The 72,089-nt window shown below is 46.1% G+C and overlaps 1 long non-coding RNA gene and 1 pseudogene across 1 annotated transcript; one reads left to right on the plus strand and one right to left on the minus strand.

Annotated features, from left to right (window-relative positions):
* Positions 1-17,379: 17,379 nt before the first annotated feature.
* LOC129051693 (uncharacterized) lies at positions 17,380-20,821 on the plus strand. Its single transcript, XR_008516123.2, has 3 exons — positions 17,380-17,489; positions 19,052-19,153; positions 20,424-20,821. It is a non-coding gene; the product is annotated as an uncharacterized LOC129051693 (long non-coding RNA).
* Positions 20,822-30,722: 9,901 nt separating this feature from the next.
* On the minus strand, positions 30,723-36,127 carry LOC100431842 (ADP-ribosylation factor-like protein 2-binding protein; annotated as a pseudogene).
* Positions 36,128-72,089: the final 35,962 nt, after the last annotated feature.

A 72,089-nucleotide genomic window follows, 5' to 3' on the forward strand; every position in this document is an offset into this window, starting at 1 on the left:
GTTACCCAGTCTGTGGTATTCTGTTTCGCAGCAGAAAATGGAGCAAGACTCCCTCTTCTAGCAAGAGATACGCAACTCACTTATCCAGAAAACCATAACATGGGCATCACCCCTGCTCCCTAACCTTACCATAACCTGGTGCTGCTGGGCCTTCCTATGTGGGTTTTTACCCCAACTATGACTCTACTTTCTGAGTAGTAGCTGCTTTTCTTTTTAAATTTTATGACAATGTATAAACATTTACTCAAAAGACAAGTTTAAGAGCATTCATAATTCTACAAATCTAGAAGGTTTTTTTTTACCGTTTTGCATTTTATTGTCCAATCTGTGCAGATGCATCAATATTTTACAGTCTCACCGTGATGAATTGGAGGAACAACTGTCAACGCTGCTTTAATTCATTTCCCAGGGTTACCATAACAAATCACTGCACATTGGGTGGCCGAGAATGACAGAAATGTATTCTCTTCCAGTTTTGGAGGCTGCCAGTCTGAAGTCAAGGTGTCAGCAGGTCCATGCCCCTTCTGAAGGTTCTGGGGAGGATCCTTCCGGGTCTGGTGGCCCCAGAAATCCTCGGTGTTCACGTTCCCTGGCTGTGGACTTGTCATCATGCTGTCTGCTGCTGGCGTCACGTGCTATCCTCCCTGTATGTCCCTGGGTCAGGGCCTCCTACTGTAGGACAGCCTCATCTTAACTCGATTTTGTTTGTAGACACTCTGTTTCCAAATACGGTCACATTCACAGGGTCAGGGGTTAAGACTTAAATGTGTCTTTTGGGGGGACCCCACTCACCCCACAATAGTGTCCTGTAGTTGCCTCAGTGTGGAGGTGATGGGCAGGCAGCCATTTGTCAGAAGCTAACAGGAGGCTCCCGAAAGATCCATCTGACTTTCCTAAAGCAGAGAGTAAATCCAAAGGAAGCCAGCCCCGGTCACCACCCGCCCCAGTCACCGCCCTCCCCGTGTATCATCACAAGGCTTGACTTGCTGGTGGCAACCGTCCTTGCACCAAGAGAGCAAGTGTTGTGTGTTCTCAGTTCATTTATTATAGAAAACCAGACAGACCAGGCAAAGCAAATTGCCAAGGGCCAAAGGGCACGGTGAGAGCCTAAGGACACCAGAAAAAAAATGTAACTGATGGAAATATAATTGGGTGATGGATTTACAGCTGCATTTTCCTTAAGGGTTGCCTTCTGAGTAGTGTGAGAGACGCCAAGTTCCCCACTTCACAATGGACCCCGCTTTTGTGAAGCTAAAGGAGAAGCTGAGAAGCCCCAGTTCACTCCTGATGTGATCTGGCTGTGTCCCCACTCAAAATCTCGTCTTGAATTGTGGTCCCCATAATCCACATGGGACAAGGGAGAGACCAGGTGCAGGTAATTGAATCACAGGGGCGGTTTCCCCATGCTGTTCTCGTGATAGTGAGTGAGTTCTCAAGAGATCTGACGGTTTTTAAGTGTTTGGTTGTTTCTCCTGCGTTCACTTTCCTTACTGCTGCCTTGTGAAGAAGGTGCCTTGTTTCCCCTTCAACCATGCTATAAATTTCCTGAGACCTCCCCAGCCATGGTGAACTGTGAGTCAATTAAACCTCTTTCCTTTATAAATTACCCGGTCTTCGGCAGTTCCTTATAACAGTGTGAAAACGGACTAATACAGCTCCCAAGCAACCAACCTGTGACTTTCCTTGTATCACAAACGACCCCATCTGACCAGGGTGCAAACGGCTTGGGAGGAACAGCATTTCTTCCTGGGGTGGAAAGGAGGGGAGCGCTGAGACCAGGGTCGCGGGTCCCCACACCAGGTCTGAATCCCTGCTGGCTGCATCTGCAGGCTGGAGGGGAAGTGGGCCCTGGGTGCAGGACCCCTGCAGGAGGCCATCACAGGGTCCCTCCTGGAGCTCCAGGCAGGAGGAGCCACAGGCTCTCAAGGTCGCTGGGACCCCGTACCTGTGGACCTGAGCCTCTTACAGCACGTGCGTCCCCCACTGGTCTCTGTTTTCCCTAATGAGGTTGCTCCTGGTCCTGTCTTAGGATCTTTGACCCTGAGTCTCACTGTCTGGAACTCTTTCCCATGAGAACTGCTCAAGGCTGTCTTCATCTCCTCCTGCTTCAGGTCTCAGCTCCAACGTTCTCCCTCATGAGCCCCCAACCACTCTGTGTAAAGGCCCTCCCTTCCTCACTCCCCAGCCTTGTCTGCTTCCTTTCCTGGATGTCCTTCCTTCCTGGGAAATCTACACAGCTTCCCTGTTAGTTTCTTGCCTAATAAAAGCAGAGTCTCGTGGGATTCCCCACAGTGTCCCCAGAGCCTGGAAAGGTGCCTGAATGTAGGAGGGCTCAGGGCATGCAGAGATAGCCTCAGACAGGAGCCGGCAGAGCAGCCCACGCAGCAAGGCCTTCTGCTCCATCGTCTCAGCTGCCATGTCACACTCAGCTCCCAGCCTGTGCTGCCTCGGGCCTGCTCTGCCGGGATACAGTGTCCGAGTGCCAGCCCCCGCCCCACACTGCTGCCCCTGCGCCCATCCTGCAGGTGTTCTTTGAATGGACCCTCCAGCATCATTTGCCCAATCCTGATCACTGTCCCGCTCCACCTGGGGCCATATCTTCCCCACTCTCCCTCCTGGCCGCTGTACAACTGGCTCCCCAGGCTCCAGTGGGGCATGGAACCCCAACTAGCAAAGGAGACAATTCCTTTCCCATATGCAGGCCAAGCCAGTTACAGCCCCGGAAGCTCAGTCCCAGGACTCCGCTAAGAGCTACCCCGAGCAGGTGACGGTCCTCATGACAACAGCAACAGTGATAGCTGGTGTATACTAAGTGTTTTTGGGTCCCACCCACTGTCCCGAGCCACTCACGGATATTAGCTCCCTTATTTCTCTAAATGGCCCCGTGAAGCAGGCTGCCTCGTCTCTGGGTGTGACGGTGGAGATTGCAGGGGTTGCTCTGAAACAAGCATTTGACTCTTGGGCCCGAGAGCTCTGTGACCGGAACTGGTCACCCTATACTTCTGTCTTCTTGGACAGCTCATTTCTGCGTTCAATGCAACAAAATGTGGGATTTTTTTTCCCCCATAAATAGTTCAAAGAAGCAACTGTCCAGATGTGGTAATGTGACTTTCGACATAATGGAGATATTTTCCGCCCTCATTTTTGTAATTAGTGTCCAAATTGCTCAAAGTTAAAGCAAATTTTGCATTTATGAAGTTTAAAAGCAAAGGGTTTCTAACCTGACATCTAAACTTTTCACAATTCCCATCTTCACCTACCCATCAACATCCATTTAACAATGTCAACATCATACTCCCACAGTGCCATACGTAATTTTCCTAACACGGGAGATTTTTAAAAAGAGTTTTTGGCTGGGCGCAGTGGCTCACACCTGTAATCCCAGCACTTTGGGAGGCCGAGGAAGGCGGATCACCTGAGGTCGAGAGTTCAAGAGCAGCCCGACCAACGTGGAGAAACCCTATCTCTACTAAAAAAAAAAAAAAAAAAAAAAAAAAAAAAAGTTAGCTGGGTGTGGTGGCACATGCCTGTAATCCCAGCTACTCAGGAAGCTGAGGCAGGAGAATTGCTTGAACCTGGGAGGCAGAGGTTGCAGTGAGCCAAGATCATGCCATTGCACTCCAGCCTGGGCAACAAGAGCAAGACTCCGACTCAAAAAAAAAAAGAGTTGTCAGTGTAGTAGCAAAATTTTTGTTAACTGTGGGTAGGGATTAGAAATCTGGAGAAAGAAGTGAAAGAGAATGAAGCAAGCTGTCATTTAAGGTTTCATATCTCAAGAAGATATTAAGCAAGATTGTTTTTCAATTTAACAACAGCAGACGTTGCTGTCTGAATTTGTCAAAAAAGAAAAACAAATCCTAAATTGTCAGCCGGGCATGGTGGCTCACGCCTGTAATCCCAGCACTTTGGGAGGCTGAGGCAGGCGGATCATGAGGTCAGGAGATCGAGACCATCCTGGCTAACACAGTGAAACCCCGTCTCTACTAAAAATACGAAAAAATTAGCTGGGCGTGGTGGCGGGCGCCTGTAGTCCCAGCTATTTGGGAGGCTGAGGCAGGGCAATGGCGTAAACCTGGGAGGCAGAGCTTGCAGTGAGCCGAGATTGGGCCACTGCACTCCAGCCCGGGTGACAGAGCGAGACTCCATCTCAAATAAATAAATAAATAAATAAATAAATAAATATGAACAAACCATTTTAAAAAGAACATTTTTGACCTCCTAAAAGAAATCCTGTACACATTAGCAGCCATGCTGCAGTCCCTAACCCACCCCCATCCCCACCACTCCACTTTCTGCCGCTGTGGATTTGCCTGTTCTGTGCCTTCTGGGTGAATGGGCTCATGCAGCATGTGGTGGCTTGTGACTGGCTCCTCTCATGTGACTCGGTATTTCGGAGTTCATCCATGTTGCAGCGTGTCAGTACCTCATTCCTTTTTATTGCTGGGTAATATTCCATTTTACAAACATACCACAATTATGTTTATCTCTTCATCAATTGACAGTTGGGTTGTTTCTACATTTTGGCTATTTTGATTAATCCTGTTATGAACATTCATATACAGGTTTTTGTGGAAACATGTGTTTTCATTTTTCTTGCATATATACCTAGTAGTAAAGATTTATATTTACTGAGAAAAGTCTTCATCTAATCAGCCATGCAAACTTGCATATTAGCAATAAATGACATTTCATTTTTCATATAACTCTTGATTCTTTATAAAAGGAGAAAAATAAATTGGCACTTGAGTTTTTTGTTTGTTTGTTTTTGAGTCAAAGTCTCGCAGCGACACCCAGGCTGGAGTGCAGTGACGCCATCTCGGCTCGCTGCAACCTCCGCTTCCTGGGTTCAAGCGATTCTCCTGCCTCAGCCTCCAAGTAGCTGGCATTACAGGTGTCTACCACCACGCCTGGCTAATTTTTTTTTTTAAGTAAAGACAGGGTTTCACCATGTTGACCAGGCTGTTGTCAAACTCCTGACCTCAAGTGATCTGCCTGCCTCAGCCTCCCAAAGTGCTGGGATTACAGGCGTGAGCCACCGCACCCAGCAAGTATTGAATAAAGATCTCCGTTCATGTGTTTTCCTTTATTATAAACAGCATAAATGGGTCCTTCCTCACTGTGAGCAAATATATGCATTTATAGCGATGCCACACAGCGACGTGTATTTTATCTGACATAGTCAAGAGTGTCCTAAGAATACGTTTATCAGGTAGTTGAAGTCTTCATCTTTTAAAATATTTACTATTTTTTCATTAAAATGACAAATAGACATTTGTCTTCGAGAGGCACATTAGTGATTTCTAATGATTTGTTACAATTACTAATGTCTACTACCATGTGATTTCTACACACGATCACAGGAACTACTGAAGACTTGCTTTAGGATCTGCCCAAATTAGCAATGTCTCCTCTGTCTACATCAGACCTTATTTGGATTCTTCTCATTTTGGTGTCTATTCCAAGACTCCCAGGACTGGGACCTGCCAAGAGGTGTCACATGTCTCTCCTCCCCGCCAGAATTGGTTTATGACCAAATACTGTTTTCAGTTCCCTCTGTGGGGCTACAGCTCCTCAATTGTCCAAAAGGTCCTCGGTTCCAGAGTTGGCCCTATGCCATGGAGCAAGGGGACCAATGGCAGATAGACTGCCCACAAAACCAAGTCCCTTTTCAGTTACTTTTTCCCAAAGCAGAAAAGTTCCCTTTGTCTCATTTGGGAAAAAAAAGGCAGTGGGGCAGCTTCTCCTCAGTGTGCCTGGGGAGACATCCCTCAAGACACTTTGGGTTGTAAGGGGTACCCCAATCAGGCCAGCTAACACAGGGAAGGGGATTTTTTTGGCTACGTCAATAAATGCAACAATAACATGGGTGCCGGGTACAAACTGAAGGCAGATCTGAGGGTGTTTCTGGGAGCCTAGTGGCTCTGTTCCCACCAGTGCCTGCTGTCCTCAGGCTGGCTTCCACAGTGTTGCCTGCTCCTCATCCTCAGCCCAGGACAGGGAAGGTTCCTTCCCGCAGTGGCTGGGCTCTGGCTGGCTGAACCACATCAAGTCTCAGAAGCCAGGAGAATGCTGGAGAAGGTGGGAAGAGAGTGGAAGGGGGTAAGAATGAGTGCGCTGGGTTCAATAACATCCCCCCCCAGTTCATGGCCACCTCACTAACATCTGAGACTGTGACCTTATTTGGAATAGGGTCTTTGCAGACATAATCAAGTTAAGAGGAGGTCATACTGGATTAGAGTGGGCCCTGAATCTGATGGCCGGTGGCGTTAAAAGAAGACGGAAATGTGGAGATGAGAGAATGGCCACGGGGAGATGCGAGCAGAGAGTGGAGTGATACATCTACCAACTGAGGAGCACCGAGGATTGTGGGAGCCACCAGGAGCTGGAGGGAACAGGGAAGGACCCTCCCCTAGAGATTTCAGAGTGAGCACAGCCTTCCCACACGTTGATGTCAGACTTCTGGCCTCCAGAACTGTGGGAGAATCAAATCCTGTTGCTTTCAGCCCCCTAGTTTGTGTAACTTGTTCTGGTAGTCCCATGACACTCCCAAGTGGAGAAGCAGCCACACAGGCTCCCAGCAGGCAGTGACAGGCGAGGGCTGCAAGCTCGCTACCTCTCAGTGCTCAGGCGTCCTCCACTGCCTTCCAGGGAAGGCACAGCTCTGCTGGAATGCTCCCCACAGCAACAAATGTCCTTAACCTATTGTCACAATGGTTCTAATAAGAAAGAAAATTTATTCCACCATGGGGCCTGAAATTTCCTCTTTGAGCCCCCATTCCCGGTACTTGACATTGTTTATCCTCTGTGAATGGCTGAGGCCACAGAGCTGATATTTTCCTCCTTGCAGAAATAAAACCTGGTGCTCTGTAGTCAGGGAGGGACTCGGAGCCCTCTCCACCTGACTGGCTGGGGCAGCACCCTCAGCTCCTCCCCCAAATACTCTTTCTAATACCCTGTGAACTGAAAATTCATGTAACCAAGCTTGTATGAATTGTCTTTGGGTGTAAGTAGGTTGGAAGTGACAGCCTGAGGGCTCTATTATCAGCAAAAGGCGTAAGATTTAGTACCTGAACTTTCTCATACTTAAATAGACTTTTCAGAGGTCTTTAGAATTTGCTTCCTCATTCTGGGTCCTGTTGCCCCTGGTGCGGAGAGCTGTCCCTGCACCTGCCTGGGCTGATTCCTGACTCCAGCCCCAGCTGCAGAGGCTGTGAAGTGCTGAAGCTCAGCCCTTCCTCTGTTATGGAAACACCAGGGGTTCAGTTTAGGTCCTGCTGTTCACTGCAAAGAAAGCCAGTAACTGAGACAGTCAGCCTTGCCAAGGAAGAAGGCTTTCATCGGGCGGTGGCTGCAGTGGATGAGACAGGAGATCAGTCTCAAAGCCATCTTGCTGGCCGACTAAAGTTAGGGGTTTGTATAGCAAGGAAGAAATGTAACAATGTATGGGAAAACAGGAACTCGGACGGGGTAAGGAAGCAAGCATGATGAATGAGGGGCCTGGCTTCTCACTGTGTGGATGCAGTGATCTGGTGAGTTTCAAATCTTTGATACTTTTTCAGAGGCCCGGGGGAGTCCTTTCCCAGGAAGGAACTTAGATAAAACAAATGTAAGTTTCAAGCTTTAAGACAAAAAGGGTCATTTCTATGTGTATCCCCGCCCCCCCCAAAAAAACAACTGTCTATGGGACTGCTGGGTAAGCTTCAAGCTTTAAGACAAAAAGGGTCAATTTCTGTGTTTATCCCAAAAAACTGTCTATGGGACTGCCGGGTCGGTTTCACCTCTCACAGTTACCCAGCTGCTCTGGGGCCACGGAGCTCACAGCCTTCCCCTCCACTCTTCCCTCCCGCTAGGGAGCTAAGCCTGGATGAGAGCTTGCACACCTCTCCCAAGGGTCTCCCTGGCATTCTGCAGGTTCCTTTGGGTGGTTTTCAATCAGCATAAATTTCTGGAATCCGTATTGAGATGAAGGCGGAGGGTGGAGCATGAGCTGTGTGAGCTGCTGGTCTTCAAAGGTCCTTAAGGGTCTGGCTCACAGAGGCGGGGGCAGCCCAGGCTCTGCACCTGCCCAGTGCGGGGGGCAGATTCTGGGGCTCAGCCCACATGTTGAGAATACGCTTGAGGTGGCAGTGCCTACCTTCTCCTGCTTGTCCTCTGAAAGAGGTCATGCTACTCCCAAGTGATTTTTTTATTGATCCTGGGTCTCATCTCGGGCCCCCCTTTCCCCCATTTCCTCTCCTTGAGCAGGCATCTATTTTTTTATGTTTTTGAGACGGAGTCTCACTCTGTTGCCCAGGCTGGAGTGCAGTGGCTCAATCTCGGCTCACTGCAAGTTCCACCTCCCGGGTTCACGCCATCCTCCTGCCTCAGCTTCCTGAGTAGCTGGGACTACAGGCGCCCGCCACCACGCCCGGCTAAGTTTTTGTATTTTTTAGTAGAGATGGGGTTTCACCGTGTTAGCCAGGTTGGTCTCGATCTCCTGACCTCGTGATCCACCCACCTCAGCCTCCCAAAGTGCTGGGATTACAGGTGTGAGCCACCGCGCCCGTCCTTTTTTGTATTTTTAATAGAGACAGGGGTTCACCGTGTTAGCCAGGATGGTCTCGATCTCCTGACCTCGTGATCCACCTGCCTCAGCCTCCTAAAGTGCTGAGATTACAGGTGTGAGCCACTGCGTCTGGCCGAGCAGGCATCTAAGTGTCTGCCTGCTGTGATAGGTTAGCAATGAGGCCCGGCTTCAAGTTCTTCAAAGGAGGGTCTACAGCCCAAGTCAATAGGGAGTAACGTTGCTGCTTTTATTTTTTTTAATGTGGTGAAACACATAACGTAAAATTTATCCTTTAACCGCTTTTGTTTTGTTTTGTTTTGTTTTGTTTTTTTGAGACAGGGTCTCCTTCTGCCACCCAGGCTGGAGTGCAGTGTCGTGAACATGGCTAACTGCACCCTTGACCTCCCGGGCTCGTGTGACCCTTGCCCATCAGCCTCCCGGGTAGCTGGGACTATAGGTGTGCACCACCATGCCCCACTATTTTTTTTTCTGTAGAGATGGGGGTCTCACAATCTTGCCCAGGCTAGTCTTGAACTCCTGGACTCACGCAATTCTCCCAGCCTCCCAAAGTGCTGGGATTACGGGTATGAACCACCGTGCCCGGCCATTTCATCATTTTTAAGTGTGCAGTTCTGTGGCACTATACACATTCACACTGCTGTGCAGCCATCACCATTCTCCAGCTCCAGAACTTTTCCATCTTCCCAAACTCAAACCCTGTCTCCACAAAGCACAGAGGCCTCACTCCTCTTCCCCCAGCCCCTGGCGCCCCTTCTACTTTCCATCTCCTTGGCCCTGACTCCTCCATGTTCCTCACCTGTGTGGCTCAGCAGCATGTGTCCCTCCGAGACTGGCTCACTGCACTTAACACAGTGTCCTCCAGTGCATCCGTGTCGTAGCATGGAGCAAAATTTCCTTCCTTTCAAGGCTGAATTTGATTCCATCGTTCAGGTTTTTTTTACACAGCAAAGTGTGCAAACCACTGAGGACAGGGCTACTGCTGCGACCCTGAAGCCCTCTGCGTCCCAGCCCTGCACAAAGCTGGCTTCAACTGCTGCTCCCATTCCCTGCCTCTCCTCCCTACCTGGGAGCAGCTGCCAGGCTACTGCACAGGGTATGGAGAGGGAAGAAGCACCTGGGTGCCTTTTTTTTTTTTTTTTTTTTTTTTGAGACAGTCTCACTCTGTCACCCAGGCTGGAATGTGGAGTGCAGTGGCGTGATCTCAGCTCACTGCAACCTCCGCCTCCCAGATTCAAGCAATTCTCATGCCTCAGCCACCCTAGTAGCTGGGATTACAGGCACACATCACCATACCCAGCTAACTTTTGTATTTTTAGTAGAGATGGGGTTTTGCTATGTTGGCCAGGCTGGTCTCGAACTCCTGACCTCAAGTGATCCGCCTGCCTCAGCCTCCTAAAGTGTTGGGATTACAGGCTTGAGCCACTGCACCCAGCTCATTTTTTTTGAACTGCACCCAGCCAATTTTTTTGAGACAGGGTCTCCTTCTGTCGCCCGGGTTGGAGTGCCCTGTCTAGATCTTGGCTCACTGCAGCCTCAACCTCCTAGGCTCAAGCGATCCTCCCACCTCAGCCTCCCAAGTAGCTAGGACTACAGGCGGGCACCAGCACTCCCGATTAATTTTTCTTTTTCTATTTTTAGTAGAGATGGGGTTTCATCATGTTTCCCAGGGGTTTCATCATGTTTCCCAGGCTGGTCTTGAACTCCTGGACTCAAGCGATCCGCTTGTCTTGGCCTCCCAAAGTGCTGGGATAACAGGCCTGAGCCACCGCACCCAGCCTCGTTTTTAATTCTTACAATTCTCAAGGATAGTCACGAGAGGCCGTGGTGTTTCTGTTTGACCAAGGAGACATACTGAGAAAAATCCAGTGGCTTTTCACACAGGTCATGGTGCAGGTCCTTTGCCCTGGCACCTTAATCAGGAAGAGGAGCCCCTAGTGAGCCCTGGTTTCCTCATTTATAACATTGGGAAAATAACAGTATCTACTCCATAGCATTGATTTGAGAGCTAAAACCAGATAATTTATGTATGGTGCTTAAACACAGTGTCTACAATTAGCAAGGGCTCAGTAAGAAGGAGCCAATATTAATACTATTAACATCATAATTTAAGAGGAAAAAATTCAAAGTGTGGTCCATGCCTATATTTCAGTTTTATGCAGCTATTAAAAATGGTGTTTACATTTTGTGTTTACAAAATTGTTTAATGCATGAGGAAATTTTTATGTTGTTATATTTTTTCAAGTTTCCAAAATCATATATACTGTATGATTTCAATTATGCTTTAAAAAAAAACCCAGTAATAAAAACGCAGGAGGAAATATGACAAAATATCAACAGTGGGCATATCTGGGTAATGAGATTGTGCATAACTATTTTTCTACTTCTCTCTCCTTCAATCTACTTCCCAAGGAGCAGATAACTGTCTCTATAATTATAAATATAGTAAATCAAAATGTAAGTAAAGTCGAATATGCACTAATCAAGCTTTGTTTTCCCATATGGTAGTAGTGGTCCCCATCCCAGGCTGCACGTGAGGATCCCCCAGGAGCTTGTTCTCACCCAGGTTGCGGCTGCCCCCTGACCAGTGTCATCACTGGCAGGTGCCACCGACAGTCTGATGAGAAACAGCTGGCAATTTTGAATCAGAATCTGAAAGTGGCTCACTGGTGTTATCAATACACATAACATCGCTTTTATTTTAAAGTCACAAACAGAGAGTCAGTGCAGCTGCAGGATTAGAGCTGACTGGCTGAGTGTTTTGTGATCTGAATTATCAGAACCTGGAGAGCAGGGGAGGCTCCCAGTGGGTGTGGATCTCAGCCCTGGCTGCCCTTTCTCCCCATTTTCACCTGTTTCGCCATTTCTCTCAATTGCCACGCTGGCTCTTTCTAAGAAGCAGGGCTGAGAAACAGCCGCTGAGGAAACTGAAGAGGCCACGAGTGGATTCTGTACCCAGCTCAGACTGTGGCTGAGGCGCAGAGGCACGTGGGCTCTTGGAGGATGGGATGAGCTGGGCAGCCCCACGGCTCCTCCTGGCAGAGCCCCCACGCTGCGCGTCTGTGTGCTCCACAGCAGCCAGTTCCAGGCACAGGGCATTCCTGGTGCACTTGTCAGGTGATTGACTCAGTGCAGCGATCTCCACGGGTCCTTTTGAGGATGATGCCGAGAATCTCTGTTTTACTCCTAGGAACACGGCAGCTGCCAAGGTTGGACATCACTCTTCCTAACACCTGGGAGATACATAAGGAATGCTTTAAATGAAGCTTCAAATGTTTCTAGTGGTTCAAGAGGGGCCCTGAATGTGTGGATCCTCCAAGCTCCCCTTCTCTCTGCACTTGGCTGTGTTGTCATTCACAGCCCAGCAACTCACCTTACAGAGGTTAGGAGGGAGAGGAGGCTACACGTCTGCTTATTAATTCGTAGAAAGCCTTGACCCCATCAGTGCCAAGTCCCAGCATTTTGTTGAACCACTTATATCAAGACAAGGCATTTGTGCTGCATCAACTCAGCAGTGATTGGCAGAGTCCTGTATTCATCATTCCTCCTGGTGTCGTCCTTTTAAAAATAATGTACAGGTGAGCAAATCATGAAAGTGTGCCAAACTGGTAAGCTTTTCTTTTTCTTTTTTATTATTTATTTATTTATTTATTTATTTATTTTGAGATGGAGTATTGCTCTGTCGCCCAGGCTGGAGTGCAGTGGCACAATCGTGGCTCACTGCAACCTCTGCCTCCCGGGTTCAAGCAATTCTCCTGCCTCAGCCTCCGGAGTAGCTGGGACTACAGGCGCCCACCACCACGCCCGGCTAATTTTGTGTGTGTGTGTGTATTTTTAGTAGAGACGGGATTTCACTGTGCTAGTCAGGATGGTCTCGATCTTCTGACCTCACGATCTGCCTGCCTCGGCCTCCCAAAGTTCTGGGATTACAGGCGTGAGCCACTGCGCCCGACCAGCTTTTCTTCTTCTATGAGTTTGTGGTTTTCTGCCAGGACATCCCATCAGTTTGGAATAAATGAACACATCCCTTGGCCCTGCATTTACAGACCCCACCCCCATCACTCAAGTCCCCATATCCCCTCTCCAGATCTGTATTCACAAAGCACCACGCTGAGATTGCCTGACTGCGCTGCTTTGACCTTCCAGGCATCAGCGTTCCCAGGAGGGGAGTGACCCCAGGCCCCTGTGGGAGAATTGCAAGGTGGCGCACCCTTGGTTTTCCAGGGTTAGACCCCCTGTATGAGTCTGAGAGCCCTATGAGCCCAACCGTGGCTTTGAAATTCATCATGGGGTCATTTTCTGTATTTAAAATAAAACTGGAGAAAATGAGATTTCAATCTCCGTACGGCTTTGCTAATTTTCCAAAAGGTTTGCGCTGAGACAGCAAACAGCAAAATGGAGCTTTCTTGCCAGCGGAGAAGAGCGCACCTGCATCACCTTCAAGGAGAAACGGGCACAGCCGTGCCCTTGCTCTCTGGGAGTCCCGATGCAGACTGGCGGAGGTGCTTGGAGCACCCGTCAGAGGGCTGGTGTCCAAGAGCCAGGGGGGTCCCTACCCAGCTCCACTCATCCCCACCACCCGCAGCAGACAAACTGTGTGAGGCTTGGTTTCTCTGCCTGTGAATGGGGACCACTCCAGGGACACAGTCCTCATCCACACTGCCCACCGGCGCCCAGGCTCAAGGCGCTGGAGAATGTGTGGCCCTTCCTTCCCTCTGCCCCCGCAGGCGTGGCCACCAGTGCTGCACAGGCCTCTCAGGCATCCGGCTGTCCTTTTGCTTTTAGTTTTGGAATCTGGTCCTTGGGGTTGCTGGGTTTTGTTTTGCTTTTGGGATGTCAAGCAAGCATTGGCTATGATCTCCAGAGTTCAGATGGTCCCCTAAGATGGATGCAATCCCTAAAAATAAGGTGATGATCCCTACACATATTTATGACCATTTTAAAGACTCACACATGGTTCTCTGGGCAGACTCTGTGCTGCACCCCGCCTGTCAGAAGTGCCTTTTCAGCAGGCGACCATCATCCTGCATGTCCTGCCCCTCGATCGGTCACCCAGCAATGCTCTGTTGTCAAAAAAAAAAGACGAAGATTAATCAGTGTTGCCTTCTTCCTACTTTTCTTTTTTCTTTTTCTTTCTCTCTTTCTTTTCTTTCATTTATTTATTTATTTATTTTTTTGAGAGAGGGTGTTGCTCTGCACCGAGGCTGGAGTGCAGTGGAGCAACCACAGCTCACTGCAGCCTCGAGTGATCTTCCCACCTCAGCCTTCCAGTAGCTGGGACCACAGGCGCACGCCGCCGCAGCCGGTTAATTGTATTTTTTGTAGAGACAGGATCTTGCTATATTACCAAGGCTGGTCTCAAACTCCTGGCCTCAGGCGATCCTCCTGCCCCAGCCTCCCAAAGTGCTGGGATTCCAGGCGTGAGCCACTGCACCCAGCCCTTCCTACTTTTCCACGGCTGGCCCCAGGGGTGAGCACATTGTTGCTCTGTGTACCTTTAAAGACTGTTTTCCAAAAAGTGGCTGCCATCTCCTGGGAGCCCGTGAAATTGCACCATCTGGAGTCAGCCAAGCCTTTAGTAACCGATTGTTTTGTTTCTTCCTCTTCAAAATGTGCAGGTTATTCCAGGGCCATGTATCAATTTGTAGGTCAGAGTGACCCAGATCCAATCCTTACAGCACCAAGGCAACAATATCAGGGCCCTGGGTCCCTCCCTTGGCCTACAAATAAGAGTAATAAAGGAATTGACGTCAACAGATCTTTGTCATGATAAGTTATTGTGTTACAGGGATGCAAATTTCACAGCTACAGATTCTGTCAAAGTTGCTTCTAAGCCCAAGCTCTGGGTGTTGCAACTATGGTTTCATTATCCTAAAATAAAAAAAGGAAATACTTAAAGATACTTTTAAAACTTGGCTTAGGTCAAGCGCCTTAAAAAACAGCTTTCCTTTCAGGCCCCAAAGCTTGAGATTCTAAGCTGGAGAGTCAGCAAAGAGCGCTCAGAGCCTTGGTTCTCCCCGAACCTCCGCCCCCTCTCCCACCCAGTGAGGTCCATCAGGTGAGAATGATTCATTTCTCACTTGAATAGACCCTTTAAATAAAGATGAGTCATTTTTCTGAGAATAAGTCCTTGACATCAAATTGTACAATCTGTTGCCTTTCTAAACACCTCAGTTTAAGGGAAGCAGAATGACTTCAATATCAGGGTTTGTAACAGGCACACAGAAGGGGCAGGGGGTGGGGCCTGGGGGATGACTGAAGACCCTTTGGTGAGTGTCAGGGAGGTAAATAATGACTTACCAGAACGACAGCATGGCTGCCTTCCCTGTGAAAAGCCAGTGTTGAAACATGAGTGTTTGTTCATCTGCAGCCTTGGGCTGTGGTGTCTGCAGTGTTTAATAAGTCATTTTTAATTAGCTTCCATCTACCATGGTGTGTGGCTGGCTGTCTTTGCACAGCTCTCCGGGGCTGTCTCCAGGAGGCCCTATTTTATTGGCCGTTGATACCATGTCTGCTCAGAGATACAATCGGAAAATATGATTGGTGTTCCCGCATGACACACAGGAGGAGGCACGGATAGCATTACACAAACAGCCCAACAGGCCGGGCGTGGTGGCTCACGCCTGTAATCCCAGCACTTTGGGAGGCCATGGGCGGTGGAAGACCTGAGCCTGGGAAACAGCAAAACACCGTCTCCATAAAAAATACAAAAATTAGCCAGGTGTGGTGATGTGTGCCTGTAGTCTCAGCTGCTTGGGAGGCTAAGGTGGGAGGATCACCTGAGCCCGGGAGGTTGAGGCTGCAGTGAGCCAAGATCGTGTCACTGCACTCTAGCCTGGGCAACAGAGCAAGACCTTGTCTCAAAAAAAAGCAGCCCAGCAGGTGACAGGGTGAGCATGCTGGGATTTATCATGAGCAGTGAGTGCCGTGACCTGTCCAAGGGCACAGCATACCATTATCTAAATGACCAAGGTCCAGAAACTCTTTCGTTCCTGACTTTTCAGTGGTTAGAAGCTGCCAGAGGCCAGCTACCTAAAAAGGGAACTGGCCAGTTCCCAGGGGGACAATACCGCCTGCCACTGCACTGAATTGGGGCAGCCATGGCTGAACAAAGCAGGAAGGAGCTGATGGGCGTGAAGAAGGACTGGACTGGAAGTGAGGACCCCAGCTGTCCAGCACATTTCTCAGGGAAGAGGCTCATGGCACAGCCCAACGCTGGTGTTCTTATCAAGTGAAGAGTGGGAGTGTCCCGCAGCCCGGGGAGAATAACCTACTTGAATCCCTGTTTTAAGGGGCATTACTAAGGGGGTTCTGCTCCCTGAGCTCCTAGAGGTCTGAGAGCAAAACCATGCAGTGTGTGTTTGGTGCATTCACAGAGAGCAGGGAATAGAAATGTCTGTCTGCCTTCCCCTCACCCCAAAACCAAAATACCATCCTCCCAGTGTGTCTGCTGCACTCATGGCATTGCCAGCAGGAGGAGCAGAAGCAGACGGGGGTGCTGCTGAGCCCCCACTCCTCCCCACCTCCCCGCACCCGTCCACCTGCAGCAGGGATGGCACGGAAAACCCGACATTTCATAAAGATTCAGCGTGGTCCTGTCAAAGCCCAGGGGAAGCCATATTCAGGGAGGGGGTCAATGTCTGAGAAGAATAAAATTGCCAAAAGAGACTGAGAGTGAAGCCTGTGGGTTGGAGGGTGAATGAGAAAGGCTGGAGTATTTGGGAATCAAAGGTGTCAAGGTTTCTTGAGGCTCCCATCCCTGTCTCTCTGCTTCCTTTCTCTCCGTTCCACTTCTTAGCCCCTGTGAGCAGAGACAGCTGGGGCCCCAGGCTGGTGCTGATGAGCAGGGGTAGAGTTCCCTTCCCTGGGTGCCTTGTCCATGAATGTGTGTGCGTGCACTCCGGAGCTCCTCACCACCCAACCCTCTCTCCTCGTGGTTTTCCCAGTATGGAGATTAGCCCTCGCCACCGACACGGTGAATAATGCCTTCGTGCTCACCTTCTCCAGGTTGCCTACTCCCCACGTGAAGCCGCTCCCCAAGGGCTCATCTTTGAAAGACTTTTTAAGGTGCACGTGTCATTTTCACTTTTGCTCACATTGCACAAAGACCTAGTTGAGGAAAAGAAAACTGCTGTGATTTATGCTAATGAGATGAACTGCATTCCAAATGTATCTCAACCAGAACACACTTCGCAGTAACACACATGAAAAGGAAATGCGTTCTATCTAGGAATCACTGTGTTATTTCACTGATCTGCATGTTGTCACCTGAGGGCATCTAGCAATGTGCTAATACGTAATTCAGGAAATCTAGATTGAACATGGGCACCTGTGAAGAAGTGGAAAAGGCAGTGGAGCTAAGACATACAGCAAAGAGAGCCTGTTTTGTTATAAACATCTAAATCCGGAAGTCAATGTTTTGTATTTATTGTAGAAGTCATACTTTTATCCTATCATTATGCAAAAGTGCTGATTCATGTTTAGTGCAACAAAAATCTACCTTTAAAGTGGAATATTTTGAAAGGTTGTGTTAAAATGACTCTCAAATCTCTTCCAAAAACTAGCTGCTAAGCAGGAGTTCTCAAGGTAGAAGTTGGAATTACCCAACCACCACCCTGATGGGATGCTCTCTGAATGCAGATGGAAACAATGACTTAACTGCAGCTTCGGATGCATTAGACACAAACGCTGGATAAAGCTGCTCATTCACATAAAGCACCACCTGCTGCCGCTACCTGGAATATCCACACTGGATAACTCAAAGCTTGGTGGAAACAGAGGTTGGAAAAAATAGAAAATAAAACAAAGGGATGGAAGGAGGGTGTTCTGAATTCCATTTCCTTAGATAGCAACGAGAGCTCCTTCAGTATGTCGTGGACACCTTCAGTTGAGCACAGCTCAGGCACCTCAAGGACACTCCGCTCATGTAAGTAGGCCTTAGTAGGTTTTTCTTCCATGAGTGAATTTCTGTTCAGAGCAAGTAAAACACAGCCTGTGACACTGTTTGTCCCTAATGTCAACAGCGCTTTCTGTGATCAGCCTGTTGTACGAGGTGTTGGAATACATGAACAATGAAAATGGAATATCTCGTCTCTCATTTCTGTCTTTAATCATTGGCTGCCTCCACTCCAGTTACACCTGGGCAGTGCTCTGATCTGCAGGTTTAACTCCAGGGGAAACTTTCCTTGTTTGATGACAGCCGTCAAGTGAACCAGATGTTACCTCTAGTAAGAAAGGATGGGCAGATAGAGTGTGATGTCTGGGGTGCTTCTGACTCAGGGCGGCCTCCCTGGCTCCCCTCACCCAGTTGGACGTGGGTGCCCTTGTCCTACTCTTCCATAGCATCCTTGGCTTTTCCTTCATGGTGCCCCTGACACATTCCAGCGAGACACGGATTTGTGGGATTATTTGCACCGGGTGAAGTTGGCCTGTTCCACTAGTTTACTGACTCCAGGAGCTCAGAGCTTTTGTCATTCTTTCTTCACTCTGTGCATGTAACACACAAGAGACGTTTCCTGAATGAAGGGCCCCTGATGCTGTGGCACAAATAACAAAACATTGGGAAGTAGTACGTCTTGCCAGCCCTACTGCTGACCCTGAATGACTGGAATCAGTGCTTCAATTTTAAACATTTGATTGACAAGTTATTTTCAGCAGTTTGCCCTCAAAAGATGACCTTGTGTCGTTTACTTCTAACCTGATCTGGGCTTAGCGTATCTACTCATTCCTTAGGTCAGCCACAGCCTCATAAGCAGCTACGTTCAATCAGTCGTCACAGCCCTGGGCACAGACTTCTCAGCAAGAGTAATTTTCTCACTTATGCTAACAGTTTGACTTCTTCAAATGCATACTCTTTTTTTTTTTTGAGACGGTGTCTCATTATGTTGCCCAAGCTGGACTTGAACTCCTGGGCTCAAGCAATCCTCCTGCCTCAGCCTCCAGATTAGCTGGGACATAGATGCATGTCACTGTGCCTAGCTCAAAAGCATACTTTTACTTACACTGATGATATCAAGACATGATAGAATACAAAGCATATTTCCTGAGTGATTTTTTAAAAATTTCAACCACCTGTACACAGACTGTAACACCAGCAGTCGTGAGGAAGTGCTTGGGACTTGCCGGTTCTCAGACTTGCCTCTTGCCAGGGAGGGGACCCCATCTAATAACGAATGTATTTCCCTAATGAAGTCCAGAACCAGATCTTTCATGGACCTAGATTTTATGTGCAGAAATGTGGAACATCCACAGTTGGAAAACCGTGAGTGCTTGATGTTAATGAAGGCAACACTCCTCAATTCTGAGATTTATATTGTTTTTGGAATGTAATCATTGGGGAAAACATTTCTAAGCCTGGTCATAAACCGTCCCTCCCACAACAACAACAATGGACTATAAGAAGTACAGTTTTACAGAGTATTTTGGGGGCTTTCTTCCCATGACAAAAGTTCTTTCTTATGGTACAAATAGTTGTGTCCTTTCTTGCAGCATAAAATATACATATAAAATAGTAAAACGGGAGAGATGGTATTGACAGTGGATGAAGCCAGGTTGACGTGACTGAGAGGCAAGTTTCAACGTTAGGAAAAAGTGAGTAACCTTATATATCTGCTTTTTATTCCAAGGAAATCACACACTGGTGATTTTGGAGAAGGGAATCTGTAGGACATCGGCGGTGGGGAGGGGCACAGAGAAGCTTGCAGAGCAGTTGCCGTTTGATCATTGGAATAACGAGGAAGGAGAGAAGCTGCCAAACTTGGGACCCAATGGCTTCATGCTCTGAAACGACCATTTTTGTCGTTGGAATGTTTTCAAATGTGCTAAGACTTGTGATGAGTCTAAGTGGAAAAAATAAGTTTTTCCTTTTCCTTTTCCCGGGGTGAAAAAAGACAATACTAACACATTAAGTTGGTCTGTAGATGCCTGTTATTCACTCACTAGCCCCTGTAGACCTTATAAGCCTTGTAGAATCTTTAGTCACCAAAGACTGAAGAATAAGAAAGTGCTCACCCACAAAGGTCAGAGTGCATTTTACCAGCGGGTAAAGCCATTCTCAGACATGGTCTTTTCATTACAATGTGTTCTTTTCATTCTAGCTGGTTCTTTAGCTAGAATACCAGTGAATTCCATGTCTAGGTATAGATTAGGGTCTTTGTATAAATTCCAGGCTCTGGGAAGAGCTGTTTGGATGTTAGCATCTAGAAGTAGGAGAATGGAAGCCGCATAGTGGAAATATCCCTGTTTCCTTTTGATTCTAATCACACTCACCTGGTCTAAGTTAATTTCCATTTTAATCTATGCTAATTATTTCCGCTTAATTATAAATTCCTATTGTGTCAAGGTTTGTAAAGCCGGGTTGAGACACAGTTTATTCAAGGCTGATATTTCAGTAAAAACATCTATCCAAGTACAAATGCAGTTTCAGAAGGTAAAAAATAGTTCTTGTTTGGATTTATAAAATTTAAGGTAAGAAAAGATGTAATGTCTTTCTCCAATTGTATTAGTCCATTTTCATGCTGCTGATAAAGACATACTCGAGACTGGGCAATTTACAAAAGAAAGAGGTTTAATTGGACTCACAGTTCCATGTGGCTGGGAAGCCTCACAATCGTGGTCGAAGGCAGGCAGGAGCAAGTCACATCTTATGTGGATGGCAGCAGGCAAAGAGAGCTTGTGCAGGGAAGCTCCCCCTTCTAATGACCATCAGATCTCATGAGACTTACTCACTCTCATGAGAACAGCACAGGAGAGACCTGCCTCCATGATTCAGTTACCTCCCACAACACGTGGCAATTCAAGATGAGATATGGGTGTGGACACAGCCAAACCATATCACCAATCAATGTGTTCTTGTTTACAGGAACAAAGACCACACTTACTCCTCAGGAGATACATGGGTGATCTTTCAAGAGACCATCAGAAAGAGGCTGCTTGGGTCCCATCCGAGGAGAGACAGGAGACTGAGCCGTGGTGTACACTAGTATCTGATGCAACAGCGTTTTCTGCAGAATATTAAAGGACTTTATAAATATTAATTATCTCATTCATCCTCATCACTTTGTGTGAGCCAAAGACATTATAGATGGCCAGTCACCCATTTCACTAGGCTGAGTGTCTAAAGCCACCTTCCACATGTAATCATTAACATTTCAAAATACTTTCACCTCTTTATTATTCAGAGATGTTGAGTTTATGAAGGACTCGGTCCTTTTTGGTTCTTTCTGCCCTGCATTAATAAGCACCTTTGAATTACTAAACATTCCTGCCTCTCTCCACCTCTTTCCTTTTTTCTACATTAATTTAGCAAAATTACAGAATGTAAGTATGTAAAAATAACAGTAAAGCCACTCATAAGCTCACAATTACTAATAATTACCATGAATATTTGATGAGTGTCCATCCTGAACATTTTCCAAATGCATAGGCTTATGCATTTTTACCTCCTTTAATGCTGTTTTATGTTCATTAATGTCATTATTTTAAATATATTGTATGTAATTTTTTTTTGAGATGAATCTTGCTCTGTCGCCCACGCTGGAGCGCAGTGGCGCATCTCTGCTCACTGCAAGCTCCGCCTCCTGGGTTCACGCCATTCTCCTGCCTCAGCCTCCCGCATAGCTGGGACTACAGGCGCCGCCACCACACTCGGCTAAGTTTTTGTATTTTTTTAGTAGAGACGGGGTTTCACTGTGTTAGCCAGAATGGTCCCGATCTCTTAACCTCATGATCTGCCTGCCTCGGCCTCCCAAAGTGCTGGGATTACAGGTGTGAGCCACCACGCCTGGCCTATATGTAATTATTTTAATGTATCATTATTATTTCTTTTTTTTTTTTTGACGACTGAGTCTCACTCTGTCACTCAGGCAGGAGGGCAGTGGCACAATCTCGGTTCACTGCAACCTTTGCCTCCTGGTTCAAGCAATTTTCATGCCTCAGCCTTCCAAGAAGCTGGGATTACAGGCACAACATACCATGATGTGCAGCTGATTTTTGTATTTTTAGTAGAGACAGAGTTTTGCCACGTCGGCCAGGCTCGTCTCAAACTCCTGGGCTCAAGCGATCCACCTGCATTGGCCTCCCAAAGCGCTGGGATTACAGGCGTGAGCCACCGTGCCCAGTTGTCATTATCACTATTTTTAACAGCTGAAAATTATTTCACTGTATGGATGTGCTATCATGAAATTAACTAACCCCCTATACCCAAACTCTGAGGTCGTTTCAACACATTTGCCGTTGGAAACCTCTTACCTCTGTCTCCAGCCCAGACAGCAGCCTGGTCGGCTTCCTTCCAAATCATTCTCCATGGCCAATCACGTCCTTCCAAATCACTCTCCATGGCCAATCACGTAGACACCAGGGACACATATAAAGGATTTTGTTATTTTGTTTCCTTTACAAAAATAGTATTATACCCTGCAACCTGTTACTCTCATTTAAAAAATACATTATAAAAGCTCTTCCAGATAATTTTTAAACAGCTGTACAATATTTTATAGTATAAATACACCACTATTTGTGCAACCAAGTTCCTCAGTGGGCATTCAGGTTATTTCCTGATGTTTGCCACACAAAGATTGCTGCTCCAGACACTCTAGAACATCATGTTTGCATATCCACATGTGTACTTTCATAGCATGAGGGCAAGGAAGTGGGATTGCTGAGTCCAATGGTATATTTGTCATGTGAATAGATTTAATAGATTTGTCTGAGATGATTCTTAAAGGCATCCACACCAAAGTGGGGAAGAATTCAAGCTGCTCTGTCAGTTTCTTCCACACAGATATTCTAGCTAGAAATAACAAATACTTTGTGTGTAGACATGCAGACAAAGCAGCTGATGCTCGGAAAAGGAACAGGACTGATCAAGGTCACAGCTAAATATTTCAGAACCAGGACTAGGACTAGGTCTCCTGATTTTTTTTTTTTTTTTTTTTTTTTTTGAGATGGAATTTTGCTCTTGTCACCCAGGCCAGAGTACAGTGGCTCAATCTTGGCTCACTGCAACTTCTGCCTCCCAAGCAATTCTTTTGCCTCAGCCTCCTGAGTAGCTGGAATTATAAGCACGTACCACTATGCTCAGCTAATTTTTGTATTTTTAGTAGAGACAGGGTTTCACCATGTTGGCCAGGCTGGTCTCCAACTCCTGACCTCAGGAGATCCGCCCACCTTAGCTTCCCAAAGTGCTGGGATTATAAGTGTGAGCCACTATGCCCAGCCCAATCCTGATTCTTTGACAGAACCTTTTGCACAACAATAACCTTTTGCTGGGCGATGAAGAGTTGGGGAAATGAGAAAGAAAAGGTGTGTATCAGTTATCTATTGCTGTGTAACAAGCCAGCCCAAAACATCATAGCTTAAAATGATAGCCATTTATTGAGTTCGTGATGCTATGGGTCAGCAACTTAGGCTGGGCTCTGCTAGGAGGATCTTTTGGTTGGAGTTGGGTTCCCTCATGGGGATGTTGTCAGCTGTGGGTCAGCTGGGGGTCTTGGTTTTTCTCTGTGCTCTCTCTTTTTTTCTTTTTCTTTTCTTTTTTTTTTTTTTTTTTGAGATGGAGTCTCGCTCTGTCGCCCAGGCTGGAGTGCAGTGGCGTGATCTCAGCTCACTGCAAGCTCCGCCTCCTGGGTTCACGCCATTCTTCTGCCTCAGCCTCCCAAGTAGCTGGGACTACAGGTGCCTGCCACCATGCCCAGCTAATTTTTTTGTATTTTTAGTAGAGACGGGGTTTCACCGTGTTAGCCAGGATGGTCTCGATCTCCTGACCTCATGATCTGCCTGCCTTGGCCTCCCAAAGTGCTGGGATTACAGGCGTGAGCCACCACACCCGGTCTCTCTGTGCTTTCTTATCCTGAAATATGCCAAAAAGGAGTGCAAGTGTGTAAGACCTCTGGAGACCTAAGCCCAGGGCTAACATGTTATCACTTCTGCCATATTCTATGGCTAAAGAGAGTCACAGGAGAGCCTAGATTCGACGGGTGATAAAATAGGCTCCACCTCTTAATGAGAGGAGCAGCAAAGGCACATTGTAGAGGGCATGGATCAGGAAAAGGTGGAGAATGGAAACCATGTTTGCAATTTATATGCCAAGTTTTCAGGGGCATGAATTTTTTTTTTGAGATGGAGTCTTGCTCTGTCCCCAGGCTGGAGTGCAGTGGCGTGATCTTGGCTCACTGCAACCTCCACCTCCCGGGTTCACACCATCTCCTGCCTCAGCCTCCCGAGTAGCTGGGATTACAGGCACCCACCACCACGCCTGGCTAATTTTTTGTATTTTTAGTAGAGACAGAGTTTCACCGTGATAGCCAGGATGGTCTCAATCTTCTGACCTCATGATCCGCCCGCCTTGGCCTTCCAAAGTGCTGGGATTACAGGCGTGAGCCACTGCGCCCGGCCCAGGTGCATTAATTTTTTCCCCTAATATCCAAACAATTGCTTTGGTATCATGTTGATGTGGCTGTTTGGAAAATCATGGTTCTGTAAGAGCATAAAGTAATGTTAGTGGTAAAATCCCAAAAAAGTCTTCCCAAGGCACCTAAGGCACATTTGGGATATTGGGTCAAGCCTCTTTGTTTTTAAAAATAGATTTTCAAATAAGAAAAATTATTCTCCATGGCCATTTTATTCTCATTTTTGATACATTTTGTATTAGTTGCTGGTGTGTGCCCTCTTTACTGCTCTGTTTGAAAACACTGCAGCTATACAGAACTGGGGTTGTGTGTGTGTGTGTGTGTTTGTGTGTGTTTCTTAGCATGTTTCTGTAATTTTCCATCTCACAAAATAAAAACCTAAGAGTACTCTACAGGTCATAAAAATAGCAGGCAATAAACAAAGTTAGACATAGTACACTTCCTTTTAATATTCCAACAAAAGAGTGTCCTTGGAGATGAGAGCAGGTGAGGATGCAGGTGAGGAGCCCCGGGCGTCCATGGGGCACAGAGAGCCCCTCTGAGGGACTCCCATGCACTGGGCAGAGAGCAATCTCTATGTCCAGAAACTTCTGGGCTTCAACCAAATATATAATGAATTTGGGGTGTGGGTTCAGGACAGGAAGAAAGCACACACACGTCAGCATTTTGTTCTTTCCTGAATCGGCAGTTTAGTATGGAAAATGACCCTCTGGGACACTCCCATTTGTCTAACCCAAGTAGGGTGTGGAAGGAAAGGAAACTCCGTGAGACTCCGCTGAGTCTCGGGCAGGGCACCTTGTAGCCGTCTGGGGCACACTGGCCCCGCTCTGCAGCCACAGCTGGATTCTCCACCCCTGAGCAAGACAAGGAGTCCCAGACAAAACGCTCAGGATTCCAGAGGATGGGGTTGAGGATCCTCAGCCTTTCAGAGTGAAAATCCACGAGGCGGAGGAGGTTTAAAACAACAGAAACAGGCATGTAGGGAAAACCATAGGTTCAATTGGAAGCACTGTACAGACGTTCTGTACAAGAAATTCCTGCGCAGAGGAAACAGGATACCAGGAAAAGTGGAAACCCTATTGTTTACTTGGAGCTAGGAAAAGAAATAGGTGGGTGATTTGTTTCCATAGTGACTATTGTTAAAATAAGACAAACTGACACCGATACTGATTTATTCTCCTTTTCAAGCCTTTTTAAAAGATCGCTTTAATCTGAGTTGGTCCTTGAATATAAATAAGAAGACCAAGTTATCTTTCACAATTATTATTTTTGGCCACTTAGAAATGAGATTTTTTTAAAAATAAAAACATTTAAATAGAATGTGTGTTTTACATATAGGAATTGTGTTCTGGGTATTTGCAATTTAATCCTGAATCTTAAAATAATATTTTTTCCTGCTTTACCCCAAACTACAAGATGTGTATTTGCTGTTGGTGACCTCTGAACCCACATCACAGGAGTTTGGTTTATAAAGGTGGACACTTAATCTGTCCTCCTGGACAGCCAGGCTCCCCACTCCTCCCAAGCTCCAGATGCTGTTTGTTACAAAATGGCGAGCATAAAAGGCCTTAATGGGTATCATCTCACAAAATCTCCACTCCCTCTCAGGAGCAGGGGACCTCCTTGCAGGGCAATGAGCACGGGACCTCCTTGCAGGGCAATGAGCAGGAAATTAAGCATGTACACACGCATATATACACACACATACACACGTACACACATATACACAAACGTACACACACACACACACACACACAATTGGTGCAGTGACTCTCTGGCTCAGCTCTTGAAAGGAAGAAAAAACCAAAGAATGTTCTAGAAATTCCTAGGCCCTTGCTGGCTTAAAGTGTAGTTCTCACATGAGCCAAGAGTGAAGCCTGCCAGGGTATCGAGCCCCTGTGGCCCATCTCTACCTTCATCCCCTCAATCTTCTCATGCATTCATTCGGTCATTAATTCACCAAGCTTCGTGACGGTCCCCTAAGCTAGTGATTGTTCTAGGTACTGGGGCTGCCACGGTAAGACAGGACTGATCTCTCTCACACCAATTAATGGTCAGCATTAAGGAGGTGTGGTTAAGCATGCAGGCTGCGGAGTGAGACTCAGAACCAAACCCTGGCTCTGACCCTTTCTAGCTGGATTTCATTGCCTGCACGCGCTCCCTCTCTCTCTTTCTGTGTCTGTCTGTCTGTCTGTCTCTCTCTCTCTCCATCTCTATTTCTTCATCTCTTTCTCCCTCCTTTTTTATACCTGAAAATGCAAAGAATCGTGTCACCCCTATGGATTACTACGAGGATCAATGGGATGCTGCAAGCGCGGCGTGCAGCGGCTTGTTCCCTGGTGCCCCACACATGCTTGCTATGGCTATGATGATTATCATGACTAAGGCGTGCCTCTAACCCTCGTGGAACTCGCTATCTAGATCTAATGGTACAGGAAAATGACTAGAACATTTGAAAGTGCTATCAATGCTATTCTTTTTTGGTTGAGTGGGATCCCCACAATTTAAAATTAAGTAAAAGCTAGCTAGGCATGGTGGCTCATTCCTGTAATCCCAGCACTTTGGGAGGCCGAGGCAGGCAGATTGCTCGAGCTCAGGAGTTCGAGACCAGCCTGGGCAACATGGCGAGACCCTGTCTCTACAAAAAATACAAAGAGTAGCCTGATGTGGCGGCATGCAACAGCTACTTAGGAGGCTGAGGTGAGAGGATTGCTTCAGCCCAGGAGGTAGAGGTTGCAGTGCAGTGAGCCAACCTCACAAAAGCCAAACCCTGTCTCAAAAAAAAAAAAAGAAGAAGAAGAAGAAGAAAATAAAACTTAAATTAAGTAAAAGCTGCCATTTATTTATTATTTATTTATTTTTAAAGCCACTTTATTGAAGTCCAATTGACATACAAAAAGCTGTACATATTTTATGTCTACAACTTGATGAGTTTGGAGATAAGTACTCACCTGTGAAACCATCACCATAATTTATGCCATAAGCATATCCATAACCTCCAAAAGTCTCCTTCCACCCTCTGAATTAATTAGTTATTAATTATTTTGTGATACAAACACAAGTTAAGATCTATCCTTTCAGCAAATTTTAAGTATACAATACAGTGTTGCTAATGATATGTCCATGCTATACAATAGATTGCTAGGACTTACTCATCTTGTATAATTGAAACTTTGCACCCCCTGACTGATCCCGTCCCATCCCCCTCCCCCACACTCCCTCTCTCATCCCACCCCTGACAATCACTGTTCCACTCTCTGCTCCTATGAGCCTGACTCGTTTAGATTCATCATGCAAGCAGCGTCAGGCATATTTGTCCTTCTGTGTCTGGCTTATTTCACTTAGCATAATGTTCTCCAAGATCACTGGATGACGCATGTTAATTAGACCTCTAAAACCAAGCCTAGGACCAGGCAGAAGTGTGGAATGCAGCTGTGGAGCGAGGAGTCTAATCATTCTGCCCACTCTAACTGCCAAGATGAATTGCTCCATGGACGGCACGCTCTGAAGTAATCAATATCAATTTTCAAGACAGCTGAAATGTCGATGAACCACACGGCAGCCGGGTGCAGTGGCCATGAGCTGCTGTCGCTTCCCAGTTAATGTGAAATGGAGAAATAAACACCTGTCAGGCCCTCCCATCCACGAAGGCAGGCAGTCTGCAGAATCTTGTTCAACAGGCTGTGTTTTCTATGCCACACCGTGATCTTGGTTCCTTGGCTCGGCCAGGCGTGGCGGCGAGCGCCTGTAGTTCCAGCTACTCGGGAGGCTGAGGCAGGAGAATGGCATGAACCCGGGAGGCAGAGCTTGCAGTGAGCCGAGATCGCACCACTGCGCTCCAGCCTGGTGAAAGAGCGAGACTCCATCTCAAAAAAATAAATAAAAATAAATAAAGAAAGAAATAAATATAAAAAAAATTCTAACATTTAAAAATTTATTTTAAAATAACAAATATACTGTTCAAACATTTTAAAAATTAAAATATCCAGTTTTAATCTGTGTTTTGAGAAAAGGGAAATGGAATAAGTAGCTAATTGGTACATAAGTTGGTAGAAACTGTCAGAAAATAATTGTATTTTGTATTTCAAAAGGGTAAAGTTATAATTGCACTTTAAAACTGAGACATTTCATTCTAGGAATTTACATGAGCAAATAATCAGAGATGCACAAGACAGATCTGTGTGTGGGCATGTTTGCTGCAGCAATGTTTAGAAGTAACACTAATAAAAAGCTAGGGGGTGAGGTAGGGCGAATTTTAATTTGATATGTGGCTTTTAATCCTCCCACTCATAACCAAATGTCCCAAATGTCTTGGGACAAAAATCTTGTCTCCCCAAATCTCTTCTTAGGTGGGAGGCAGCTGGACAAGGCATTCAAAAAATAAATAAATAAATAAAAAACAAACGCCAGGCGCGGTGGCTCACACCTGTAATCCCAGCACTTTGGGAGGCCAAGGCAGGTGGATCACAAGATCAGGAGATCGAGACCATCCTGGCTAACACGGTGTAACCCCATCTCTACAAAAAAATTAGCCGGGTGTGGTGGCAGGTGCCTGTAGTCCCAGCTATTTGGGAGGCTGAGGTAGGAGAATGGCGTGAACCCAGGAGGCAGAGCTTGCAGTGAGCCAAGATCGTGCCACTGCACTCCAGCCTGGGGGACAGAGTGAGACTCCGTCTCAAAAATAAAATAAAATAAAATAAAATAAACATATATACAGGGTCTGATCCTCTCCACTTCCTTTTAGGGCTCGGATTATGCCCAATTAGCTCATGATCTGAGTCAAATGTTTGGGGTGGGGTGTATTTATTCAATGCTAATATAATTATGTGCACATACCACGACAAGTATTTGCACATGGGTTGTCACCAGTAATACAGATAATCCTGAAACTGGATTCTGTGGGGTAACAGAGTCTGGGGAAGCTAAAGATCCCACCTGAGTCTTTGATAAACAATAAAGGATAGCATGGGAATTCCCACTCCAGGCTCACCCCAGGTGCATCCTCCCTCACTGCTTCTGACCCAGCTTCCTGTCTGTGAAATAAAGCTTCATGTGTTCTCTAAATGACTTTCTGGTTCTAATACTCTGGAGCACTCTGATTCAACATGTGCATTCATCAGAAGCTCCAAAAATACCACAAGAGTGGGGCACCCATGCTTCCAAACTCAAAGCCAAGGCAATGTAAACTCTCTGTGCTGCTTCCAGAAGCTTCCAACTGTCTGAAAGGCAGAAGTCATGGTATGAACATGTCCAGAGTCTGCTTAAAATCACAAGCTCTCTACATTTGGAAAAGATAACTTGACTTCTTTTTTTTAACTCATGGTACAAAAGAATTTAATAAGTGACACATTGGTATAGAAAAACACATCGCTTGTAGCTAGCTCATCCTTTAAAACCAGACTAGCGAAATGAAAAATCAGTACAGAATTTTACTTAAATAAAAAATCAAAAGTGCATGTTGGATATTGAACTACTATGTTTTTTCTTCTTTTTGGAAATGACATACATGCTTTCTGGTAAGTAATACTCTACCAAACATTGCACTAAACTAAAGCAGATAGACAACCTAACTAATTTATGCAGAAAGGGTTTTCAACAAACATGCAAAGAACAGGATCCCTTTTAGTCGATTTCCAGCACACAGCATACATTCATTAGTGCTCAGTAAAATAGTAACAAACACCAGCGTAGAAAGCATTTTTGCTTTCATAGCACTAACAACTAAAGAGCTCACAGCATATCATACTTTGATCTTCAAGTGGGGAATCATGGAAGTTCCAAGATCATATCCACTAGGTTAGCATAAATATTCACCTATAAAAATTTTTTTCAAAAATAATGCTTAAAAGAGATTTCTAGACAACAGTGGGACTACACCAGGAGAAGCAGAAGACAGTGACATAAGGACTGCAAATGTTAAGACAAGGAGTTGATTTTCACATGTAGCTTTTAAGTAAAGGAGATCTCTTTCAGTTAATTCCTACAGGCAAGACAAGCTGTGATCACAGGAGATTCAGAAATCTCAAGATGGATATCTGGCTTGAGTAACACCCTACACAAACATCAAAAACCCCATTGAGGCTGAAGGACTGAAATTCTGACCCATGTTAAAAAAAAAAAAAAAGAGAGAGAGAGAAAGAGCTGTGAGTGCACAAAAAGATTCACGCAAACCCTGCTGGTACAGAAGGTTGTGGTGGAGGGTTTTTCCACACTGGGACAGAGGGTCGTGGTGGAGGGTTATTCCACACTGGGACGGAGGGTTGTGGTGGAGGGTTGTTCCACACTGGGACGGAGGGTTGTGGTGGAGGGTTGTTCCACACTGGGACAGAGGGTTGTGGTGGAGGGTTGTTCCACACTGGGATGGAGGGTTGTGGTGGAGGATTGTTCCACACTGTTGGCACACCAACATGCATGCTGGGGGTAGGAACCCTAGGTGGAATGCTTGGCATGGGTTTACTCCCAAGGAGTCTGCCTTGGAAGCACCAAGAGAGGAGAGAGGGGTCTACTTGGATCTACACGGGCAGGGGAGGAGTTCCAGGGTTGTTAAGCACTAAGTTAATACAAAAAGGTGTTTCAGGAGAAATAAGTCTAGGAGGGTTAGGTCATTTTGCTTTTGACCTATCAATACTTATCGTGAATAAAGAGTTACAGAGTCAGTCTCTCCAAGATGTATTATTCTGTCACCATTAGCTGAGCCTATTGGTCTACTGGGTCAGTAACATCCACAACGATCCCATTCATTGCCTGGAAACCTAGCTCCGCAGGCTGTCTTGGGAAGTTGGCATAGAAGATGATTTGCACAACAGTCACAACTAAATCTCTGCTCGATTCCAGTCTCCAGCCTTCTTTTTCTTTTTCTTTTTCTTTTTTTTTTTTTTTGAGATGGAGTCTCACTTCTGTTGCCCAGGCTGGAGTGCAATGGTGCAATCTCGGCTCACTGCAAACTCCGCCTCCTGGGTTCACGCCATTCTCCTGCTTCAGCCTCCCCAGTAGCTGGGACTACAGGCACCCGCCACCACACCCAGCTAATTTTTTGTATTTTTAGTAGAGATGGGGTTTCACCGTGTTAGCTAGAATTGTCTCGATCTCCTGACCTCATGATCTGCCCGCCTTGGCCTCCCAAAGTGCTGGGATTACAGGCGTGAGCCACCGCACCTGGCTTCCAGCCTTCTTCTTCTGCTTTGCAGTCCAGAAACATTTATTCAAAAGCCAGAAAATCCACAAATGTGAGCAGCATGTCAAATACGTCACCAGCCTTTATCTTTATGGTGCTGCAAGGCTGCTGTGAAAGCTGCCGTGTTAAATCCAGGAATCCACTCCAGCAGTGATTCTTCAATGTACTTTTATATCAAATGAATTCATTAAAAATAGCATGTAGGTGAACTTATTCGCTTCTGTGTCTTCAAACTCCTGGTAGTACCTGTCCATGAAATTTCTCTGTAGTAACTGGAACTCCTCATCCGTGATAGAGTCCTCTAAATATCCCACCACAGCCTCAAATTCTGCATCAGAGGCAGAGGAGAGAGACAGCATACAGCTCTTTTCTTCTAAGGCATCCGTTGTTGCCGCCTTACCCACCAGAGTGGGCCAGCAGCCCTAAGGCTCGTAGCCTGCTTGCGGCCCAACCTGCTTGGAGGGCACAGTGGGGAGGAGGCCTCGCCGCCCAGGCCATGCCCACTCACTGCCCAACCAGGTCAGTGCCTGCTGGTGAAGCCCAGCCTCAGGCTCCCGGATGTGGCCACAGCCACTCTGCCCACCACCCATGTGGGTCCCAACTGAGAACTTTATTTAATTTTTTTTATTATACTTTAAGTTCCGGGGTACATGTGCAAAACGTGCAGTTTTGTTACATAGATATACACGTGGCATGGTGATTTGCTGCACCCATCAACCCGTCACCTACATTAGGTATTTCTCCTAATGCTATCCCTGCCCCGCCCCCCGACAGGCCCCGGTGTGTGATGTTCCCCTCCCTACGTCCACGTATTCTCATTGTTCAGCTGCCACTTATGAGTGAGAACCTGTGGTGTTTGGTTTTCTGTTGTTGTGATAGTTTGCTGAGAATGATGGTTTCCAGCTTCATCCATGTCCCTGCAAAGGACATGAACTCATCTTTTTTATGGCTGCATAGTATTCCGTGGTGTATATGTGCCACATTTTCTTTATCCAGTCTATTATTGATAGACATTTGTGTTGGTTCCAAGTCTTTGCTATTGTGAATAGTGCCGCTATAAACATACGTGTGCATGTGTCTTTATAGTAGAATGATTTATAATCCTTTGGGTATATACCCAGTAATGAGATTGCAGGGTCTAATGGTATTTCTAGTTCTAGATCTTGAGGAATTGCCACACTGTTTTCCACAGCAGTTGAACTAATTTACGCTCCCACCAACAGTGTAAAAGCGTTCCTATTTCTCCACATCCTCTCCAGCATCTGTTGTTTCCTGACTTTTTAATAATCACCATTATAACTGGCATGAGACAGTATCTCATTGTGGTTTTGATTTGCGTTTCTCTAATGACCAGTGATGATGAGCATTTTTTCATATGTCTGCTGGCTGCATAAATGTCTTCTTTTGAGAAGAGTTTGTTCATATCCTTTGCCCACTTTTTGATGGGTTTTTTTTTCTTGTAAATTTGTTTAGAGAACTTTATTTCTTATGATGGGCTGCAACCTGCAGGCTGGGAAATGGAGCCTTCCGTTGAGACTGAAAGCAGGTGCTTGGAGGGAAGGAGGGTGGGATAGGAGTTTTATGTTAAACAGGTTAGCTAAATATAAATATTTAACAGGTTATAGGAGAAGCTATGAATATTCATGAAGAAAGGTCATACACCTGTGTGGGAAGCAAACTTATATGTTACATGTGTCCCATGTTCAGTTGGGATGAAGATGTAATATTAAAATGCAGTAAAATTAGGCTCTATGTCAAAACGTGAAAGCTAGGACACAAAGGTGCTGTGTGCACATCCTCCATAAACCAGCCAGAATCAGTCTGTGATTGCGATCATGTATACTGGTCAGCTATCATGTCAAAACCAGGGAAAGCGGAGGGGAGTCTGGGTGCAGCATCAGGAGGTTGCTTGAATTCAGCAGAGGAGTCTTCGTTCTTTGTTTTCCAGGACTGGTTTCTGCTTATTTCTTAAGTAAAAAAGGTCCTGTGAAGGTTAGTGAAGAAAGAAGTGTACTGAGGTATGATTGACCTCTTGTCTTGTCATGACCAGAAAACTAAAACTATTATGTTTGTTGGATTTTGAACTATTTGCATACACATAATGAGATAACTTGGGGATGAGACCCAAGTCAAAACATGAAATTTATTTATGTTTCATATACACCTTATACACATAGCCTGAAGATAACTTTATAATATGTTTAATAATTTTGTGCATAAAACAAAGTTTTGACCACAATGTGTCACAAGGTCAGGTATGAAATTTTCCACTTGTGGCATCATATCAAACTTTTTGGATTTGGAAACTCAAAGTTTCAAATTTTGGAGCATTTTGGATTTCAGATTAGGGATGCTCAACCTGTACAGTACTTTAAAACTACAATTTCCAGACTTTCAATGGTGCATCCCTATTAGATATTTAGAAAGCACCCAAGTAAGTTATTGATTTTACATATATATGCACAACTACTGCACTAATATACTTTGTTATAAACATACACATTTTAAGGGTTATAACATAAATAAACAATATTTTATCTTAACTTTAAAAGTGTTTTTGCTCTGACTCCAACTTGTGTTTTGAGTGCAACCAGCAAGACTGAATATGCTCCTCCCATGTCAACTGAATACATACACCAAATGGTGAAAGGAAAGAGCCAGTGAGCACACCCTGCCCCCACCCTCCAGTGGGGGCTCCTCATTCACTCTTCAGGGATGTCCGTGCTCCCCTGATATGCATGCATTTGGGGGATAAGGGACCAGTCTATATAACATTCGTAAAATGTGACTTTCTTATTTGATTTTAAAAAATGAACAGATAAAGTTGTTTTTCTGTTGTTTTATTTTGTTTTTTGAGATGGACTCTCGCTCTGTTGCACAGGCGGCAATGCAGTGGAGCAATCTTGGCTCACTGCAACCTCTGTCTCCCGGGTTCAAGTGATTCTTCTGCCTCAGCCTTCCGAGTAGCTGTGACTACAGATGTGTGCAGCCACACCCAGCTACGTTTTGTATTTTTAGTAGAGGTGGGGCTTCACCATGTTGGCCAGACTGGTCTCAAACTCCTGACCTCGTGATCTGCCTGCCTCGACCTCCCAAAGTGCTGGGATTACAGGTGTGAGCCACCACACCCAGCCCAGATAAAGTTTTAATGGCTCTTCCTGCGTGCACCTCAGTTATTTATGGGGTGCATTCACTGATTCATATGCTTCATTTAAAACAAGAACAGGCTCAGATCCAGGTTTTGTAGAGCATAGGACTTTTACAATTTCTGAGGAGAATAAACTCTTTAAGAAAAAGAACATCAAAAAAAGCCTTACTTTTACAACTTTTACAAATGCTTGTGACCCCTCAAAACACACAGGGGACTCCCAGGGCCATGGAAGGGACCCCTGTGGGGGACCAACGACCACCATCATGGCCTTGCTGGCTTTCAAAGGATTTGAGGAGGCTGCTCCTGCAAACAAGACAGCCTGGGAAAGAGAGTTCCTTTGGAAAAGGTTGCTTTAGTAGACTGGAATTTCAATGTCCTTCCCTGCCTGGGTCCTCTTCAATGGGCCATCAAAGAAAATTCTACCTTCTAGGCTAAACTGTTTAAAGAACAGTCCCTGCAGCACAGTGAATCCAGGTCTGGAGCTGCTAAGAACAGGAGCACAAATGTTTAGATAACACCAGTTATCACAGCCATTCACTGTAGCTGTCTCTCTTTTCCGTTCTAAAACTCAAGCTGTGGTCTTAGCATAGCAGTGCTCCAGGCTGGAGGAGGAGGAGGAGGCTATATAACATTTTAGTAAAGAACACTGTGGATTCACTCAATAAGTCACACTGTCAGCTCCTGCTCATTAAGGGGGAGAGGGACCTGTTTTCCCTATTCCTCATGGGCGAGAAATTTGAGCTGAAACTCGTCTTGCAGAACTCTCGGTCTCCCTTTTAAGGCATTGTTTTCAAAGTAAGATGGCAAAGGCAAATCCAGTAAAACGCTGTGGCTAATACAGGACATTTACGGCCCTGAGAACAGTGAAATGCAGACGGTGGCGGTGGGGATGTGTTTGAGGCAAGGCTTAACAAAGGGTTGAAGTATAGGCAAATTCGGAGGAAGGTGGAAATGCCCAGGAGAAATTTCACTTTAGAAAAAAATCACAAATCCATTCCCTCTTTCGACCCCTCACTCCAGCAGTGCCTCACACATGAGTGCCTGACTTCAGATCATCCTTCTCCGAGGCGCCTGTCCCTGACATGTCTCCAGGAGACAACTGCAGCCCAACAGCCACACAGGTGGGCCTGACGCGCTCTGCTCAGCAAGCGGCTGTGAACCTGCCTTCTCTTAGGGTGCCGTGGCCTTAACAGCAAGAGCCACAGGGTCTGTGCTCCCAACTGCCAGGGGCTCTGGCTTCCAGGAGGTGGCCTGAGAACCAGCTCAGACAGCAGGGATGGGCCGGGCCTGGCCCTCTGCTCGGGGCCACCCAGGCCTCAGGAGCGTGGATTTTCAGCCTCCTGTTTTACAACTGTCATACCCGGGATCCAAATCCCTTTCCCCTGCCGGCGCGGATCGAAGAAGGGCTCTCACCCCCACCACAGTCTCCGCATCCCCGCAGGCCTCCCACTGCCCCATCCAAACTTGGCTGCTCCCGAGGCTGCAGGCAGGGTTAGTCCGCCTGTGGGCGACCACCCCGAGGCCTGTCCTCAGCTGCTGCGGGAGCCCCCTGCAAGGCTGGGTCATCACTGTCTATGCAGATCTCGCGTGGGCCCCTTTCCTGGCCTAGCATCCCCCACACGCTAAGCCGGGCGGGCAGCGTCCTGTTGGTCCGGACTCTGGCGAGGCTGCTCTGGGAAGCCGCAGGAACGTTCTGTGAAACAAAGGCTGACGACTCGGGACTCCCATGAGATAGATCTTGGTTTCCACGTGCCACGCCTACCTGCCATGCTCCGCAGTGTCACGTGGCCGCTTAGCGAGCGGTCATCACGTGACCCGGAAGTGGTGGTCATGTGACGGGGAAATGGCTGTCTCTGCCCAGGTGCTCTCCTAGCTCCACGGAGTCCACACTAAGGCCTGGGCGCCCAGGCCATTGCCAGGGCATTGCCACATCAAGTTTAGGAAAACCGGATTCAGGGGTCACAGCTGCAAAGGAGGGGGCGGCGGGGGTCTCACAGGCCTCACCTCTGCACCTCCCCGGGGATGGGATGAAGCCATCTGGGGTAACCCGGAGCAAGAGTCTGTAAAGAACCCTAAGGCCTGGGGTGGACTCCAGGCCCGGGTGCTTGCTGGGCCAGGTGCCCGAGCCTCTCAAGGCCCGCAGCCCTCACACCTGTGGGGCCTCGACCACTCCGGCAAGCTGGGGCCTCGGGGCCAGTCCCTGAGGAAGAAATAACGCAGCTAGACTAGAAGCAAGGAAAGACAAGCGTGCTAGAAACTTCTCCCCTGCCAGGTCAAACAGGGAGGGCATCCAAGGAACTTTCTAACTCTAACTTGGGTATATAACGAGCTTTAGAAGTTACCGTTAAGAATTCCTTAAGATAAAATTTTACCCGGGACTTGGTTTACCCTTTAAAAAATCTTTAAAGGAGGAGAAAATAGTTGACATTTCTGAATCCTTGAGACTAGCGAGCATGTGCTAATGTCACGTTATTGAACAGAAAGGGCGGGGGAGATTTTTGTAGAGGCATTTCCAAGGACAGCGGACGGGCCCTGTGGGCTTAGGGCCAGGCGGCAGAAAAAAGTGGAATAACTTAGAAATATTCGAGATTTTCCAATTAAAGCTTTGGGTAGAGACCAATATGTTTGACATTTAAACATCCAGATGAGAGCTCTCTTTGGGTCAGGAACAAGGAGCTGTCTGGCCCACATCCCTGGAGGTAGCCTGAGCGCTCAGCAGGCCTGAGTCAGGTCCGCCTCCTGCTGCTGACGAGTCACGTGATTGAGAATAAACGGCTCGGCCGTCTGAGCTGAGCCTCCTCCTAAATCTGTTGTGCAGTGTGTACCCGCGTGTAGATACTCCGGGCCCTTCTTCCGCGGCGGGATCTAGCAAGGCGCTTCTTTCCCGTGCGGCGCGGCGCCTGTAACTTATGCTCCGCTGCCATCTGGTGGCCCTACGCCCGAATTACAGCTCCAGGGTTTATTATGTTTTTTTTAATTATTATTGTTTTGAGGGATGAGGGAAAACCCTTTTAAAAGTTGAACACGTGAGCCTGAAAAAGTTAAGAAAAGTCAAAACGCATGACAGGGGAAGGGAAATAGGTGAGGAGCAGGCAGGATAGGGAATGTGGACAATTTCCAGGGTCTTTGTAGAACTGCGTGTTTACTTCTTTGAAATATTTTGAATTCCTAGAGTATCAGGCCCACCTAAAATGAAAGAACCACACGTATGCCAGACACACAGAATACCAATTATTTGCATTATCTAACATTTGGGATTGTCTACTCTTTTTTTCTCCATTCGAATGTCAAGTTGCTTTCAAGGAACCCTTTTAATAATGTCTAAACTGCCGAGACAACTGCCGCTGACTGGATTCGACACTTAACCCCCGGCCCTTGCCCTGAACAAGACCCAAGGGACCCTGGCTTTGAGTAGAACCCGCAAAGAATTTAATACTGGCCCCTCCAGAAAATAATCCTCCACACCTGTGTCCAGCATGTTGGCATATCCTCATCACGCGCGAGTTCTGCACTTGTGACTGATTTGCCTTTTTGGTAAAAAGAGATGGAAGTCGAGCTTCCTAGCGAGAGCAAGCTCTTATCATTTGCATTACAGTGTGGGGTACAGTGTGGAGTACTAGAGGGAGGTGGTGCCGAGCTGCAGGGCGCCAACAGGTGAGGGCCAACAGGTGAACATACCGTGAAGGAAACCCACAAGGCGGGGCCACCCGAGGGCCTGTGTCCTGGGCAGGGTGACCAGGTGGCCGCCCCACCTGGCTCGAGAGTGTGTGCATCAGGGCCACCACCTGCTCTCTTGCTCCTCTCTTCTGAACATCATTAAAACAAGTTAAAAAGTGTTCATCTCCAGCCATGACCCCAGGGCCACTGACAGATGCCTGCTCTTGGCAGAGGAGCGGCTCTGGACAGCCTGCAGGGCCTGTCCTGGCCAGCAGGAAACGACACCAAACAGCCACTTCCTGGGTGATTTCAGGCAGACCCAGGACTCCTTTGATCATCCAGAATCAGGACTCTGAGGACTTATTGAAGGCCTCAGGCTCTCCAGAGGGCTCCACTTTTCATTTCATTCCCCAAAATGTTGGCCAATTCCTGATGCTAGCAGCCTAGCTGGGTGGAATGGGGCAGCTGAGGCCATGGGAAATCCAGGCTGTTGGCCTTTTAAGTCGGGAGTTAGCAAGAGCTGCTTCTTGTAACGGGCTCAGTGTAAGTAAGGCCTCTGCATTAGATTTATAGGCTCTGCCTATCCCGACAGTTCCCCAAATCTCCCAGCCCTCCGCAGCCCAGGAGAGTTCATTTAGATCATCTTTCTGTCTCAGGTCAGTGCCCTGGGAAGGGCAGCAGACTGACTTTTTCCGCCATACCCATGGCTCCATGGCTGGCACACAGGACGTGCTCCGTGAGGTTACCTCTTGACTCTCCTTCTCTTGACATTTGCTGGCCCTAAAATATGATGAAGGTTTTTCTCATCCTAAAACTCAATCCTTCTGAGTTGGCTTGGCCTTCAGTGGGTTAGCGATTAGGATCTGGGGCCCCCGAAGCCTTGAGCCAAAACCTTGTTCTAGCTACCAGCCATGGGTACCTGGGCAAGTAACCTGCCCTTTCTGGGCTGAACTTTCCTTAGATGTAAATGAAGGCAATAATAGCATTGAACAGGGTTATTGGAAGCACTGAATTGGGACACTGTGTGTAAAGGTTAAGTGCTTAGCCGGGGCTGAGACCAGCAAACACTGGAGCCTCTGGGTGTCTGTGCTCACTGCCTTTCCTGCTCTGCGCCTGGGGAAGATGCCCTGTACCTGGCGCTCACCTGTGCCTTAGGCCCAGGACGCACAGTGATTCACCTGGCGCTCACCTGTGCTGCAGGCCCAGGACGTACAGTGATTCACCACGCTGCAGAGCCGGCCGTGCCCTTCGGTGAGTGACCCCTGCTCTTCAGGGCCCTGCTCTCCCTCAGCTTATACTTTAACACTTCAGACTTTTTGAGGCCTTTGGCCTTAGGCTTTGCTGAGCCAGGTTAGGGGAGGAGAAGGGCAGAGGCGAAGAAAGAAAGGGGACTAATTGTGTAGCTAAGGTGAGGCCTGGGGCTCTACCGTTCACCACGGTCCCCTCATTAAAAGCTGTGAAGTGAAACACCAAGACCCAGAGAATTTAATACTAATACGTGACCCAAGTTAGACAGCAAGTGCATGACAAAGATAGAACATGACCTTAGCCCACCCAAATGCAAAGGACAGACTCCTCTCAGGCGCATTGCATCTGAGGCCTGTGAGGTCGCTGGGCCTGTCAGTAGGCCTGGCTTCCTCCCGCTCCCTGCTCCTCAGATTCTGTCATGATCAACTTCCCAGGAAACTAGAATGTTCTATTTTATTTCAGGAACTAAAAATGAGGAAGATTCTCTGACAAAATTGTATGAAATGCATCCTGTCCTTCTTTCTCATTTCACGCATGAATGAGCTCGGTGTGAGCAGACTAAGCCAGGCGGCAGGGGTCTAGCATTTCCCGCCTGTGGGTGCAGGAAGCAGACGTCTTAATTTTTAGAGCTGCTCTATAGGCGCTTTACAGCTTCCTCTTCTGACTACTCAGACCATAAATCTCTAGACTGCCAGGCTCCAAACTCATGGGGAATGGTCCTGCACCCCAGCAGCAAGCCCTGCAAACACAACACTGGGTCATACGTGGCCCATAAATAATGCGCACGTTGAGCTTCAACCTCAGCTGGTGAGGTCTGCCATCCGGAGCCCGTGGACTTGCGAAGGCCTGAATGAGCCCCTCCAGACTGCCCAAGACAGAGGGCGACACTTCCTGGTGGTGGAGACCCCGGCAGCATCAGCATCAGGTTAGACAGAGGCAGCAACAAGGATAAATCCTGCAGGAAGATAGGGAGAGCCTGATGGGATAGGACCGCCCAGTGCTGCAAGCTTGTGCCTTTTCTGGATGTTTCCATGGTGCAGGTCACTGCAGTCTGGGAAGTGCCTGCTTGGCCCTGTCCCATAGCAGGCACTTGGCCACCTTGCTGAGAGTGAGGAGACAGAGCTCACAGGCTGGGCAGAGAGACACAGAGACCCAACGGCTGGGGAGGGGAACACTGTCCCCCAAGTCTGAGGGAGTGTGAGGTTGTGGGGAAATTGTTGGAGGAGCCTGTGGATATGCATGGGGCCCACAGCCCCTGCCCAGGGCACCTGTATCTTCCATCAGCCTGGGCATGTAGAGTGACCCCACCACCAAGCCCAGCCCTGCTCTGAGCCTTGGAGTGTTGGGTTCAGGACAGTGAGGAGACCAGGCCCACTTCTCCTGCCGCTTCAGGGTCTTGGGGTATAGTCCTTACCAGACACTGTACTTCTGTACCTCATCGTACAGGGACAAGTGGAATTGGAAAAGGGTCATGACCAGGCATGACTGCTGACCTAGAGCACTGACTGAGCACGTGCCCCACATCAGGATCTGCTGTGGCCTGACTGCCGACCTGGAGCATTGACTGAGCACGTGCCCCGCGTCAGGGTCCGCTGTGGCCTGACTGCCGACCTGGAGCATTGACTGAGCATGTGCCCCGCGTCAGGGTCTGCTGTGGTCTGAACGTGTCTCCTCCAGAATCCAGATGTTGAAACTCAAGGCCTAATGTCATGGCATTGGGAGGTGGGGCTTTTAGAGGTGATTAGGCCGTGAGGGCTCCTCTCTCATGAATAGGATGAAGGCCTTCATAAAAGAGGCTTCACACAGGGTTTGGCATCTTTCTTTTCTGTCTCTCCTCATGTGAGGACACAGTGTTCCTCCCCTTCAGAGGACACAGCATCAAGGCACCATCTTGGAAGCAGAGAACAGCCTTCACCAGACACTGAACCACCAGTGCATTGAACATGGACTTCCCAGCCTCCAGAACTACGTGAAATTAGTTTCTGTTCTTCATAAATTACCCAGTCTCGGGTATTTGTTGTAGCAGCACAAATGAACCAAGACATGATCTTAGCATGCACTGAGCCCATGGTTTTCCTGTAAAATGAAAATATTTGCACCTATCACAGGGGCTGTTATGAGGCCTGGAGATAATGTGCCAACAACTAGCAGATAGTAGGAGCACTGTTGATGGTGGTTACCAGGGCGATGAAGCCTCTCTCTCCAGTCAGGCTTAGGGACACAGTCATGCAGATGGGATTCTTAGGACTCCTCCAAGTCATTTCTAACACATGGAACTTGTGGGTTATTTCCCCTTCATTTCAGGTCCTCCATTGAGGGAACCTGGGTCCTGGGACAAAGCTGCCACTATGGCCATGGGAGGAAGCACTGAGCAGGGATAGCCCAGTCTCTCCCTTAACAGAGGAGCCGTGACAGCTGGCCATCAGACAGTGCCTGTGACGAGGTCAGGGCCACTAGGTAACACTTTTCAGGGAAGGGAAGGCTGGGTATGTGCTGGGCACCTGCATGCTGGTGATGGGGATTAAACTGCGTGAAGTTGAAAGAGCCACCCTCCTGAGTCTGTCTCTGTCAGGGTGGAGAGTAGGCGGGAGTCACTATCTTAGGACATACGGCAGATGTTTCTAGGATTCCTGTTGGACGGGGATAGAGTAAGTGAAGGAAAACCCCAGGAGTAAGGAAAGGTCTTATGGTCTTGAGCACGGAAGAACACATTTTGTGTGTGTGTGTAAAGGCCGGATAGTAAATATTTTAGGTTTTGTAGACTACAGTCTGGTTCTGTGGCAGAAGTGGCAACACACCATACAGAAGTAAGTGGATGTGGCTGTGTTCCAATAAAACTTTATTTACAAATCGTAAATAGGGAGTGCAATTGGTTCCGAGGCCTAGTTTGCCAACCCCTGGTACAGGAGAAAGACCATAGACACTACCGTAAGTCCCACAACCCAATCCCTGTTCTGCTGGTGCCAGGTCTGTGGCCTTAGGCAAATGCTGTGTCCCTCTGAGCCTGCTTCCTCTGCTTCCTCATTAGTAGAAAGTGGTTAGCAGCATCCACCTCTTAGAGTTGTGATAATGCGTGCAAAGCCGCCAGCACGTGGCAGGATCCTAGGCTTCCACGGAAACACCCGCCATTCTCGAGGTGGATGGGCCACGAGCAGTCCTAGTGTTCTGTTGCCCTCAGAGTCTCTCATGGTCTTTTCGCTCACTTATTGGACCTGACTCAGGGGGAATGAAGAGCCTCTTGCTCTATCTGTATTCTTAAAGTAGGTCTTTCCAAACTCACTGACATATTATTTCAAACGGTCTGGCAGCATTCAGGGCTGCGCAGAGTCCCCTGGAGATTCTGCTGCACCAGAGCATTGCCTGCCCTAACACTTTAAAGTTATAATGAAATCCAAAGCAGATGTGCCAGATCTAGGCCGGCCTAGAGCAACCTGAATTTGTTTCTTGGGAATGCCCCTCTTCAGCACGTTTTGAGCAGACATTTGTGATGAAAGCCAGGCAATAGAAGACCCCGGCATGCTCTGAACACTGCAGTTTTACCTGTTTGTGTCAAAGAAAATCTGGGAGGCATGACATGAAACTTGCTAAATTTATGGCTCAAACTTTCACTAAGCTATCTCTGAAAAACGTTGCTGATCAGAGAAAAGAGAATTTAGTTAGACAAAAATTAGGTCGTATTCAGATGGGTGGAGCGCTTAACTATGACCTCAATCAGTACTTAGTTATGTCAGACATGAACTGAGAATGTGATGTAGAAGAGATGGGATAATTACGAATATTATAAATATTTGTAAACTAAAGTAAGAGGAAAACAATGCTATTTTTATATCCAAGCTTATGCTCTTGCTAAGTAGAAAAGTTGTTACAAAGATGATTAAAGGTGGTGAAACTGGTTTCAAAGCTCTCATGAAGGTTGTATATGGTTAGGAAAAGGAAGAATAAGGCTTTTTTAAAAACAGGGTCAGGAGCTCGAGACCTGGCCAACATGGTGAAACCCCATCTCTACTAAAAATACAAAAATTAGCCGGGTGTGGTGGTACGTGCCTGTAGTCCCAGCTACTCTGGAGGCTGAGGCAGGAGAACTGTTTGAACCTGGGAGGTGGAGATTGCAGTGAGCCGAGATTGCGCCACTTCACTCCAGTCTGGGTGACAGCGAGACTCCGTCTCAAAAATAAATAAATAAATAAATAAATCGCTAGAAAGACTGAAAGCTTTACTCCTCAGATAAGAAAAAGGGATTCCTGCTTTCACCTCTGATATTAAACATTGTATTGGAAGTTCCAGTCAAAGCACTTAGGCAAGACATACAAATGGGAAAGGAAGATGTAAAACTATTTCTATTGCAAATTAGATGATCTTCTATGGAAAATCCTAAAGAAATTAAAAACAAAACTTCTAGATTATCTTAGTTCATTTTCTGTTGCTATTATAGGATACTACACAATTAGGTAACTTATAAAGAAATGTATTTCTTACAATCCTGGAATCTGGGAAGTCCAAGCTCAAAGATGAAATACGGCAAAGATAGAACATGACCCTAGCGCTACCTGAATACAAGGGACAGACTCTCATCAGGCGTATCTGAGGTCGCTGGCGCTGTCAGGAGGCCTGGCTTCCTCCAGCTCCCTGCTTTTTCTCAGATTCTGTCATGATCAAATTCCCAGGAGACGTGACTGTTCTATTTCATCCGTCTAGTCAAGGTGCCACATCCGGTGAGAGTCTTCTTACTGTATCGTAACATGCAAAGGGCACCACCTGGCAAGAGGGCAAGGGCATGCCAGCACTGGTCTCTCCTCCTCTTCCTAGGAAGCCATCACAGGGCCCCACACTGATGTGATGGATGATGTGATGCCCCTTATCTCATCCTAATTCTCTCCCAAAGGCCCTGTATTAGTCAGGGTTCTCTAGAGGAACAGAATTAATAGGATATATACATAAAGGGGACTTTATTAAGTATTAACTCACATAATCACAAGTTCCCACAATAGGCCATCTGCAAGCTGAGGAGCAAGGAGAGCCAGTCCAAGTCCCAAAACTGAAGAACCTGGAGTCTGATGTTCAAAAGCAGGAAGCATCCAGCACGGGAGAAATAGGTAGGCTGGGAGGCTAGGCCAGTCTAACCTTTTTACATTTTCCTGCCTGCTTTATATTTGCTAGCAGCTGTTTAGATGGTCCTCCCACCCACCCCCCAGATTAAGGGTGGGTCTGTCTTCCCCAGCCCGCTGACTCAAATATTAATCTCCTTTGGCAACACCCTCACAGACACACCGGGATCAATACTTTGCATCCTTCAATCCAATCAAATTGACACTTAGTATTAACAATGACAGGCCCCATCTCTTGATCCTGTTACAATAGGAATTAAGTTTCCAACATGCATTTTGGGGTGACATATTCAAACCACAGCACAGATCTAATATACAAATTCAGCCAAATTGCAGAATACATGATCAACACAATCAGTTGTGTTTCAATACATCACCAATGAAAAATTCAAAAAGGAAATTAAGAATAAAATTTCGGCCGGGCACAGTGGCTCACACCTGTAATCCCAGCACTTTGGGAGGCCAAGGCAGGCGGATCACGAGATCAGGAGATCAAGATCATCCTGGCTGACATGGTGAAACCCCGTCCCTACTAAAAATACAAAAAATTAGCTGGGCGTGGTGGCAGGTGCCTGTAGTCCCAGCTACTCGGGAGGCTGAGGCAGGAGAATGGTGTGAACCCGGGAGGCAGAGCTTGCAGTGAGCTGAGATCGCGCCACTGCACTCCAGCCTGGGCGACAGAGCGAGACTCCATCTCAAAAAAAAAAAAAAAAAAAAAAAATTCATTTACAATAGAATCAGAAAGAATAAAATACCTAGGGATAAATTTAATCAAGGAGGATGTAACTGTGACAGACTTGTGAATCGAAAGGTGTAAAACGTTGCTGAAATAAATTAAAGAAGAGCGATAGAAATGGAAAGACATCTCATTTTCATGGATTGAAAGACTTCATATTGTCAAGATAAAAAGCAATCTACAAATTCTAACTCAATCTGTATCAAAATTTCAGTGGCACTGCAGTGAACCCGAATAACCAAACCAATCTTGAAAAAGAAGAATGAAATTGGAGGACTCACACGTTCTGATATCAAAACTTATGACAAAGCCACAGTAGTTAAAACAGCGGTACTAGCAGAGGGATAGACATACAGACCAATGGAATAGAATTGAGAACCCAGAAATAAATCCGTATCTATAACAAATTGATTTTCAGCAAAGGTGCTAAGACCATTCAATGGAGAAAGAATAGTCTCTTCAACAAATGGTGCTAGGATCACTGGATATTCACATGCAAAATAATAAAACTGGAACCCACCTCACATGATATGCAAACTTTAACTCAAAATAAGTCAATGATCTAAATATAAGAGCAAGACCAGGCCAGGCACAGTGGCTCACGCCTGTAATTCCAGCACTTTGGGAGGCCGAGGCAGGCTGATCACTTGAGGTCAGGAGATCGAGACCACCCCGGCAAACACGGTGTAACCCCGTCTCTACTAAAAATACAAAAAAATTAGCCGGGTGTGGTGGCGGGCGCCTGTAGTCCCAGCTACTTGGGAGGCTGAGGCAGGAGAATGGCATGAACCCAGGAGGTGGAAGTTGCAGTGAGCTGAGATTGCGCCACTGCACTCCAGCCTGGGCGACAAGCGAGACTCCATCTCAAAAAAAAAAAAAAAAAAAAGATCAAGACCGAAGGGGCAAATCTTCATGACCTTGGATTTGGCCAAAATATCTGACAAGGGATTAATATCCAGAATATATAAAGAACTTCTATAACCCAACAACAACAAAACTTAATTTTAAAATGGGCAAATGACTGAAATACACATATATATACATACACACACATACAAACAAACGGTCAACAAGCACATGAAAAAATGCTAAACATCATTAGTCATTAGGGAACTACAAATAAAAAGCAAACTTCATACTCACTAGAATAGCTATAATTTAGAAATATGAAAAATAATAAGTGTTTGTAAGGATATAGGAAAATTGGAATTCACTTTTTTTTTTTTTTTTTTTTGAGATGGAGTCTTGCTCTATCGCCCAGGCTGGAGTACAATGGCACAATCTTGGCTGACTCCAACCTCCGCCTCCCCGGTTCAAGCAATTCTTCTGTCTCAGCCTCCCGAATAGCTGGGATTACAGGTGCCAGACACCATGCCTGGCTAATTTTTGTATTTTTAGTAGAAACGGGGTTTCACATGTTGGCCAGGCTGGTCTCGAACTTCTGAACTCAAGTGATCCTCCTGCCTCGGCCTCCCAAAGTGCTGGGATTACAGGTGTGAGCCACCACTCCTGGCCTGAAATTGGAACTCTTGTATACTGCTGGTGAAAATGTAAAATAGTGTAGACCCTATAGAAAACAGTATGGCAAGTCCTAAAAAAATCCAAAATAGAATTACTGTATGATCCAGCAATTCCATTTCTGGGTATATATGCCAAACAATTGAAAGCAGAGACTCAAACAGATTATATCCTGGTATTCATAGTAGTGTTATTCCCAACATCAAAAAGCTGGAAACAACTGAAATGTCCATGAATGGATGAATGGATAAACAAAATGTGGTATATACCACAGAATACGCCTTCAAAAGGAATGAAATTTTAATATTAATACATTCTATAACATGGATGAATCCTGAAGACATTATGCTAAGTAGAATACACCACTCACAAAAAATAAATCTTCTATGATTCCACTTATATGACATGCCTACAGCAATCTAGTTCATAGCGACAGAAAGTCAAAAGCCAGTTAGCAGCTGAGGGAGGGGAGAGTGGTGAATTATTGTTTAGTGGATCAAAGTGTCATTTTGGGATGATGGATGAGTTCTGAAGATGGATAATGTTGATGGGTGCACAGCAGTGCAAAGGTACCTAATGCACAGAACTGTACGCTTAAACATGGTTAACGCCTGTAATCCCAGCACTTTGGGAGGCCAAGGCAGGAGGATCACCTGAGGTCAGGAGTTCGAAACCAGCCTGGCCAACATGGTGAAACCCCATCTCTACTAAAAATACAAAAATTAGCTGGATGTGGTGGTGGATGCCTGTAATCACAGCTACTTGGGAGGTTGAGGCAAGAGAATCACTTGAACCCAGGAGGCGGAGGTTGCATTGAGACGAGATCGTGCCACTGCACTCCAGCCTGGGCAACAGAGTGAGACTCCGTCTCAAAAACAAACAAACACACATGGTTAACATGGTAAATGTTATATACATGTTACTACAATAAAAAATATTTGCACACAGAAAAAAAGTAAACATTGAGATACCATATGACACAGAAATCTACTAGGCATATACCCCAAAGACTTGAAAACAGAAAGGGAAAAAAAATACCTGTACACACATACTCATAACAGCACTATTCGCAGTACCCAAAAGGTGGAGACAACCCAAATATCCAACAACTGACCAACAGATAAGCAAATTGTGTTGCATCCATACAATAGAATAGGGTTCAGCCCCCAAAGACACAGAGTTACTGATTCATGCTGCAACATAGGTGAACCTTGAAAACATTATGCTCAGTGAAAGAAGCCAGACACAAAAGGTCACATATTGTATGATTCCATTTATATGAAATATCCAGAATAGATAATTCCATGGAGACAGAAAGCAGATTGGTGGTTGCCAGGGGCTGGGAGGAAAGGCAATGAAGGGAAGCTGCTGAATGAGTACAGGGTTTTGTTTTGAAATATGGAGATGTTTCAGTGGTGGTTGCGCAACATTGCAAATGCACTAAATGCCACTGAATTGTTCACTTTAAAATGATTTTGTGTTATGTGAATTTCATTTCAATAAATTATTTAAAAATATGTAGCTAATATCAATAATAACTACTTTTTAAAACACTGTATTAGGTGTTGTACTATGTGAGTTAGAGATATTGCCTGTTTTGTTATCAAGATAGTTCTATGAGGTAATAGTATTATAATCCCAATTTTATGCCTGAGGAAGCTGGGGAACAGTGTTGTCCAGGGGTGTTGTGGTCCAGTGGGGGTGGTGGAAACAGACACAGGATAACTTCCTATGAGAAGGTGAGTGAGCTCAGTGCTGCAGAGAGATTTAATGGGCAAAATAGTAACAGCTGCTACAATGAATCGAGCAGGCACCAGATGCCGAGTAGTTTCTTTACAAAAATACAAGTGCAGGTCACCTCCTTTTCTCCCCACAAACAGCACCCTGGGCGGGGTCTTGGCTAAGAATGAACTGAGTGCTGCTGAGCAGTCACTTCAAAGCATGGGGTAACCACAGGAAAACCTTATTGAAAGGATGTGGCTTAGCGAGAGGTCCCACCTTAGTCCTGGTGGGTCACATGGGGTACAGTAGGAGCAGGGGGAAGATGGGGTTAAGAAGGGATTGCTGTAGGAAAAGAAGCCATCAGGAACTTTGAAGTCTATTTTCAGTAGTATCCCGTATCTTTGAACTTTGTTGTCCTGGCTTTTGAGCTTCTGGGAAAGGTGGATACCCACAAGAGCCCCAAGTCATTTTGATGTCAATATAAACTTTAGTTTGATTCTGTAGCAATACAACGAGCTTGAAAGTCAAGCTCTGTTAAGACCAAGACAGAAAGTAAGGATGACAGTGCATGGAATAGACAGTTTTCTAAAAATCTTTCAACACTGAAGAACAAAGGCTGGAGTCTTGCCATCACAGAGGCTCCTCTGCAGAGCAGAGAATGTGGGGCCTTCCACCCAGAACCACAAGGCCCCCATCTTACCGCCCGACCAGAAGGAAGCCAGGGTGTTGAAGAAAACTCTGGAGTTTTTCTCTTCCAGACGGTGCAAAGGAGAAGGGGAGACAGAATGAGAACAAGGCTTAGATACGAAGCAGGCCCTTGTTCGTCCTCTCTCTTCAGAGCCCCAGTCTTGATTTGGGAAATAGAGCTTTGGAAACATCCTGTAAGGAACATGGCTGTAGCTGCAGCCAAGCAGGCATAGGGGCAGCAGGCATGGGGCAGCAGGCATAGGGGCAGCCGGCATAGGGGCAGCAGGCATAGGGGCAGCAGGCATAGGGGCAGCAGGCATGGGGCAGCCGGCATAGGGGCAGCAGGCATGGGGCAGCAGGCATGGGGCAGCAGGCATAGGGGCAGCAGGCATAGGCCGAGGTAAACAGCCTGGTTGACTCAGCGGGGTTGGGGCGCAAGCGCACAGTCCCATGTCTTATATAATCACAGCCAGGTAGACATAACATAGAGAAGCTCCCCACCTGGCTCTTACCCACTATTGTTTGTGTAGTGTATAAATGTAACACTGACCCTGTGAAGGAGCTGCTGAATAAAGCCATGTCTCATTTACCTGCTGTCTCTTGAGTGTTCTTCCAGCTCCCTGCCCCACATCCACCCACTCTGCTTGGACCTCAGCTGGGGCTGGACCCCGACCCTAAGCATGACATATTTGCACAGGTCAGGGGAGTTCTGGAACATGCAAAAGCCTTCATGTCCACTATTGCGCCCTCCTGAGCCTGGGGCACGACCAGGTCCCCATGAACCTGCAGCCAGGGCTGCCTGGGGCCTGCAGAGCCTCTGGAGCCTTCGACCATGGCCTGGGTCCTATGGGGGTCCGCAGAGGTGCAGAGCCCTGGGTCAGGACAAGGAGTTCCATGAGAACCATGCCTAGAGACAGCAGGCAGCCCTGCCCTGGGGCTCAGTGTAGATGGAATAACTTGAGCCTTACAAAGGATTGCTGCTGTGGGGTTGGGGAGACAGCGGGACTGGAAGGAAGGCCCACAGTGCCTGTGAGTGGAGAGGGGGTTCCCTAAACTCTGGAGCATGGTGGGGCAGCAGGCCTAGAGCAGGCTGTGAGGGAGAGGGGCACCGTCGAGCACCAGGAGGTGGAGCAGAGCGCTATGCTGTCAGGGGCCCAGGCGGATTGGACTGATTTCCCCTTGGACCGTGGAAGGCCATATGTGGTATAGCTGAATTGAGATTTTCTCCTCTTTATTCTAAGTTCCTTCAGTTTTCCCAAACCTAGCAAAATCCACGTTATTATTAATTATTATCAGTGTTAATTTAGTAACACTAAACAGTGTTAATTAGTAAAAATAACACCAGTGAAGCCTTTGCGTGCTAGAACTTCTTCTGAGCATTTTCCATGGACTGCCCCATTGGAATCCCATAACCTCACGGACTAGCTTTATCACTATTGTCCCTGTTTGACAGATGGAAAAGCTGAGGCACAGAGAAGTTCCTTGAGTTGTCTGAGATCACAGAGCAGCAGGGCCAGGACCCGGGCCAGGCAGTTCCACTGCAGGCCGGACTCTAACCCTCATCACTGTGGTTGTGGCCTTCAGTTTGAGCCGGGTCAGAATGATCAGGTAGGCCTGTCAGACACAGAGCTTGTCCAGAGGCAGTGGGAGGGGGCTTGGAGTTTGCTTTTTTTTTTTTGAGACAGAGTCTCGCTCTGTCGCCCAGGCTGGAGTGCAGTGGTGTGATCTCGGCTCACTTCAACCTCCGCCTCCCAGGTTCACGCTGTTCTCCTGCCTCAACCTCCCGAGTAGCTGGGACTACAGGTGCCCGCCACCATGCCCGGCTAATTTTTTGTATTTTAGTAGAGACGGGGTTTCACCGTGTTAGCCAGGATAGTCTCGATCTCCTGACTACGTGATCCGCCTGCCTCGGCCTCCCAAAGTGCTGGGATTACAGGCATGAGCCACCGCGTCTGGCCGGAGTTTGCGTCTTTAACAAGTTCCCAGGTGGCAATGATGCTGCTGGTCTGAAACCCACACCCTGAGAACCACTTTTGTAAAGACTCCACCCTGATGCCTGCGGAGAGAGCACCAGTGGGACAGGCGCCCAGCACACCCAGGCCAGCCTAGCAGCCAAGGGAGCGGAACTGGTGGCTGGGGAGCCCCCTGCCCAGAGAAGCAGAGGGGCTGGAGAGGAAATCTCTCCCACCTCTCCGCACCAGTGGGGAGACCCTGGACAGGGCCTGGGGGTAAGGGCTGACATCCGGTTCCCTGCGATGCAAACTGTGTGGTGGCTGCTGTATACAGACAAACGAAACAACCACAGCTCCGCAACCAGCACGCAGCATTTACCCTGAGAGGCTAAGTGGGGAAGAGCTGGTAACACGGCTGTAGAAATAGCAGTGTTCTTCGCCATTTATTCAGTGTAGTATGCAAGGAAACTGGGCCCTTTTCTGCAAAGAAGAGTCAAGGAAAATGAAAATAGTGCTTGGGTCCCGTCTTCCTGTTTCCTAGTTGTTTCTGTTTCTGCAGAGCACAGAGAAAGGAAAAACGAGTAGGGATCTGCAACATTTCATCAAACTGATGGGGAGTGGGGTGGGTGAATGGGGTTGTGGGGGCTCTCCAGCACTGAGGCCTTTAGGCGGTGCTGACTAACCAAAAATGTCTAATTCCTTGAAAGCATTTAATCACAAATTTAAATTTTATTAGATCAGATTTAAATCCACTTAACAGCTGCATGCTCTTGGGAAAATGTAACCCCTCTAAGCCTTGCTTTCTTCCTAAAATGGCAGGAATGGGGAGCAGTAGAACAGTGCTCAGCCCACAGAATTGTCAGGAGGATGATGTAAGATGATGAGTTCAGTGCAGCGCCTGGACATAGAAGGTGACGTTCTTTACCATAAATGTTAGCAGGTGCTAACAGAGATCTCTGCTTCCCCATGTGGGACCTCAGGTGAAAAGAGTCTTCAGATAGTAAAAGCGAGAAGACAGGGTAGAGAACCCCCTCTCCCAGGATCCAGTGTAAAAATCATCTGTCACAAGTTTCTATCTTAAAAGAAACCCTGCAGCCATAAAAAAGGAGGAGTTCATGTCCTTTTCAGGGACATGGATGAAGCTGGAAACCATCATTCTCAGCAAACTAACACAGGAACAGAAAATCAAACAGCGCATGTTCTCACCCATAAGTGGGAGTTCAACAATGAGAACACATGGACATAGGGAAGGGAACATCATACACAGGGGCCTGTCAGGGGTTGGGGGCTAGGGGAGGGAGAGCATTAGGAGAAATACCTAATGTAGGGTTGATGGGTGCAGCAAACCATCATGGCATGTATATACCTATATAACAAACCTGCACGTTCTGCATGTGTATCCCAGAACTTAAAGTATATTTTAAAAAAAGAAAGAAAGAAAAAAAAAGAAACCCTGGAGGGTGCCCCGTGGAATCTGTTAGATACAGTCGCAGTAATGCCAGATGCCTGATAAAGTATCTGGCATTATTGCAGCTGTAAGTTTTATAAAGTTCAAAATGTAGCATTTTGGAGGGTTTCTTGCATATTCGTGTTCAGTCTGATGGCAATGGAGCAGCTGTGTTCAAATAAACAGCTATTGACCAAGGATTAGTTGCTTGGTGTTTTGGGGGATTATTTGTAGCTAAAACAATAAACTTGTTTGCTCATGCTTCTAAAAGTATGTAACAGCTGGAGTCAGACCCCCATTCAAAACTGGAATAGAAAATTACAAGCACCTTCACCAGCACAAAGGAGGAGCTGTCATGCAAATGTTCGTCATGAAAATTTTTAGCTTTGTCCCATTGTCTGAATCCTTCTTATTATAATCTCCTCTAAAGCAGTGGTCCCCAACCTTTTTGACACCAAGAACTGGTTTGTGGAAGACAATTTTTCCACAGATGGTGGCAGGGGTGGTTTCAGGATGATTCCAGCACATTCCATTGATTGTGCACTTTATTTCTATTATCATTACATTGTAGTATATAATGAAATCATTATATGACTCATCATCATGTAGAATCAGTGGGAGCCCTGAGCTTGTGTTCCTGCATCTAGATGGTCCCATCTGGGAGTGAGGGGAGTGACAGATCATCAGGCATTAGACTCTCTAAAGGAGTGAGCTACCTGGATCCCTTTCACACGCTGTTCACAATAGGGTTCAAGCTCCTAGGATAATCTAATGCTGCTACTCATCTGATAGGAGGCGGAGCTTAGGTAGTAAGGTGAGCAATGGGGAGCAGCTGTAAATACAGATAGATAAAGCTTCCCTTACCCGCCTGCTGCTCACCTCTTGCCCTGCAGCTCAGTTCCTAATAGGCCACAGACCGCTCCTGTCCATGGCCTGGGGGTCAGGGACCCCTGCTCTAAGGCACAGGAAGAGGTAGTAAAACAATGTAACAGTTCTACATGGCTGGTGAATGTAAATAAACAAATGGTGTGTTAGAGTAATATATAGTGTGAATGCCTGTAAGATCCTGGCTTGGCGGGGCACAGTGCTGTACCCCCAGCACTTTGGGAGGCTGAGGCGAGAGGATCACTTAGCCCAGGAGTTTGAGAGCAGCCTAGGTGACAAAGTGAGACCCCATTCCTACAAAAACTTATTTAAAAAATTAGCCAGGCAGCTGGGTGCAGTGGCTCATGCCTATAATCCCAGCACTTTGGGAGGCTGAGGCGGGTGGATTGCCTGAGGTCAGGAGTTCAAAACCAGCCTGGCCAACATGGTGAAATTCCATCTCTAATAAAAATACAAAAAACTGGCCGGGCACGGTGGCTCACTCCTGTAATCCCAGCACTTTGGGAAGCCAAGGCAGGCAGATCACAAGGTCAGGAGATCAAGACCATCCTGGATAACACAGTGAAACCCCGTCTGTACTAAAAATACACAAAATTAGCTGGGCGTGGTGGCAGACACCTGTAGTCCCAGCTACTAGGGAGGCTGAGGCAGGAGAATGGCGTGAATCCAGGAGGCAGAGCTTGCAGTGAGCCGAGATCGTGCCACTGCACTCCAGCCTGGGTGACAGAGCGAGACTCCGTCTCAAAAAAAAAAAAATACAAAAAACTAGCCAAGTGTGGTGGTGTGCGCCTGTAACCCCAGCTACTCAGGAGGCTGAGGCAGGAGAATCACTTGAACCCTGGAGGCAGAGGTTGCAGTGAGCTGAGATCGTGCCACTGCACTCCAGCCTGGGTGACAGAGCAAAACTCCATCTCCAAAATTAAAAAAAAAAAAAACAGAAAGAAAATTAGCCAGGCATGGTGGCGCACACCTATAGTCCCAGCTATTTGGGAGGCTGAGGCAGGAGGATCACTTGAGCCTGGGATGTCGAGACTGCAGTGAGCCATGTTCATGCCACTGCACTCCAGCCTAGGTGACAGCGAGACCCTGTCTTAAAACAAACAAACAAACAAAACAAAACAAAACAAAAAAACACTTGGCCTAAGAATTAGGCTGAATCTATGTTTTCAACTATAATACATTACATCTTTGTCAATCATATAATCCAAAAAAGAACTGTTTGTACCACAAGGAATAAAAAATTACTTCTCTTGGAAAATCTGAAATTTCGTATCCTCCAGGAAAGGTATCCTGTAATACTTTTCCCCGTATGAAACAAACCTGATTGAAATCTTTTTTGATCCTATAGAGTTGTAACCTACTGGGTAAAGTTGACCTACTTTTTATCTAATTCTGTACCACTATTTCTTTAGAAAATGATCTGTACCAGACAAGAAATGTATTTCTGAACTAGTCTTGTTGTGCTCCAAGACATACTTAAAAATAAGGACAACCACTTGGTTTACAAAGAGGAGACAAAAATAGTTCACTAAAATAGAACAGAAACATCTTCTGGTTTCACTGCTTACTAATAACTCACATTTTCTTGCCAGGTCATCATTTTATAAACCAGAGAAGAAAATCATTTCCATTAATGCTGAATATTGGTGCCACTGAAATTATAATACCCTGTTGCTGATGCCACTGTGCAAGGCTATGTTGTTAACTTTTTTAAAAAGTGCATTTATTGCTTGTATTTTGTTCTATCCAAATAAAATTATTTGTGTGGTTGAACTCACACCACATATAAAATTCTGTCCTGTGTCTTAAACTTTTATTTTGAAATAATATTGGATTCATAGGAAGTTACAAAGACAGCTTAGAGAGACAGGCACCCTCCACCTGGTTTTCTCCAATGGTTACATTGTATGTAAATATAGTACAACATCAAACCCAGGAAACTGACACTGGTACTGGGTGTGTGTATAGTTCTAACCCATTTTAACAGGCATATTTTCATGTAATCACCACCGAAATCAAGATACAGAACTGTTCTGTCAAAACAGAGATCTCTTTCTTGCTACCTCACTGGAGCCACACCTGCCTCTCTGTTCCCACCATTCCCAAACCCTGGAAACTAGTCATCTCTTCTCCATCTGTGCTTCTGTCATTTCAAGAATGTTATATAAATGAAATCATATATTGTGTGAATTTTTTTTTTTTTTTTTTGTGATGGAGTCTCGCTCTGACACCCAGGCTGAAGTGCAGTGGCACGATCTCAGCTCACTGCAAGCTCCACCTCCCAGGTTCACGCCATTCTCCTGCCTCAGCCTCCCGAGCAGCTGGGACTACACGTGCCTGCCACCACGCCCAGCTAATTTTTTTTGTATTTTTAGTAGAGACGGGGTTTCACCATGTTAGCCAGGATGGTCTCTATCTCCTGACCTCGTGATCTGCCCACCTCGGCCTCCCAAAGTACTGGGATTATAAGTGTGAGCCACCACGCCCGACCTTGTGTGAATTTTTGAGATTACTTTTTGTCAGTAGCACAATACCCTTGCATATAGTTGAGTCATTTTTTTAATCCACTCTGTCAGCCTCTGTCTTTTAATTGGTGTATTTAGACCATTTACATTTAAAGTAATTATGGCTATGTTAGGGCTTGGGGCTGCCATTTCATCTTTTAGTTTCATATTTGTTCTATTTCTGTCTCTTTCTCCTGTTTTCCTGAACTCTTTCTAGAATCCATATTTATCTATAATGTGTTGAGTGTATCTCTTTGTATAGGTTTTTTAAGAGTTGCTCTAGGTATTACATTATATAAATAAATATATATACATATATGTATATAACTTACCAGTCTACTGCTGTTGACATTCCACCAGTTTGAGTGGAGTGTAGAAATCTTAACTCTCATTAAATCCCTTGATTCCCTTTTTGATAATTATTTTAGCATTTCTTCTACATATATTTAGAACCATATCAGAATGCATTATAATTTTTGCTTTCTTTGTCAAATGTAATTTGAAAGACTCATTGTCTTTCAGTGGAAAGCCTATTGTATTTGTATTTTGGCTCTTCCTGTTCTTTCTTCCTTCCTGGTGTTCCAAGATTCCTTCTTTTATAATTTCCTTTCTGTTTTGAAATTTTCTTTACCTGTTCTTTAGAGCAGGTTGGCTAACAATGAATTTTCTCAATTTTTCTTCTTCTGAAAATATCTTTGTTTTTCCTTCATCCCAAGGATAATTTTCCTAGATATAAAATTTCAGATTGACAGTTCTTTGCTTTCAGAACTTGCAAAATGTTATCCCACTTCCTGTTGACTCTCATGGTTCTCATAAGAAATCTACTGTCATTGAACTTGTTCCTGTGTAGGTAAGGTGTTGATTTTTTATCTCTGCATTCAAGATTTTTTTTTAGTTCTTAGTTTTCTAAAGTTTGATTATGATGAGTCTTGTTGTGTAGTTCTGGGGTTTATACTGTCCAGGACTTTTACTCAGCTTCTTGGATTTGTAGGTTTAAGTCTTGCTAAATTTTGGAACTTTTCCTCAATTATTTTTTTGAATACTTTTTAGCCCCACCCTCTCCCTCCTCTCCTCTAAAACTCTGACATGAACATTAGGTCTTTTGTTATAGTCCTACCTGTCCCTGAGGCTCTGTCCCTGAGGCTCTGTTCATTATTTTTTTAGCTTGCTTTTTTTTCTGTTGTTCAGATTGGGTAATTTCTAATGATAGAACATTAGAAATTTCAACATCACTAGTTTCTTTCCTCTGTCATTCTGCTGCTGAGCTGATCCGTGGAGTGGATGGAATTATTGTAATCTTAATTTCTAAAATGCCCATGTGTTTCTTCTTAGATTTACTATTTCTTTGCTCAGCCTTCTTACTTTTTTATTTGTTTCAAATTTGTTGTAATTGTTTATTGAGACATTTTTATGGTGACTGTCTTAAAACCCTTGTCAAATAATCCCAATAGCTCTGTCATCTTGTTGTTAGTGTCCGTTGACTGTCTTTTCTCACTCAAGTTGAGATTTTCTCAGCCTCCAATGACACTGTTGAGGGAGCCTCACTAATGCCAGGTGAGGAGGAAAGTCCAGCTCCCCACTCAGTCTTCTCTGATACCATCCTGGGATGACCATGTTGGGGAAGGTCAGGATGAGGGTGCCAGGATGAGGGTGTAATGAAAGTCAGATCACCACATCAGGGTGAAGTGGGAAATGTAGGCTCCTCAGTCAGCCTTTGCTAATGGGAGTTGAGATGGGCTGCACCTTTCCCTGACGTGGTTGGTAGGGTGGTTATTGTCTAAAAGGGTTCCGTCTTGATAGGCTAAGCCTTTCCTGACTCTTTAGGTATAGAGAGCAGGCTTTTTCTGGACTTCTTTTCTGTGCCTATTGGCATTTCCAGGTTACCACTGTCTCTGGTATTTGGTCTGGTATACAGAGGCAAAAAGAAAACCCAGGGCACCCACTATGGTGTCATGATTTGGGTCCTGAGGTCCCTGGCCAGTCTGCATTCTTCTCTCCAACATGAGAGTCTTTGTGTGCTTGTTTTACATAAAATGTCTGAGATTTTTTGCGTCCTTAGCTAGAGGAATAGGATGAAGTGCCTCTGTTGCATTTTGGTCTAAAACTACAAGTCCATTAAATTCTTTTATTCAAATGTTTTAACCTCAGAATATTAGGCCACTTTCAAAATAAAATAATTGGCTTGTTTAATGAACTTGTGCATTGCTGACAAAAATTTACTGCTTTTCTATTAGACACTGATAATCAGGTTAGAACAAAATCTGTTGCCTTGAAACTAACAAATTTTGAATGTCCCAACTGAAAGGCAGTGTGATCATGACGTAGGTGTTGTCTCCCACCTACAGGAGCCGGTGAATGTCAGGCTTGGGGTTTGTCTCCATCCCACTTTCTGCTCCATTTTTATGCTTCACTTTAGTGACAATTATTAAGTGCTGACTTTGCGCAGGCGCTGATGATGCAGAGCTGGAAGGTGCCAGCCCTTGGATGCTGCTGGTCGCTTCCTCAGAACCGTCTCTACAACAGGCAGGGAAGACTGGATTGGAAGACTTAAAGGCTTTTCATGTCTAAGGTCTATGAATCTAAGATTCTGAAACCCCTCATTTCACCCAGTCCTAGTTTAGGACCAGCCTCTCTGGCACCTTGACTTTAAATGATCTTTGGGGTCCTAGGCAGCTATCGATTCTGATAGTCCAGTAAATAACTGGCCTGAGAGAAAAGAGCACCCATGTGTGGGTGAGTGCATGTGTGTGTGTGTGTGTGTGTGTGCATGCACATGTTGCACACGTGTGGTCTTATAAACGTAGGGATAGCCAAGAAACAGAGCTTGGATCCAAATAATAGTTTGTACTCACATGGAAGCAGAGTCAACACTTTGCCCGGCTTCCTCTGGGAGTCATCAGGCATACCACACACCATGGACAGAAAACAATGTTTTGCACCTTGAGATAAACAAACTGTGTCACCCTAATATTCGTCCCCCAAATAAAAGAGCACTTGAGCCATTCATCGGTTAACTATGTTACTGACATGCTAATAAAAACAACTGTGTTCTGACATTCACAGTACTGATGTGTGATAACCTTATGTACTGTGATATTGAAAATTCAAGTGACTATCTTGACTTCTTGGAGTTGCACAGGCCTGGAGAGTTTCCCTGCTTTTGCTGGATATGCCCCCAGCCAGGCAGAAAGGCTCCTCAGCTGGCTGGTTCCCCTATTAGCCAGACCAGCTGCACCCCACCTGGCCCCCAAACCCAATGGGTGCCACCTTCTGCAGCCTGTGGCATTGTTCAAACAATCCAATCATATCCATCCATAGAAAGCAGGGTCACCTCCCTTCTTACTATGAAGCCTGCCTGCAGTGGCCCCTGCTTGTTCACCCTGTCCCTAAGCACTGCCCCTGCTAGCCCTGTTTCGTGGGCCATGTGCTCCTCTTCCAGGCTGTGAATGTACTCTATGAACAAGCCTCTGTTTGCTCTTCTCTCACCAGTGCTGGTTGTGTGTTCAGCTCTCTGACACTGTTTAGGGTAGGGGAATCCCTCCTTCACCAATGAGGTGATCAGAAGACCCTCACAGCTCTGATAATCATAAAACAGACCTTTTCCCACCATGAGCAGAGTGACTTTAACTTTGTAAATTTGGTGCCCTTCTGGGATGTTTCTGCCCCATTAGCTACTTGCTATATATTTTAGTTGGTGAGCCACATGGTCCAAAGCCTGGAATTCTTTGGATTCTTTTGTTTTCTTCATTTTTTTCTTTTATTATTTATTTGTTTTATTTATATTTTATTCATTGCTTTTGAATCTGAGTCATCCTTTCAAAATGTGAAAGACCCATAAAGAGAAAACCAGAAAACTATATCAAAATATATACAAAGGCACTGCAATCAATGAATTGATGTGCCATGTTGTTTTACTGAAAGACTCAATGTTATGAATATGCTAATTATATCCAAATTAAGCTACATATTTTGTTTCTCAAAAAAAATAAATAATATCAAACCCTAAATGTATCCATCAATGAGGGTGGATCTTCCCCGCACCCACACCCACCTTTCTCCTGGTGGACACAGCCCTGGTGGACATGGTGGGTCCCTGTCCTTGAACACTGCTGATTACTCCAAAGCAGATACCCAAAGAAAGTGGGGCCAGCCACAGCTTAGCTGTGTGTCTAGCTTGAAAGACAGGCTGAACCAATCCCATCCAACTTCCCTACTGCTTAAAATAAAAGACCCAGAGTGAAGCTGCCTGTTGGACATGGTAACTAGAAAGTCCTGGAGAGCTGAATTTGAAACAGACCTTAGAGGCCGTGTGGGAGTCAGTAAGGAAGTGTGGTGGCAGAAAGAGGAAACGTCCTGGCCACGTGCCAACTCTGTTTTCCATGCAGCTCGCGGTATCGCAGTTCCTGCCCTTGGATCTCTGTCGTGCTCCAGAGATTCCACAGGACATCCTTCTGATCAACCCTTTTATTCCAACCGGGACATGTACTTCAAGCAAAAGAGCTCTGCCTGCCTCAAAGTGAGTCTTTTACTATCCATGGCAGCCTGTGCAGAGAAAGCACCACTTACAGTGGTCAGGTTTTAAAATAATACTGTTATCGCAGGTAACAAAATTTTAAATTAGTTTTCATTAGGTTTTTATTATTTTATTTATTTATTTATTCTGTGGGAGACCGGAGTTTTATTATTACTCAAATCAGTCTCCCTGGGCATTCGCGTTTTTAAGGATAACTTCATGGGTAAGGAGAAGCCAGTGAGCCAGGAGTGCTGATTGGTCAGAGATGAAATCATAGGGAGTCGGAGCTGTCTTCTTGCGCTGAGTCAGTTCTTGGGTGGGGGCCACAAGATCAGATGAGCCTGCAAATTATCTCAAGCACCCATCTTAGGAGGAGTTTAGGGAGGGTCAGAATCTTGAAGTCTGTAGCTGCATGACTCCTAAACCATAATTCCTAATCTCGGGGCTAATGATAGTCCTAGAAAGGCCATCTAGTCCCCTGGCAGGAAGGAGGTCTGCTTTGGGGAAGGGCTGTTACCATCTGTGTTTAAATTATAAACGTAAACTAAATTTCTCCCAAAGTTAATCCAGCCTACGCCCAGGAATAAACAGGGGCAGCCTGGAGGTTAGAAGCAAGATGGAGTCAGTTAAGCTACATCTCTTTCACTGCCTCAGTCATAATTTTGCAAAGATGGTTTCAATCCCTCCCTTTGGGTTTTATAACACCTTAATCTTAGGGTGTAGGCTGTGAAGATGGGAAAAGGCCATCGATTGCTCTGGCTTCTTCCTGCTGGCAGGGGACGTAGTGGGAATGGGAGTGAACCCCAAGGTGAGAAGAGTGGAACCGCTTTGCAACTGTCTGAGCGACTCATGCAGGCCTGGCTGGGCTTCCGAGACTTGCATGGTAAAAACATTATTACTTTCATCCATGGTTTTAGTACAGTATTTAAGTGAACAGCACACTATGAGGTAAATAACGAGTCCTAGGATGAGGAGTACAATTCCCAATTTTAAAATAAAAGATTTAAAAGCATTAGTTTGGGGACTTCTAACCTACAAAGAATTTATAATTTAATCTAAACTGCAGAAAAAACCTCAACAGCAACTAACAATAGTGTACTGTAGCTTTTGAAGCATGATTTTTCTCTCTCCAGTCCCTTTTTTTTTTTTTTTGAGACGGAGTTTCACTCTTGTTGCCCAGGCTGGAGTGCAATGGCGCAATCTCGGCTCACCACAACCTCCACCTCCCGGGTTCAAGTGATTCTCCTGCCTCAGCCTCCTGAGTACCTGGAATTACAGACATGAACCACCATGCCCGGCTAATTTTGTATTTTTAGTAGAGACAGGGTTTCTCCGTGTTGGTCAGGCTGGTCTCAAACTCCTGACTTCAGGTGATCTGCCCGCCTTGGCCTCCCAAAGTGCTGGGATTACAGGCATGAGCCACCACACCCCGCCCAGTCCCCCCCCTTTTTTTTTTTAAAACAAATCATGATAGAACTGATTTACAGTTTACAAAATAAACTTTAGTCTTACTGTACTTGGCTTGATTATTTGCATAAAATGAAGCAAGAATAATTATTTTTCACATAGGCTTTAATTGGCTTTGATGGAACTCTGTTCCATGAAGCATCTCAGATAAGACTTTTTAAAAGCTGAGCCCAGCCATGGGTATGTACTCTCAAATACCCATAAGCTGAGAAAATTCCTCTTCTCTTGAGGTCCCAAGATAACTTGGGGTTCCTGGGCCTGTTAGAAAGTGATATTCTTTACTTACTGCAGGTCAGAAACTTTGTACAGGGATGTGGACAAGGTGTGAGGCCAGATTCCCCAATGGGTTTTAATTGACTCGAAGTCAACTTTGATTCTTTGAAGAAAGCATGCCATTCCAGCCAAACCCTTGGTAAAATGACCAATTTCTCCAATTGTGCCTTGTTACAAAAGAAAACAGATTCTTTTTGCACTTATACAATTAACTATACTATCATAAATTGAGAATACGCAGAAATAGTTTCCAAATTCTGGAGAAATCAGGTAGAGAGAAACAAATACACTGCAAATTTTGTTCACAGGAGTATATTTTACTCACTTGTTAAAAGTTGCAAATAGCTCTAAAGAAATAAGTTATCCTAACTCTGAAAACAAAAGGTTTAGCAATGTTTAACACATTCATTCTCCATGAGAGTCCTACAAGTTTGTTTTTTTTCCTCTATTCAAATAGCACAATTTTTAAAGTTATCTGGGACCTGCACTCAGAGTCCTATATCTGATTATAAACTGCCTTTTGAAAAGGACCAAAGCTAGACAAAATGTTAATGGATGACAAAAGAATTAGGATAGCCACTGTTAAAGCTATGATTAAGGCTGAGTGCAGTGGCTCACCCCTGGCGGGCGGATCACCTGAGATCAGGAGTTCGAGACCAGCCTGCCCAACATGGCAAAACCCCATTTGCACCCTGCAAACTGCACTTTGCACCCTGCCAAACACCTGGCTAGACTTAAGAGCTGTTGTGGAGATAAAATTGCTATGACTTTATTGATAGGAAATGGGAGACTGAGAGACTAGGAGGAGTATATCAAGTAAAATTGGGTCGGGTTGCATGTTAGAGAAAAATTAAGTTAGGTTGCTTGAGAAGACAGAGTGGTATTTTTCCTCCTGTAGGATAAGCTTAGGAGTAGAAAGAGCACGGTTGACTGGCATTCACTGTTACCAGGACCCTGGCTCCTGCTTTCCTTCAGACTCACTGCATTCGTCAGGGTTTTCCAGAGAGGTAAATCCAATAGGATAAATGGATAGAGAGATGACAGGGCATTTATTAGGGGAATTGGCTCATGCGGTTATGGAGGCTGAGAAGTCCCATGATAGGCTGTCTGCAAGTGGAGACACTGGGATCTAAGGAGCACAGCTCAGTCCAAGGCTGAAGGCCTCCAAACCAGGGAAGCTGATCAGGTGACTCTCAGTCCAAGGCTGAAGGCCTGAGCACCTGCAAAACTGATCACGTGACTCTCAGTCCAAGGCTAAACGCCTGAGAACCAGGGAAGCTGATCAGGTGACTCTGTCCAAGGGTGAAGGCCTCAGAACCTGGATATTGTGGGGAGGCCACTGGTGTGTAAGTCCTGGAGCCCAAAGGCCGGAGCCTGGAGTTTTGATGTCGAGGACAGGAAAAGAAGGGTGTATCTCGGCTCCAGCAGATAGACCAGCGCATTGCCCTTTTCTCTGCTTTCCTTCTCTGTGGGTCTGCAGCTGACTGGGTAGTTGCTGCCCACATCATTGAGGGTGGACATTCCCCGCCAGGTCCACTCAGATTGCATGTAAATCTCTGGAGACACCATCACAGACACATCCAAAAATAATGCTTGGCCAGTTTTCTAGGTCTTCCTTAATCCAGTTAAGGGGTCAGCTGGCTGGTGTGCCAGGAGGATGTTGGAACCCTCAGCACGCATGGGGGTTCCCAGACTTACAGGCAATCGGCCACCAGTCTGTACACAAAAGCTCCATGAGACAGAGGACTGAATGGTCCCCGTTTCTAGAAGGGCTCACTGGACAGAGATGAGAGGGAAATTCCTAGTTTAATGTTGAAAAATGTAAAATCTGAATGTCCAAACTGAAGTTCTGCTTCTCATTTTTCTCAGGTTTGAAATCTTGAAGTTTGAAGCTGAGGCGATCCCACAGCCGATGCATTTGTCCAGAAGTTCAAGGAATCCAGAAGCTCTTAAGTCTGTCAGTAGTTTTCAGGGTGTTCTTGGGAGAAAGTCTTAAGAACTTGCTCCAAAAAAAAAAAAAAAAAGGCCGCTCACGGTGGCTCATGCCTGTAACCCCAGCACTTTGGGAGGCCAAGGTGGGCGGATCACGAGGTCAGGAGATCGAGACCATCGTGGCTAACACAGTGAAACCCTGTCTCTACTAAGAATACAAAAAATTAGCTGGGTGTGGTGGTGGGCACCTGTAGTCCCAGCTACTCCGGAGGCTGAGGCAAGAGAATGGCGTGAACCCGGGAGGCGGAGCTTGCAATGAGCCGAGATTGCGCCACTGCACTCCAGCCTGGGCGACAGAGCGAGACTCCATCTCAAAAAAAACAAAAAACAAAACAAAAAAAACGGGTAAGGCAATTTCTTTTTTTCCTTTGAGACGAAGACTCACTCTATCACCCCACCTGGAGTGCAGTGGCACAATCTCAGCTCACTGTAACCTCCACCTCCCGAGTTCAAGCGATTCTCCTGCCTGAGCCTCCTGAGTAGCTGGGACTACAGGCACGCCCAGCACGACTGGCTAATTTTTGTATTTTTAGTAGAGACGAATTTCACCATGTTGGTCAGGCTGGTCTCAAACTCCTGCCCTCAAGCAATGCACCTGCCTTGGCCTCCCAAAGTGCTGGGAGTACAGGCATGAGCCACCACGCCCACCTGAGTCGAGCAGAGCAATTTTTAAAAGGAGGCAAGTGCTGAAAATACAAGCCAAAGATGCCATAGTGAGGATGGAAGAGAAAGAACCGCCCTGGAACTATTTTAAAGGAAGAGAAAGCACAATGTGGTGACATTTGAAAAAGAAAGTCAAAGGCAGACATAAAATAAGCAGATATCAGAAACAAATTAACGGAATAACTTCAAGAGTGACAACTTTAAAGCAGTTCTATTTTGAGAGGCAGCAAGAACATGGCAAAGAAATCCACTGTCTCTTTTGCAGCTCACCCTGCAAGGGTGACCAGCTGCACCCAGGACGGGATGTGCCACAGCTGACAGGCGACACTCTCCTTCCCATATGCAGCAACAAAAGCTTCTCTTCTTATCAGTTCTGCAGAATTGTTTTGAGGCAGCAGCAAACAGCAGCACAGGACAGAAAAGCCTTTTATCGCCTTCATCCTGGAGATGAAATGAAGCATGGTCTGTGGAAGAATATGCTGCGTGGCCCTGTTACAACAAAAGCACAATTAACACTGAGACCCTGCACGTGTGTATCTAGGACACGCCAAGGAGGGAGTGCAGGGTCGTTGGCCAGGACTGATGGCAGTGTCCTCTGCGCATGAGGTGCAGTCCACCCTCTATGATGAAGAGGCCACCTCTCGGTGCAGCGGTGGGGAGTCGGCATAGAGGCGGTGTGGAAGCACTGGGAGTCCTCATGTCCCCTGAAACTCTTGAGGCTCAGTTTCCTCACTGCGGATGGGAACCATATTACCTCTCACCGGCCATTAGAGTGTCCAAGAAGAATGACTTGGTGATTTATGACCTAAGAAAGAAACGTGCACAGGGCTGTGGGTGTGCCTCTGAGAACCGCTGTAGCTAAACCTGTGTCCAGTATCAATTCACTTATAGAAATCCCAGTGCCTGTGAGATCCGGGTTTTGTTAAAATCTGCACTCACTCCAGGGGTCCTGGCTGCATTTCATGGCAGACCTTGCTGAACATTTCCAGGAGGAAATGCAGTTCTGGGGTCGATTTGGTGGGCATGTTCCAAAACATAACATTTACTTAGACTTGAAAACCGTCTTTGTGCAACCACCACCCGCTCTCCACCAAGAACTGACCTTTCACCAAGGCCTCCAGACTTTCAGGTTTCTCATTCCATGGTGAATTCGTGAGTTCTCCCATACAGATGTGAAAAGAAATACTTTCAAAATGTTAAGATATCCGCTGGAATAAGTTGATCATTCCCCACAAAGTAGAGGATGGGTTTCATTGACTTATTAATAGAATGGATCCCCCAAAGTGGAGGATGGGTTGCATTGATTCATTTTTAGAATGGATCCCGCAAAGTGGAGGATGGGTTTCATTGATTCACTGGCAGAATGGATCCCCCAAAGTGGAGGATGGGTGTCATTGATTCACTGATAGAATGGATCCCCCAAAGTGGAGGATGGGTGTCATTGATTCATTGATAGAACGGATCATTGCATTTCCACTGGGAGCCAGACACTGTTCCCAAGGGTGCTGTTCCCAAGGGTCAAGGGTGCTGGGTCTGGGCCTTTGACTAACTTGTTTGGATCCTGTGCCTTGCCTGAGCTGCCCTGACTGACACATCTGCACCCCTGGGTGCCTGGCCTCATTTGCAATGGATTCCTGCCTCTCCCAGTTTCTGGGTGTTCTGGGCACTTCTTGACACCCCTTGGCTTCTAGCTGCATCCTTCTGATCTCTGCCTCCATCTTTGCATGGCGCTCAGGGTCCTCTCTGTGTCTGTGTTCTAATGTCCCCCTTCTTTTAAGGACATAACTGGTTCGTGGGCCCACACCCTAATCTACTATGACCTCATCTTAACTGGATCATATCTAAAGAGACTCTATCTCCAAAGAAAGTCACATGCAAAGGCTCCAGGTGGTGTGAATTTGGGCGGAGAGTGTTCAATCCAGGGCACATCTCGAGCAAGGAAAACAAGGGGACCCCCCAGGCCCTGGGGGGCCTCCCAGTAGAGCCCCTGCTCAGGCAGCAAGCCCAGCGGTGCAGGGGCCTCAGGCTTCCTCTCCTTGACTGAGGCACAAGACAACTTTGGGGCTATATATCATGCAGATTCATTAAGTGAACATTTATCAAGTGCTTATTGCGTGCCTGTCATTGGCTAAGTGATTTTCACTGGGAGGTGGAGGTTCAGCATTGCAGGAAATACAGTCCTTGGCCTCAGTAGGTTTTCACCATTTCCCCTAAGTAAACTGCATTCGACTATTAATACGAAAAACAGCCACAAAGAGAAGCACTATGACGGCTCTTCCAATTACTAACATTTGTTGTTTGGTCACACATGGCCACAAAAAAAATGCCCTAAATTCATAATTTTAAAAAATTTATATCTTTGAAAAGATAAAATGCATTCTTTGGAAATACTAGGCTTGTTGACAGAGCAGTTGTGTGAATGAGAGGCTGATGCCCAGTGGCCATCTAGCCGCTCCTTTTGTCTCAAAATATTGGAGTGAGGGAGTGTGGGAAACAATATTCCTAAATACAATACAAGGTTTTAAGATATCATAACCCCTTCTTTGCATTCAAAGAAAATGGAAAGATAAGGTTACAAACCTGAAGTTGTATTAGGAAAAAAGTATACCTTCTGAAAATAACAATTAGAATCACAGAGTCATGACCCATTGTTCTGATAATGTCCCAAATTCTTACAAAGAGGCACAAAGTACGCACATGTCAAGAGAAACTCTGTTATTGAGCCCTTGAGTTCCATGTTAGATTGAATAACCTGAAGACAAGTTAGTGCTATTGTGTCTTTTGTTTGGACCTAAAGTCTTAAGCCTTGTTCGTAGCCCTTCAGCGTTCAGTCACATTCATCTTCCTGTATATCTTCTCCTTCCTTCCTTCCTTCCTTCCTCCCTCCCTTCCTTCCTTTCTTCCTTCCTTCCTTCCTTTCGTCCCTCCCTCCGTCCCTTCTTTCCTTCCTTCCTTCTTTCCTTCCTCTCTCCCTCCCTCCTGTACTCCCTCCCTCCCTGCCTTTCTTCCTCCCTCACTGCTTTTCTTCCTTCCTTCCTCCCTTCTTCTCCAATCATACTTTTCCTAAATTTGCCTTTTTTTTCACAATCACACTTAGACCTGCTGCAGCCTCCTGCATTCTTAATGCTGCTTGGCGCCCCAGTCAGCTCAAGGCCAGAGAGAGTCGCCCAGCCCAGTGCTTCTCACTTCCACCTGCCTACAAATGACCTGCACACCTTGTGGAAATGCAGATCTCATCTCAGCACATCTGGGGTGGGCCCGAGAATCTGCATTTTTAACAAGCTCCTGCTGTGTGGCCCACACAGGAGCAAAGAGGGAGATTGCTTGGGCAGCCCCTGGCCCCTCGTGATGCTCAGGTTCTTTTCATTTCCTGTCATCGTAGAGAAGGCACAGATGAGGCTGGTGGGGTGAAGTCCTAGCATGGGAGAAGGTGTGAACAGGGAGACACAGCGTCACGAAGGTGGTGTTCCAACAGCGCAGTCCTGAACCAGGTTGAGGCGGGAGCCGGCTGGCTGGTTTGCTTCTCTCCAGGTTGAGAACCCAACAGAGACCGACTGAGGGAATGCAGTGCACAATCGTGAGATGAGGCCTTCAGGTCTCCCGATGGGGACCCCAGAGGTGTTCTCTGGACACTCACACATGCACCAGGGAACGGGGGCTCCATGTGCACACCTTTGCTGGCTGGGTGTTTTTTTCTATTCCCGGATTCCATCTGGATTGAGAACATCTCTCAGAGCAGAGTGGCACTTCCAGCAACCAATACACATCCCAATTAACCTCATGCCAGATATCTGAAAGGGTCATTTGAGACATTAAAGAGACATTTTGTTCATTATGATCAAAAGCTTCTCTATTTGAAGGTAGACCACCCACCACGATTCGTGCTAAGGTCACTTAGAAAATAAAAAAGTGGGAGACAGAGGTGGGTGGATCACTTGAGGTCAGGAGTTTGAGACCAGCCTGACCAACATGGTGAAACCCCGTTTCTGCTTAAAATACAAAAAGTAGCCAGGTCTGGGGGCTCCTGCCTATAATCCCAGCTACACAGGAGGCTGAGGCAGGAGAATCACTTGAACCCAGGAGGTGGAGGTTGCAGTGAGCTGAGATGGCACCACTGCACTCCAGCCTGGGGGACAGAGCGAGACTCCATCTCAAAAAAAAAAAAAAAAAAGAAAAAGAAAAAGAAAAAAACATAAAGAAGAAAGATTGATAAAGTCAAGTGACTGTTCGCAAAGAAGGTACAGTACAGCAGGACCGAGAGTGCCTCCTTGCCTGAGTCATCGCTGATTCACCACCCACATCTTCTTCCTGACGCTTAAATTATGTTCTCAAAAGGCCAGCTCCTCGGAGGCATCGGATCCAAACTGCTGGCAGCATTTACAGTCTGTGACATTTTAAGTTGAAATGATAGAGCGCAACTTAAACATCGCAAATTCAGAATAATCTGTTTGGATGACAGATCCCTTTCCTTCCAATCCAATGGCAGTGTCTTTTAGATTTCTTTAATCAGAATATTTTCTTAAAATTAGTAATCAAGTGATTACAATATTATAATTAATACTATTTGCAAATGGTTATAAAATAAATGCAAATAGTTTCTGTTATCATTGCTTTTCTTCTTTCTCTTGTGATAGTGATAAATCTGGGCCATTCTCTTTTTTTTGAGACACAGTCTCACTCGGTCACCCAGGCTGGAGTGCAGTGGCACGATCTCAGTTCACTGCAACCTCCACTTCCCAGGTTCAAGTGGTTCTCCCGCCTCAGCCTCCCTACTACAGGCTGGGACTACAGGCGCGTGCCACCACGCCTGTCTAATTTTTGTATTTTTTGTAGAGACAGGATTTCACCTTGTTGGCCAGGCTGGTCTTGAACTCCTGACCTCAAGCCATCCACCCACCTTGGCTCCCAAAGTGCTGGGATTACAGGTGTGAGCCACTATGAAGGGCCGATCTGGGCCCTTCTTGACTGCTATAGAGAAAAAGGCAAGATGAAAAGGAAGATGTCAGTGAATTGCTGTTTTTTGGCTGCTTAGAATGAAAAATTTACAAGGTTGGGATCCCAGGCTGAATTTTCCTATGGGCACTGTGATCCTATGTCACATATTTTTTGAGGCAGTCATAATTTCAAATGTTCTCTTTTGTTATTTTTATCAATACATTGTAGTGTGTCAGACTGTGAGTCTCCATTTTTATTGGACACTTTATCTAAGGATATGTGCCCCGAGCAAAGAGATGTGTCAGGTCTTTCATCAAGAAGCCTGGGGAGCAAGTACGAACAGATCAAAGCAAGTATATCCTCACCACCTCCAGGCACACACCTGGACAGTGCATCCACAGTACCATCTTCCTATGGAAAAGAAGTTTGCAAAAACAAGTCTGGCAAATGGGATATCAAAGTAGTAGAGTATGGCCAACATGGTGAAATCCTGTCTCTACTAAAAATACACAAATTAGCTGTTCATGGTGGCGTGCACCTGTAATCCCAGCTACTGGGGAGGCTGAGGCAGGAGAATCACTTGAACCCGGGGAGAGAGATGTTGCAGTGAGCCGAGATTGCGCCACCGTACTCCAAGCCTGGGTGAGGCAGTGAGAGCCTGTGTGGAAAAAAAAAAAAGTGGAAAAGTAAAGTAAAAAAAGTTATTTTCACTGGGTTGGAAAAACTTGATGTGGAAAGAGAAAACTGTACATTTCCAGCTAATTGGTGGAGTCTCTAATAGGTACAGCTGAAACGTTAATGACAGACTCCCAGCTCTACAAGTAATTCCCATGAATCAAAAAGAACTTTTTTTTTTTTTTGAGACAGTCTTGGTCTGTCACCCAGGCTGGAGTGCAATGGCGCAATCTCGGCTCACTGCAACCTCCGCCTCTCAGGTTCAAGCTATTCTCTGCCTCAGCCTCCCGAGTAGCTGGGATTACAAGCACCCACTACCACGCCCGGCTAATTTTTGTATTTTTAGTAGAGATGGGGTTTCACCATCTTGGCCAGGCTGGTCTTGAACTCCTGATCTCGTGATCCCCCTGCCTTGGCCTCCCAAAGTGCTGGGATTACAGGCATGAGCCACCGTGCCTAGCCTCAGCTCACATTCTTGATGACAACAACATGCTGCATATAACATTCAAATTACTTTTTGAAAATACTGTTATCACAGCTAGGTGCGATACTCATAGGGAAATAGGGGCAGTTGAACAGTCCTGCTTTTGGTGGTGGTGGACATCACTGTGAGGCTGGAGGATGAGGAGTAGCAATGGGAACATGCATGCAGTAGTGAACGGTAAGTGTATTCAGGGAGGGAAAGGAAGACAAGACTTTTTAAGGGGAAAAAACTTGAGGAGGATTATATAATTCTTTTAAAATAATTATCTTTGGCTCTAAAGATAAAAAATGAATGACAGCAGTCTGAGGTAAGACAGGCAGTTGCTGAGCAGATGTTCTTGCAGAAGTATTTTTTTGTGTAAGGCTGTGATGGCCTTTGTGCAAGGTTGTGGGTTTTGCAGTCTTTGCGATAGTTTTTGTTATCAGGAATACAAGTGTGAGAACCCTCTTTTCATGACCTTCGTTGGCTGTATTTGTCAAGGGTTTGTTTGTTTGTTTGAGACAGGGTCTTACTCTGTCACCCAGGCTGGGATATAGTGGCGTGATCTCAGTTCACTGTGGCTTCTGCCTCCTGAGTTCAAGTGGATCTCCTGCCTCAGCCTCCCAAATAGCTGGAATTATAGGCATGTGCCGAATTTTGCACCAACCTAATAGTACTACAATGGCACAATAATTTTTTTATTTAACCAATGAATACTAAGGGATATTTTTAGATTAGCTTCTGTGAAGTTACCAGCAGAAGCTATTAATTGTGAAGTTGTAATTACATCATTCTTCTGCCAAGTGAAAAAACGTAGCATTAACGGGGGTAAAAGGCTCATTATGATATGGAGTCTTGCTCCGATGTCTTGGAAAAAGCTGTCTACAGTGTGAAAACATCAACTTCTCTTTCAGATTTGTAGCTTAAATGGCTCTGGTAATGACATTGTGCAGTTTGGTAAACTTTTTGTGTGGCCCACACATAAGCATGACAATTGTTTCTTAAAATTTATCTAGTTTCAGTTTATAGGGCTTTAGAAACAGAGCAGTTTTGCAGTTTTGTTTTTCTTTTTTTTGGAGACAGAGTCTTGCTCTGTTGCCAGGCTGGAGTGCAGTGGCACAATCTCAGCTCACTGCAACCTCTGCCTCCCAGGTTCAAGTGATTCCCCTGCCTCAGCCTCCCAAGTAGCTGGGATTATAGGCACGCACCATCATGCCCAGCTAATTTTTTGTATTTTAGTAGAGATGGGGTTTCAGTATGTTGGCCAAGATGGTCTCGATCTCCTGACCAATTTTTGTTTTTAGTTCAAGAATTACAGCTAAATACTGGAGGAAATTAGAAGAATTTCGTAT

The sequence above is a fragment of the Pongo abelii genome, chromosome 17, assembly GCF_028885655.2.
Source record: "Pongo abelii isolate AG06213 chromosome 17, NHGRI_mPonAbe1-v2.0_pri, whole genome shotgun sequence".
Lineage (NCBI taxonomy): Eukaryota > Metazoa > Chordata > Mammalia > Primates > Hominidae > Pongo > Pongo abelii.